General features: G+C 37.6%; 2 protein-coding genes across 2 annotated transcripts; one reads left to right on the forward strand and one right to left on the reverse strand.

Moving 5' to 3' along the window:
* The first annotated feature begins 15,969 nt into the window (after positions 1-15,969).
* Positions 15,970-17,415, forward strand: LOC144647884 (adenosine receptor A1-like). Its single transcript, XM_078507573.1, has one exon. It carries the CDS (start codon positions 15,970-15,972, stop codon positions 17,413-17,415), a length of 1,446 nt encoding a protein of 481 aa, XP_078363699.1.
* A 21,009-nt stretch (positions 17,416-38,424) lies between these two features.
* On the reverse strand, positions 38,425-40,680 carry LOC144650223 (uncharacterized). The gene is made up of 2 exons (XM_078509876.1): positions 40,374-40,680; positions 38,425-39,583 (listed from the first exon to the last, which is right to left on the reverse strand). Exons 1-2 carry the CDS (start codon positions 40,590-40,592, stop codon positions 38,480-38,482), a joined length of 1,323 nt encoding a protein of 440 aa, XP_078366002.1. The 5' UTR covers positions 40,593-40,680; the 3' UTR covers positions 38,425-38,479.
* Between the last annotated feature and the right edge of the window lie 31,409 nt (positions 40,681-72,089).

Raw genomic sequence — 72,089 nt, forward strand, 5'->3', positions numbered from 1 at the left:
AAAAAGGTGTTTTCTGTCAGCACACTTCCTTGGCGAAGTCCTGCACTGACGCAGGTTATGAACAGCCTGGACTATAAAGCCACTTGCAGGAGGAGTGCCAAAGGCACCAATATGTTAGTGCAAAGACGCCAGTCAGGCATCATCGCAAGCTGCCTTGCTCCTGATGATGCCTTTGCACTAGCATAATGATGCCTTTTGTCCTGCTTTTGACGACTCTAGCTCTTATCCATAAGTACTTTTCAGTGTTAGTGTACGTGTAAAATAAAACATTCTTAAAGGGACACTATCACATGATTTTTATTCATTTTTTGCGTTCTTTGTAAAAAGTACTAAAATGTGCAAAGCCTGTACTCCCAGATGTACACAAAATGCACCTACATTGTAGAACATCAAGGCGAAGGTATCAAATTGTATTCATGGGATAGAGACATCAAGTGCTTTTAGTTGTTTTCTTTGGGCACTAGGACAAAACTTGAAAGTAAGCCTTACCGCATACACAGATCATTGCAAACCTGCAGGACATCGGAACAAGCTTTTGGGCAGTGTTGCGCAGATAGATTTTATTAAGAGTTTTTGTGACGTCGTGCTCCAACATAGGCTAATTTTTGAAGTGAAATTTGTGGCAGTGTCCCTTTAACAAGAATGGAAGGAATTTTGGTGAAAGGGTAACGAAACAGATCATTTGACAGGGTTGGAAAAACAGCCCGGGATTGGTAATTACCGATCAAATTCACCAGCCAAAAATGAAAAGAAAGATAATAATAATAATTAAATTTTAAAAATATATATATTAAAGTGCACAAAAATCACCCGTCAATCTGTTTTTCCTTAATTCCAACCCTGTTTGACCTGGACAGACAAGACTTTAGCAATTTACCAGTTAGCAAAATACAAATAGTTGTTTTCACCTCTGCACTAAAACAGATGTACATAAACTAAGATTTAAGAATAAAAAAAAACACCCTTTCTTGTTTCATGTCTTTTGAGGACTTTAGGTATTGAAGTTTAAATTAACTTGAAGCACGGATTAGCCACTAGGGGTACTATATAAAAATCCCGTTTAAGTGTCTTAAATTTTGTGTGATTTGAGCTGAATCATGAATAGCCTAATTGCAAATCAATTAACTATACACTTGCTTTTATATTGACTGCAACTCAGGTATAGAGGCGGTCTACGATTAATTATTCTATAGCTATACATTACATGTATTTTATACAAGTTTTTCTTATTTTTTCTTAAAGAGTACTGTTTTAAAACTATCCATAGTTTATCTTTTTTGACATCGAGTCAAAAAAATGATGCATTGCTTGCGAAGCAAAAGGCGGTCCTAAAATTGCCCATCCTGCAGGGAGTGCAAAAAGAGGAAAAACCGTACAACACAATGATTGCATCCTTCAGGTACCAGTGTCACTTCTTCGTGTAACAAATGAGCATTTGGCACGGTTTATGAATATGCTTCAGCATTCTGGGGTCAAGGATGAGCTTCAATTTCAAGGCATTACACTGAGAGGCTCGCTCGATAGCAATGTTGATGCTTGGCCAATGAGCACAAAGGACCTGATCGACTTTGGCAACGAGAATATTGAACGCCTTATCAGCTAGTTTCAACCATTATTGCAGAAGGCTGGATGTGATGTTTTTCGATTGCCGAAGAGCGGTTCTCTCTTAAGGTTCTCGTCAATACTACAATGGGCGCCAAAAGTGTTGAGACAGTCCGCACTTTTTGAGTACCTTGGAAAAAATTTTACCCCTCACCCCTTCAATATTACCCCCTCCCCCCGAAACAATGTTGTATTTGCTATCTGCAAGACTTGCCTCGTTTGAGTACAACATTGAAAAGGGGGGAGGGGAGTGGTTCAGAAGGGGCAGCAGATTAAAGGTGAAAAAACGGGAATTTTAATTAGCATCAATTTCATCCAACTGTCTTAAGGACTTTTGACGCCCATTGTAGCTTAAGAGACAAGGACTATGCAAGTTTGTTGGAGACCCTCCTTATCAAGATGGCCTAAAAGAATACTTCAAATATGTTCTCCATCTTCTTGAAATCCTCCTTGTACTACCAATTTGTGCCACGCAGTGGGAAAGGGCAATTTCAGTGCAAAACCAAATCAAAAGCAGCTAACATGTCAGTCTCCCCGTCTTTGTTGGAATATTTAATTCGAATTTCAGGTGAGGAGTTTGTACAATACTGAACCTGTGTAAGACAGACTTGAAGATGGCATGCCTCATAAATCTTGTTGTTGGTGGTGTAGTTAAATGCCGTATTTTAAACAGTACAAAAAGAACAAAAGTGTTTCTATTGGCGAACAATTATCTCAATATTTTTTATTGTGGCCGCCGACTTACGTCGGGGACTGGATTGTTCAATAAAAAAGTGTGAGGGCCTCACACTAGCACATAAATTGTCATTGCATTTTTGTTCCGTTTTGGCAAAGAACAGATGCTTTAATTGCACACTTAGTTGAATCTAGATATAGAAAGAAGGCCCTCGTATGTCTTATACACAAAACTTAACAGGATACCAGCATAGTTTCAACGATAAGAGAAAGAAATCCAAAGCCTTTGCAAGAACGTTGATAAACACACTCATTGAGATGAAGGACTCTGTTACTGCTACACGGTTTTTGTGAGTCTCTCCTTTAATAGATGTATTTGTGCCTTTGGCCACCAAAACCTTTTCATCTGGGGACCAAAATTCTTAGGTTAGTCGCCAGTTGACTCCCTAAGAAAAAAGTTCATTTCAAGCCCTAAGCACAGGTTGTTTACAGTAGAAGAAATAATGGTGCATTCTGCTTGGGGAAAAGCATCCAATTTCAAAATTGTAACAAAAACCATTGTGCTACTGGTGGGGGTGACTAAATGGTGACATCCGTGATGCTGCTGGTTATGCATTATTATTTTCAATAAATATACAGCCTCATTGATGCTAGTATCTGCCAGTAGTTTCCCACTTACCCTCAGTTGGAAGATGGCTCAGTTCAAGAAATTGACTAAGCGTTGTCTACCTGGGGATGGAGTGTGGGTCTTTCTGTTAGGTATTGACCTTTTGACAAGACTTGCATCATTCGGTACCAATCTGATGGTCAATGGGGTCAATACGTTAAAAATGAAAACATTAAGACCTTTATAAAGGTATTTCCTGTGGCTTCCTGAAAGTGAATGGCCTCAGCCCCGTATGACCTGGACGATATATCAGTCAATGATCTTAACGTCAAGAAGGTCCAAGATTACAGTTATGTTTTTTATAAAATGACAGGTAAACTATTGTGGAAGAAGACTTGAAGGTTTTGGTTTGAATGATGGTGAAGTCATGGAACATTTGTGGTGTTATTTGAGACCAACTGCAAAATAACCAAGGAGAAGACACCCGCCAACAGAGTAGATGCATTAACAGACTTACTTATGCACTATGCAAAGAAATCAATTTTAGCCATTGGTATGAGATGTTAGTTAGTCTAAATTCCTCTTATATGGTTTTTATATATCCTTTTTTTATAAATATGCATTCTGCAAGCGAGTGTCTATGTGACCATTTGAGGAAAGCCATTGATTTCCAGAAGGAAACTGAAGGACAGCTGAATTTGCTCCTGAGCAAATTGAATGAGACACGTTTGGTGTAAAATATATCGCTTACTTCAAGTTATTGAATAGACCTTTCAGCTACGCAACTATGTAAATTGCCCATTGTACATGTAGATTTTTTAACAATACTGATAGGAGTTTCTAAGTAGGTAATAACCAGGCAACGTACGTTTTAGAGACACGTTATTTTGCTATTGAAATGATTACGTTACCTTCCATAAAAAAATCCCCATTTATCCACTAACTAGATACTTAGCTGTTCACTTCCTCACACGAAGTTTTGCAATTTTTTTGAAATGGTACTAATACTTATTTGCTATTGTCCATGCATGGTAAATGTTCTGACAGATGGTTTCTTCTGCAGTTGATGAAGAAGTATGCAGGTAATTTATCAAATAATTAATGGAGATTTGGCGGTAACAAAAACTCTAACATTCCAGGTGTTCTAACTAACCCTTGTTTTCTCTTTGGGGCAAAGTGAACTGTCCTTATAAAAGGTGTCCGAAAAGTTTTTATTAAAGGTGTCAGCGGTTATACCTTACTACTAATGTTTGGCTCGTTATTGTTTTTGGTAATATTGCATTGACCTACTAGCCTCATTAATGTTAATGTTGGGGATATCCAATCAATGAAAATCGATGATCGGAAAACCAATCAATATCAATCGATAAAATTAGTTAATTGGTATCGATTGGTATGGGTCAATCGATGATCAATCGATAATCACACAAAAACCGTTGACCAATTGCTATCGATTGGCACGTTAAACTCGAAAAAGACGTCATACACGCTACATGTCCGATCATCCGCCATTTTTAGGAAGCTCTGGTCAGGAAATTGGTAAAAAATTTTGGCCCAGTCTTCTCAATGCAAAGAACAAACACCGCTGCACATGTACTCGAATTACCCACTTGCCCGTCATTGCCTTTCCATTTCATTATGTCTACACAAGAAGTCCAGGAAGAGGCTCTACTGAATATATGATGCGTTGTCAAAGGCTATCATCTTTGCCGTTTTGAGGTGAATGTCGGTGAAGTGTTTACTGCTAACAAGAAGAGGGGAGAACGCGGAAACGCGTTTACGAGTACGTAGTTAACCATTGTGGACAGCTCGGCCACCTACAATCCGAGCTTGTCGATCCTCTTTGGCCACTTGTACAGCAAACACCTAAACTAAAATGACCCATCCCTTACCACTATGATGAAAAAAAGGAACGTCTTTTTTATCTTTTGCTGCATATTTTATTTCTTTTAGACGCAATAGGCGTCTTCATTCATTTTTTTTAGTTTGCATGTATGTGAACTTTGTTTTAAGCACGATTAGGTTTTGTATTATCAGGCTAGGTATTGCTGTTTTTTTAATTATTTTGCAACAACTCATGCTGCTGTTGTTGACAATTTTATTGTTTGCTAAAGTTCAACTTACATTACCAGAATTTTTCTGTGCAGGGCACAATGCAACCACTTTCCGTTTTTAGAAATCTGTAGTTTTGACCCATGTCTGCACGTATTAAATAGTTTTCCACTTTGGATAACGTTTTTAAACTTTTAAACGTTTCGGTTTCTGAGAGTATTGTTCTCCTGTTAAGGTTGAAAGCATTAAAATGAAATGTGTTTGCAATTACTGCATACAAAGATGTAATATTTATGTGTCGATTACGTCAGCTTTTAGATTTTGAAACATGACAGATTACTAATGAATGCTTGCAACTATTTAACTTTATAAATGGACACATCTTCTAGCCAATCAGAGCCTGACCTTCCCACTTTCAACATCTCTTTTGGAAAAAACCCACAGGAGACAACTAAATTTCATCTATTGCCTTTTTCATTGGTAACGGCTGCTCACCAGAATCTCAGTATGATGAGATCTTTTTTTTCCCCACATTTGCAAGCACAGTGCAAAAATCATCTCCGCAATGTCTTCATGTCCACTGCACAAGAGTGAATTTTGAGCAACACTTCTTTCAAATCAATTTGCTTATGTATGCTATATTTTAATAGCAATTCTTTACAAGATATATATTTTGTTATCCTTAAACGTTTCTTGCATTAGTATTATTTATTTACATTGTTCAATTATTTTAAATTGTGTGGCTATCAGTAATTAACCAGTATAAAAAGACCCATCTTCTACTAAATTTAGACTTTTTCACATGTCTTATCATCACAAAGTAGATAACTGGCTAAAACAGAAGCGAAGGAAAAAGTTGAAAAGAGCAACTATATCTCAGCCCAAAGTGAATTTGGAATCGTCCAAGCTCCAAGTGTCAAATGCAGAAACTCTGAATGACCATGAAGAGTTAAATGAAGGTGACGATGGAGAACATGATGAGGACGGAGCTGAAGCTACTCCAGATGAAAGCGCCCAGGAGAATGAAGCGGCTCCTGCAGAGCCTGAGCCTGATAATGGTTATGACTCAGCATTTGAAAGTGATTATGGAAGTGACGATGAGTTTTGAGACTCCTTTTTGGCAGAAAATCATACTCCTTATGTTGTTTTAATAAATTCTTTCTAGGAACATTGACATTGTTTGAAGTAATGAGTTACATTATGTTTGGTTAAAGAATATATTCATTATATGAGTAAAGTAATTGTTGTTATCTAATTTTTAAAACAGCAGGTCTGTATCCCTAAAAATGATTCCTGCTTATCTAATTTCAAATTCAATGACAGATTGTTTTGATTGTTTTGATTTGTATTTCCTTAGCAGTGGCTCAATTACTTAACGAATAACTTGAGTGTCACAGTGAGGATTGTCAGAGTGAAAATGTTTTTCACTTGGCATGACCTTGTTACAAGACAATGCCGAACAACAGCAAGACCGTTTGGAAATGCACCAACTGCAAGAGAAGCAATGCAAAGCCATTACATGACAGTTCTGCAGTTCCAGTATCAACTACCACTTGTTCTTCTCAATCTCGTGATAGTGAACCTGAGGTAATTGAACTAGACATGTACAATGCACTCGATTCCTGACAGTGAAGAAAAAAGTGCTGATGGCATTGAAGTTACTATGGTTGCAACTTGTGAATCTGAAAATGCTATAGGGAGATTTTATTTTCAATTATTAAATGTATCTATAAACCGTGTTTATAGAGACATGTTTAAGAAATTTTGCTTCAATGCAAAACCTTTCCTCAAGTAATATCATTAATGTTTTTGTTATTGATGAAGCCCACCCCATTGATTCTTAAGGCTTTTATTTCCATATTTTTAGGCTCATCACAGAGAATTGCACAAAAGATAAAAAAATTCCATTTTCCTTTTTCAAATATCTGTTTTAGAATTTGTGATATTTAAGCTTAAAACGTTTGTAAAATATGCAAATTAGACGTTGAAGAGTCAAAAGGTGACAATTATTTTACATCTGCAGTAAATTTTTGTTTTGATGTCTGCGAGATCTTTCCGTGAATGTTTTACAAACCCACTGTTTGCCTTTATGAACTTGGAACTTTTGGTTAGTAATTAATTATATTTACCACTCATTAATTATTTTGGTGTTCTTCTGATAAGCAAGACAAGTTCTTAGACTGCTTATCGAACATCGTCCAATTTAATGCTCATTAAACTGGTTCAGTAAAGCATAGATGCAAGGCATAGATGTGTCTATCGAAAGGTGTAGTAAAGCAGAGTAAGTAATTAGGCCAACCCATTGGGGCGCTTTTGCAAATTATTCCAAATTGTATAGCATGTTTCACTCAGAATTCACAACTAGCCCTTTTTGTAGGAATACCAAACTAAAAAATTGATTATTAACAAAGAGTTGCTTTAAGGTAAAGTTATAAGCTTAGTTGAACAATGTTTTAATAACAAGTCCAAGCACTTCAAATACCATGGGTAGCTATATTTTGGATACCCATTTTAAATATAAATGATTTTAATATTTTAATTAAGATCTGATGTCAATCAAACTACTGAGTGCCCCTCTACCAGAGTTTGACACTGCTGAAGCAATTCAACTGTGGAATACGTCTAGAAGTAAAGCCAGAAGGCCCTATTTCAAGGAAACTGATACGCCTGGAGGTAAGGCCACAGGTTTTCTAGTTGGCAAGTTATGTATAGATAAATGAAGACCGTTCATAAAATAACATCCAATAACAGTAGGGCAAAATTTCCTTATATTTATTCTGCAGAAACCAGGCTTTAAAAGTTGTAAGGATGCACTTTGAGTAGTGTAATTATGTTGCTCAGATACTAGAGAAACGGTGTGCAAGAAGCAGTGCCTGTTGTCACTGAACAGACAGCTGAAGAGTTGGCTGATGGGGATGTCAGTGGTGCAGAGGCTGTGGAAGTGGAGTCAGCCAGCAAAGATGATGGCATTGAAGCAGGGCCTGTAGAGCCACTTAGCCAAGGTGATAGCTGTGAGGAAGCTGAGGAGAATGTAGGAGCGTAAGAGAATGAAGACAGGGAATAGGTTGATACTGCCTCTGATTGAGATGGCTATGACAATGCAGTTGACAATGCAAGTGATTTCAACAGCGATGTTGAGGAAAGACAAGTAAAAAGTTTAATCAACAAATACTTGTGTACATTTCAATGCAGTTAGTGTAACGCCTTCTTAGTCGTGGTGTTGCGTCATGCCCGTCATCCCCTGCCGGCCTCTAATAGGGAACTTTGCAGTAAAAAGCGCCTTGTGCAATTAAGAACGTTTTCGCAACGTAAGGATATTTTGTTTAGCCTATGTTTTGTTGTTTGACGCATCTACTATCCTCCACAGTCTTTGCCAATCTTATCCGGAAAGTGTGGTAAGGAAATCCTGTCATGCCTTACTTCAACATTCAAGCTGTAAAACTGTAAACGCCGTGGAAAATTAAACCAGAGTAGAACTGTTTAGACGTCTGGATGGTACATATGTTTCTTGGCCCCATTCTACCTAGAAAGGCGGCCGCCACAGTTATGTACGCATGAAAATAAAAAAAGGTAAACTTTCCATCTACTTTTTGTACATTCGCATTTCTTCACTTCAACAGGCAAGTTGAATTTTGCCAGGGAAAGTAAGTCAATTATGTTACTTGCCCGGCAGACGACCTGGTGAAAAAAAATGGATTCCTGTAAAAAGTTGTAAACTTCATGCCAACAGCAGGATCATATTTTTGCTAAAATATTTTTTGGCAACTAGAATGTTGGCTTTTCTTTAGTTAGGCATCAACAGAGAAACAATCCATCAGCATGCATGTGTACATTCCTTCAATGGTTCGCAATGCATTATAGAACAATTTTCAAATGGGGTTATGTTTGGATGTTTTTTTAGCTAGGAAAAAACTTTGTTGCTATGTTTTGGCTTCTAATTCTCATGGTAAAAGCAAAACAGGATCAATTAAATTATTTTCTTAACATGAAGGTATTGTGTGACTGATTCCATGGCAAAGTTCTCCTGATCATCAAAAGACAGCTGGAATGCTTGGTGGTTAAAAATCGCTTGCAAAAGAAGTGGTGTGTTTTTGTTTATGTTGTTTAAGAGAAAAACAGCTTCAATATTATCAAACTCTTCAGATTTTTTGTTTGTCAGGATGTTAGGAAGCTGCTTTGTTGCTAATATTAAGCAATTATATCTTACATGTAATAATTTAGGGGACCTAAATAGGGATGACCTCATGGTCCGCCTTTTCAGATACAATTTGTGTAATACCATTTGTGTGTTTGAATAAAGTATTAGTATTATTATTAATTTTGAACAATGAGGGAGACCATTGTTCCATTCCATGTTTTTATGAACACAGTATCGACATGGTACCGGAAACAATCATTACCAGGAAATCCTAGCACTTGTCACGTTGTCACAAAGGTGAAGAGATATCCCAGTAAACATGGATTGTGAAACAATCTAAAAGGAGACGCTCAGTTAAAAGAAGGCACAAAGAAGCATCTACTCATAAAAATGGAAATACTACTAGTCGAGGGTGATCCTTTAAGATCAGATTAGAAATTAGTAATAGAGCAGAGAGTGTGTTTTAACAAATTTTACCTCTTCACAGTGTGTTATCTCTTGTCAACATTTTCAAACATGTGAACAAGTTTGATTACCTTATCTTTTTTACTCATTTCAATCGATGGAGTTTGTTTTGTTTGTTCCTCAACAGCCAATTTTGCATTTTCTTCAGAACTGTCAAGCAGTTGAATATTTATGGTACCGGTAATCTAAATTCTGCAAATGTCTGAAAGAGAGAGAAAGTATTAGGTTAACACTGTTGTATTGAATATCATAAAAAGCCATACAAAGAGTTTTTTGTAACTAACATAAGTTTCCTGACATTTTCTAGTGTCAGTATAACGAAAGAAAAAAATAGCTCAAATAAGCTTACTGTGGGTAACCCAAGTCTTTAACACCAGCTGCTGGGAGGGAATATACAACCATTGGCTTTTTGTGGTTGAATAAATGGTTGGGATTTGAATAAGCTGATAAAAACCTTCAGGATGACGGGATTTAGGCAAAAGTTGAACTAGGATGGTAGGATCTCAAAACCCCATTGGAGACCCTCAAAAAGACTAAAATAAGTACAGTGGAACCCTAATATAACAATGTGCCAAGGGAGCAGTAGACTGATATTGTTATATCAAAATTCCTGATATAACAATATGGCCATAAAATAACCGAGAATATTGTTATTTTGGGGTTAATCTAACATACACTTTTTTATTACATATGTAGCGAGAATTTTTGGTAATACCGGTAAACTTTGCAAATAGATTTCTATATTTGCTATATTTCACATGTGAGAAAAGCAATACGTCCAATCAGCTTCGCGTACAGCTTTCTTCACATGTGAAAAATATAACCAATCAGCATCTAGAGTGGAACCACCCAACTAATCAGAGCACGCGAACTCAAATGGTTTCCAACAAGGTTGAACAGCGAGCGGCAAGTTTGCTCCGACGGCAGTTTATGCTTGGAAAACATGGCTACACGATTTGTTCCTTAAAAAATTAAACCTTACTCTTTGGAGAATTTTATGGAAAGGCAAGCAAACAGGAACTCACTAAGCAAAACGGAAAGGATACAGCAATAAAATGATAAAGATAAAAATCATTCTTCAAAGGCGGAGCGAAGAAAAGCGAAGTGTCAATAAATAAAAGCGAAGCCAGCGGACAAGAATTTCTTTCAAACTTGCAATGCATCCACAGACTTTCTAAGAATATTCAAGCACTCTTGGGAACACCATGGTAAAGTAGATGGTATTTCTGAATGTGGATTTACGTCGCAATTATTGCTTAATTAACCGACTCCTTGTGTTGTCGCAATTTTGTTTAAAATTCGCCTGCGTGTTTACGCTTACTCTATGCAATACCAAAAGTTTTGCTTTCAAAAAGTAACGCCAATAAAGTTTTGTCAGGAGATTTTGTTGGCAGTAATTTTTCGAATTTGGTTAAAAATGATTTGCTTTGTTTTTCCTCCCTCTATGGTCAAACTGTAAGATGTCAAAGGTTATGAATTTACTTACGAGAAAAATCACATCAAGTTTACAATGGTTGAATTCTTGTTATATATATTAAAAACAAATTACAGCATAGAAAGTGCTTCACACTTTCTATGAAGTAATCTATATTTACTCGATAATGACTTTTACTGTAGAATGCAGTATCATTTTCGTATATCGCCTATATCATCATGGTTAACTGAAGACTTTTATGTTGCAGTTCTAAACTAACCTTTTGTAAGCTAAAAATGTATAAACAATGTGTAATTCTTTAAAATGATGCCTATACTTCCAATTGTACAATTCAACAAAAACAAAAGTGGAAATGATAATGGCCTTCAAATTTTCTGTACACCGCCATTTTGGATATTTGGAGGGTAATGGTTGCTCATGTCATAGCAACAAAAGCAAATTCTCTTCAGTTATTTTTAAAACCCTGGTTGCTGACTCGGTTAGAGCTCAAACTCTAGACCTCGCACACAACAGTCTGGCACCCAAAACGGTAGATGCAAACCAAAAAGAAGTGGTTAAAAGTGGGTGGAACTCGGACGCTGCCAACTCGATAATTTAGGTACAAAGTCTCGAGCTTACCTCGACGGTTGATAAGCAAGACAGTCGTGTAAAAATGTACAGTCTCACGCTTAACTACCTTATATGAAAAAACTATATGACAAAGAAATAAACGAGCTTACCTGAAGTCCTCTAGAAAGAATAGATGTTATATATCTGTATGGAAAACATGGCCGCCATTGCTGTCTGCAGTTGAGGTGACACTGAGTAACCAGGCATGATGGTATTTCGTGACAGTACTCGTCCCAGGCTATCTCCACGTGTGGGGCTAAAACTCGAGGGTGCACGGGTTGCCGTCGTGTAAGTCGGCGTTCCGACTGGCGTCCCAGGATTTCTGTAAAACAAGGGGTATTACGGAGACGATAAATTCAGAGAAGTATAACAAATTTCAAACTAACGCATGCAAAAATGCCCCGCGCGCAAGGCTAGCATACGAACATTCTTGGGTCGGTTATTAAAGCAGAAAAAAAACTTGACTTCAAAGTTCTCCCACGTCATTTTTCAAACCATATTCGCGCTACACCATTTAGAAATTTATAAGTGCCATTAGAACTGTTTCATTTCAACAAACGTCCTAGAGAAGCCGAACAGCTTCCTATGGAATGGGACCTCTGGGGCCGTTCGGTCGCACTAAAATTGAAAAAAGTAATTTTATGACGTGTAAAGTTACTCAGGAAAATTGAATTTAAAATTAAAATTTCTGCTTTTAACCTGCTGATATTCCATGTAAACACAATTCCCGTCTTTGAAATGAAACTTCCTTTATTTACATTGTTATTCTCATTCTAATTCAAATTTAGAGATTTCTGAAAATTTTTAGAATCCAAAATGGCGGGATCAGGGTAGTTGTAGACGATTAAAGTATCTTTCATTTTCCATGTCACGTTCTCCCGGAAAACGCGTGCTAGCGCTAGGAATTTTATAGTTTTATAGTTTGATTCTATTTGAGGATCCAGACATCTCTTTAGCATTCTTTGCGGTACAATCTGTATTTTATTTTATTTTATTTTCACATTATTTATGACCACATATCCCAGCAATAAACGGGCCACAAAAAAGTACAATTCTATATCTCTCCTAATACTTGGAGGCAGTTGCTACCCAATACTCCGCAATAGTTGTAAGTTTTAAGAGCTACCTGACACAGGTTTTTTATGAAAATCAAGGTTCGCGGCAAGCTAGAGCACAGCAGTAGCTGACAGCCACCATAATTACATCCTTGCTACAGTACATGCAAAGCTTGCACCCGACCAAGAGTGCGTTACGACAACTTGCTCACATAAATTAGAAGGTCTGTGCATGTTATACTACAGAGAGGCAGTAGTTAACTGCCACAATTTATACTACTGAATAACGTTTTTCAAGGTTTCTTCCCGTCCAAGTTGCAGTCGCTATACCTCGCTCAAAACATTATCAAGAAACGTATCGAAATTGATTTAAAATAGTCATCATTTCATCTTCATCTTCCCCGGGTATATTACGAAACAATTTAACGACCAGCTCCCAGTTGGCTTGTTAGCTCAATTTGCTGAGTGCTGCACCGGTATCACAGTGGTCAGGGCTCGAGTCTCAGCAAGCCTGTTTTTTCAGACTTTCTTTTCACTTCGAATGATGTCATGCGCTATGAACGATCCAGGATCATGCCTGAACGCGTTTTCTGCGGGGCAGATCCACCTTTCGCCTTCTTTGCTTTAGATATACCGAAAGGGAGAAATAAAAAAATGACCGTTGTGAAGTGGGTACAACTCTCTTTTGTGTTTGTATGCATGTTGAACCCAATGAGAATAATATTTGAATGGCTTTTATCTCACCGATGTTGGATTACTCATCTTGGGATTAGGAATTCTAATTTGTTTTTTCCCTAAAATAAAACGACTGATGAAACAGCAGTTGGCAGAAGAACGTTTCTGTAACGAAGACTACCAACACGAAACTGTACAAACCTGTTCACCAAGTGCTAATGGTCGCTAATAGGTGAGTCGAAAAAATAAACTTAGCAATAAGGAAATGTGTCGCTTTTTCTTTTGTAAATTGTTCGACGAAAAAGAAAGATGTTTCGTTACAACAAAATAAAACGCGTTTTATGTTCGAAAAGGCACTTTGTACAAATGGGGATATAATAGTTTTGTACAGTTACCTACTCTCATCAGCAAAAAAATACATTTTTTAAGGACAGTTCATGGATATCGCTGCACATAGGCTGGCATGTAAGTGTTTTTACATGCACGATGTACGAACATTTGCCTTTCATCAAGACGTAAAAACGTTTTTTGTGAATATGACAAATACGCGGCCGAAGTTTTATTTTGGCGTAAAAAACGATATCTGCTGAAGACAGTTTCAAGTGACACGACTTTAATTAGCCTAAAAAATAAAGCTGAAAAGCATTGTAAGAATGCCTTTTTCAGATGGAAAAAAGTTTAGGTGGAAAGGGCGTGATTTATGACAATCGAAGCGATTTTTCCAAGACGAATTTACATTCGACGAAACTGAAATTGGACTAAAATGCCAAATGAACTACGATTAGGTCTAGTTTATTCGATACATATTAATAAATATTGTTTATTTTTCAGTAACGAGTTTACGGGCTTTGTGACGGATTTAAACAGATTTTCGAGCAGCCGAAATTGATATTTAAATTTGTGTCGTGGAAAACTCAAGTAAATTATCCATTTTAATCAAAAGAGCTTCAGATCACTAGAATGGAAATGAATAACAACTTGAAAAATTGAGCCTAAACCTTTTAAACTGTTTTCGTGCGTCTTCAAAAGAAAATCGATATTTTTAGCTGCAGATGATTTCTATCTGCGATTTACTGTTATAGCTCCCTTTAGATCTTCAAATATATCGTTTTCAACAAGTTTCAAAGCAGTTAAGATAAAAAATCTGCAAATCCCCGTGACGTAGCTTTTGTAGTCACTATTTGCTAAAGGGAAGTCAATTTATAATTGACAGGTGCGATAAAATAATTTTAATGCCTGTAATGCGTAAACAAAAACGAAAATTTCTCACGAATGGCACGAACCAAAAAAAAACCTATAGATGTCCACTATAACCGTAAAGTTTGTTATTTGTAAAAAAGATTTCCAGTCAAGGAAAACCAATAACTGAAGAATAACCATTGAATACCATGGAATTACACGAGGCTATATGACGCGGCATTGAAGTGAAGAAAAAATAGCTGGACGATTTTTTCTTGTAAGTACGGTCGCAAAAACGAAAATTTCTCACGAATGGCACGAACCAAAAAAAAAACTATAGATGTCCACTATAACCGTAAAGTTTGTTATTTGTACATCCCGGAGGTCTATCAACAGTCCGAAAGTTACCATTATACGATCGACAGTGGCCCAAGATCTTTACCTATAAATAGTGTGTACTAGTGTTTGATTTTGTAAATAGTGTGAAATAATAACAATCTGAATCTTTTCCAGAAAGAAACCAACCGTTTTCCAATTTTTCGCTTAAGATCAAGGGTTTTGTCCAGAAATTTCAAAGTACAAAAAATAGAAACATGTTAGTAATAATTTACTCGAAATTTCGTTGCGGACATAGCTGAATATATTCTGCACTATTGTTCCACTTTTTTAATTTGTGATTTATATTAATACCTAATCGTACCTTTTCGACGCACTTCGGCGGCATATCTGACATAGGTAAGTCGACCGAGCCATGGTTTCCATTTTCTTAAGAGCGAACCAAGAAGGTAAGATTAGGATGTGCTTGCCATTCAGCCAAAAATTCCTCAATTAGACTGTGATTTTCCGTAAAATCCAATCACAAATTGTGGACTACGTTTCGAGCTAGTCCTTACATTCCGGTTAGCGCAAACTGTCATTTTCACAAAGATTTCCAGTCAAGGAAAACCAATAACTGAAGAATAACCATTGAATACCATGGAACTACACGAGGCTATATGACGCGGCATAGAAGTGGAGAAAAAATAGCTGGACGATTTTTTCTTGTAAGCACGGTCGCTAGCTGGTTGCTGTATTTTATTTTTTTAAATATCAAGCGAGAGTCATGTTAGTATGTATAGTCTTTTATTTGCAGTCGTTAATTTTGTTCCTGGCTACTTGCATGCTGTCCTCGAGTATACCTGTTTACATGTTCTACTCATTCGTTTTTTCTTGAATCGTACTCTTGACATTCCAATTGCCTTGTTATTGTTTGAGTTTATTTTCAAGTTGAGAAAACTGCTCGGAATTCAGCAAAAGGAATCTGAAAAAATACTTTAGATAAAGGTTATTATGCATCTTTTTTACCGATAGGATTAGAGGAACAGGACAGCCTCCTTAGCAACATTGGAACCCAGTGACAAGCAGGTGACAATTTGACAGCCACCACAGACCACTTCTGTTTCCTGCGAAACATTTTCGTCCTTTATGCTATTCTAGAATGGATTTAAACAACACAGAATCAACCAGCAATTCTTCCAATTCGACGTTTCACTGCCCACACTCACCAATGTCATGGGACTTAAATGTCTCTACTTTTCACTGGCTTTTAATCGCCATGGCACTCGTTGCTTCACCCCTTACTATTCTTTTAAATGCAATAGTAATCCTTGTTATGAAGCAACGTAAAGAGCTGCAGAAAACCTCAAACATTCTGTTGTCTAGCATGGCCGTTACAGATCTTCTGGTCGGCGTTATAGTTATGCCGCTATCTGCCATTGTCGATTTATTAATATTATCTCGAGCTTCGTTTGCGCATAAATGTATGTTAGACTTGGTGACAACTTTCGTCGCGTTTTTCCTTTTCTTTGCAACACTTTATCACTTGACTATCATCGCTTGGGAGAGGTACGTGGCAATACAAAAATGGATGGACTATAAGATTATTGTCACAAACGGCCGTGCCAAAAAACTCGCGATAGCTGCTTGGCTCTGCGCGCTTTTCGCAGCAATTCCAGTCCTTATTTTTAAATTGGTCGGTGTGGATCATAGGATCGTGGAAAGCTGGTTTACTATGTGTGCTTTAACTGGGGAAGCTTGTTTAATATTTATTCTGTTCTTTTATCGAAAAGTGTACCTTGGAATACGTCAGCGAAAACTAAACGAAATCAGCCAAGTCACCGTTATCGTGGAAGCAAAACTCCAATCTAAAGTCGCCAAGACGACAGGTCTGCTAACCGCTGCGCTGATGTTCTCCTTTATTCCATCATTTGGATTACAAATCTTAGGTAGCTTTTTTCCAGTCTTTCACACGTGGACCGCTATCCGGTTTACAACTACGGTGACGCAATTAAACTCTCTGTTTAATCCTCTGCTTTACTGGTATAGAGACCGCCGTTTTAGGAATGGTCTTCTAGAGCTGCTAGGAAAACAGAGAAAACCACAGGTACATCAGCCAGCGGTTGATGCCGCTCGATTTGTCAGACGACAGGATCCGCCTACCACGACACAGAAGCAAAACACCGACAAACATACTCGACGATTAGCAAGATCGGCATCCTGCAATGCACCCGAAGGTTTAGATTCTATGTCCAGAAGGCCACGTGAAAAGGGGTTGAAAAGGTCCTTTTCTGCCCGCACAGTCAATACATGCAGTAGCTCCTCTGATGGCTTAGAGAGTCAGCAACCCTCGTCCATTATGACAGTAAGTGCAACAATCCATGTCAAAAGCAGCATGCAGCGTAAAGCGCGAAAAAACAATTGTGAAAGTACAAAAGATTTGAACAGGCCTCGTGTAATCAGGAAGATACCAAGGTCGGAATCTCATTCTATTCCCTCTGTAAAATTTAGCAGTCGTAGGCAAGGAACAGTCGGACACCAAGCCACCCAAAACCCAAATGAAAGACCCAAAACGGCACCGGCAACCTTCATTTTCGCAGACGAATAATAATAATAATTTAATTTAATATTTATAGCGTGCAAACTATACATGTAAAAATGATCAAATGAAGCATCATTAGCTACTGGATTTACGCCAAGTTTTGAGTGTAAATAGTTCACAGAAATAGATTCGTCGAGTTGTTTTCAATTGTTCACGTTTCGTTTTTGTCTGTGAGGCAAGCGAAACTTCTTTGGAACGGCGACAGCATGTGCCCACTAACGAGAGGCTTAGGCTATCTCCATGTAAATGTACCGAGTATATGTGCCTCATATTCTTGTTGAAAATATTCACAAATGAAACACATGCATTACTGTTTATAAAGGACACAATTAACCCACTTTCGCAATGAACAAAGAACAAAAGTTTGCATAGTTTATTGTTAGTTTTTGCCATGGATGTAAGTATCGGTCAAGTATATTGCGTCTATCAGATGATACAAAGAGTTAAAAACTGTAGGTCTTGTACACGCTGCCTGGCGACATAAGATAATTATATATAAAAAAGAGCTGTTTTCAATATATTTATAGGTATAACAATTTGCAAACAGAAGGGTAGATTTCTTTTAATGTCCAAAGAAAGTTAGCCGGTTCTGGGTATTCGGGAAGACGGAATAGCGAGTAGCAATAGGAAAATGGTCGCCTTTCTCCCAACTTCGCTATCAGGGCACTTTATGTTTTGCTCGCTGGTCAGTGCCGTAAGTTGCCGTGGTGCTCTCAAATTAACCGAGCGCCTGGAACAAGCCCAAAAAGACGAAATCACCAGCTCGTAATTATTATTTTTTTTCTCGTAAAAAGCCAATACAAAGGAATCTCCTGTAACCGGACTCCAGAAAAAAACGTCCACTTAAAAGAGGCACTAGCTTGTGTAAGGGAAGCGCGGTGGCCTAATGGTTAGTGCGCTGTACTCTGGGTCGAACGGTCCGGGTTCAAACCCTAGCTGGGACACTGCGTTGTGTTCTTAAGGACGATAATTTTCTCTTATATTGACTCTCTTCACCTGTATAAACGAGTATTGGCGAATTTTTTTATTTATTTATTTATTTATTTTGCCACACAAACAAAAAATATAATTATGAAAAAATAGATAATACAAAATCAATATACAAGATAATAATTAACTTACAAGACTACAATATAATATAAGATTAGAAACAAAATGGCGAGGGAACCTTATAAAAATAAAAAACCACGGGGCTTGTAAGCTTAGGTTCCCTCACAAGAAAAACAGATGACTGGTTCAGGTACTGAAGTAATGACAAGACTTAATAGAAGACGGAGTTAATAGTTATCAATAATATATGCTTTAAGTTTTCTTTTAAAAGATGTCAGTGATGAAGAGCCCGAAATTTCAGGTGGAAGCGAATTAAAAAATTTAGGACCTTGAAAGAATACGGAGAATTGTCGGATATTTGTTCTACATAATGGTATAGACGAAAGGAGTTTGCATGCCTTGTGTTATAACAATGGATTTGATTGTTGATTGTGAATATATTCTCAAATTTTTGAGGGAGAATAGCGTTTTTAAACGAGAACATAAGCTGACCCAAGAGCATTAAATGAATATCTTGAAATTTAAGCAAGTTAAGCTTCTTGAAAATAGGTTCGGTATGGGCTTTATAGTAGGACTTGTTCACCATCCTAATCACACGTTTTTGCAAAATTACAATTCTTTGAAGTTTAGTTTTATAAGTTGAACCCCAGACTAAATTACAGTAATTAAGGTATGGAAGTATCATTGCGTTATATAACACGCGGAGAGAAGGAGTTGAGAGATAAAAACTAGATCTAAAAATTATACCGATAGATGTAGAGATTTTAATCGCTAAGCTAGATATATGAGACTTCCAAGTTAAGTTGGAATTCAACGAATTTAAGAATTAAATGCCGGTGGGTAACCCTGCGATAAACTAGTGTCCCATCCGGGGGGGACTTTAGTCAAGTTTAAGTAACTGTTATTGTCGACCTGTTGAAAGGACCTCATTCCTCATATCTTCAAACTCATATCTCACAAAACATATACTGATGTCTACAGATTTGATAAACTCTCTTGCACTTTCAAAAATTTGGTCTAGAATAGCACTTGACTCGATAAAAATGGAGATAAGATGTCTTTTTAAGATGAAATTTGGATTTAAAATCTGCAAAAGATACAACATTTTCCTCACTGTCTAAAACATCCATGTCCGTCTTAATTCTTTTATTTAGCCATTCATGAAACAAAAAGGGTTTCCCTCCTATTTGTGTTTCCTTATTGTTAAACAGCATCGTGTCATGAATGTTTAAACAATTGTAAAGCGATTTTGAGTTATTTAAAACTTTTTTTATTGTACTGAAACTGGACTGTGACTGTTTCAAATGATATTGCTGTAGAAATCAGCATTAATAGCTGTAGATCCTGGCTGTAGATGAAATCAAAATAAACTAAGAGACTAAAAGAATTGTGTAGAGTATAGTGATCACCCACCTCAACCATGTGATAATTCATGGATTTTCGAGGGCCGAGTGTTACACCGTTAAGGTTGTTTACGACCGCAACAAAAAGTTATAACAGCGTATCCAATCCACCCATGACAGTATAATCGTGATAGGTTTTAGAAAGTTTTTTATTATTATTAAAAGCTTTACAAGCTGAAGTCAGTTTTGCCAATAATACTTTAGTGTATTTTAATTTTAAGTCCTACCTTTAATACATGAGCCTCTGGCTCGGACATTGAGGGAGACCTCGTCCCACGTATGGACAATAAAATTGTATTGTATTGTAATATATTGCCAATAGGATATCGTGTAAAAACGTGGTACGTCTTAAAATTCCTCCATCCGATAGTTACATTCAACCGAAAATCCAGTCCGCCGTATTTTCTGAAATATAGTAATTAGGTAGAGATTTCCAATTTGGGTCGCCATTTTTGAGCAGTCTGGAAATCCATACGAGTCTTTATCATTGTCTCTATGTCAACCATTCGCAATCCTCCATTTTCGTAGTCCTGGTAGTGGTACTAGTTCCTTTTGCCTTGTCTCTTTTATTTTTCCATAAAAATTTAAAGAGACGGCCCTGCACTTTTCCTATAATTTCATTTGGTACGTCGACATTCCAAGCAGAGTAAATAAGGGACGATACACCCATTGCCCTAATAAAAAGTACTCTTCTAAATAAGGTCAAATCTCGCGATCATCAAATTTCATTGTTTGCCTGAAGCTTTTGAATTTTTAGATTATTACATTTGGATAAAGAGGGTTTGTGGAATTCAATATACCATTTGAATGCAAACACTGAACGTCTAGATTTTTCAACTTAATTCTTTTTAGAGGGGGGTGAAACTCCCATTCGAGTTAAATATTGTTTCCAGGTAGGTGTAATCCGAGCTAGCTTTTGAAAAATAATACTTTTGTTTTTCGAAGATTTATTTTCAACAATCATCTTTGTACGTAGTTTTGGAGTGTGTCGATTTCCTTATGAAGACTGCAGTGTTGCCGTAGTGTTGCGTGGCATGGGATAACGCGAACGCGATTCACATCTCTCTGTAGGGGAAGAGCGACTATAACCGCGTTTTACCAGGTGCCTGACGAGTTCTTCACTTCGTTTGTCAAAGAAAAGGCTCAATAGAATAGCTTCTTTCGTGTGGTTTGGGTGGCATGAGGTTTTGAAAGGTATTGATTTTTGTCGGTGGGCTTTGTATGTAGATCGGTTTGGATGTGGTTGTTGCTGTGGTGGACTTGACTTGAACATCTACATGTACATTTTGTTTCTAATCGAATAAAAAAGTATCAGTATTTTTCAGAAGTGAATTATCGTCGTTTTCTCGCGAAACACTTTCCCATGTACTTATACCGAGGTTAAGAAGTTATTTGCAAATAAAGCGTGGATCTGGTTTTGATTATCAAAAGAAAGTTGTTCTTTTAAGCAACCAATGGGAAAATAAAACCAATATTGCCATGTGAAACAAGACAAATTCGTCAGCTGTTCCTTTCTTTATAACTTTGTTATGATCGATTTCGCAAAATCACGACCGTCTCTCTACCTTCATTCAACCCGTCCTCTGATTGAGAAAACGAAGAATGTCCTTATCTCAATGCTACCACTAGGCGAAAGGCCCACCTGACAAAGTCCTCAAATTTAGTCGATCAATGTCGCCAGACGTCCCCACTATTCTGTTTAATAAGGGGCCGGCCGCAAACCGTCACGAAAATACTAATTCAAGCGTCCTAGCTTGTTTGAAAGCCAATCCTGCAATTGAAGCCGAAGCAATATTTATTCAATGAAAATAGAACGCAAGTCATTTCGTGGATGTTTTTCTTTGACAATTTAACGTCGGTCAATTCCAAGAAATAAAAAGCAATACTTAATGTAAGGGTATAAACCAAACCCTAGCTGGTTAATGAAATTCACAATAAAACACAATATTAAATTTCTAATGCCTGTTTTGAAACATTGGGGATAATTTATTGGATCCCATGTTAGTAAATGTGCACGCCAAAGTCATAATCATACTTGAAATTATCGGGTCATCTTCATTACACTGAACTTTAGTCATGGGAATTGTCCGCTAGACATGAAGAGAAAACTACTTCTACTATAAACAGGGAGGTATTTTTTCGTGCTATGTTTTGAAAAAAGTAATTATACAAAATAAATTCGTGACTGACTTTTCTTAGCGGTCCGTTTTGCAGACAACTAAGTAACCAATGAGAATGTTCTTTCTCGTTGTGGGTGGCTTTACTATATAATTATGCAAAGCTATAGAAGACAGCACTGAAAAACGCGTGTTAATCAAAAAGAAAGTCTTCATTAAAGCAGCCAATAGGAAACTACGATTAAAATACCCTGTTTTCAATTTCTTGGCTCGTCGAGAACACAAAAAAGCCGTCCGTGTATTTACCAGCTGCTCATATCTCTCTTTATCGCATAATAATTTGTCAATTTTTCATTGCAAAATGACAACCGTCTCTCCACCTTCATTCAACGCGTCTTCTGTTCCACAAGAAGAGGACTGCCCTTATTTTTACTCTACCGTTTGGGTTTGGCGAAAGAGCTATCTGACAGAATACACCTACAGAAACCTAGTCGCTGTAACATGCATCAATATCCTGTCAGTCGTCCCCACCATCCTGTTTAATGCACTGGTCATTTTTGCCGTAGCAACAAGGCGCCGGCTGCAAACAAGCTCCAACATACTTCTGGCTTGTTTGGCGGTGACAGATTTGTTGACTGGGCTGGTTGCTTATCCACTAGCCATTGCTTTAGAAGTGAAGCGAATCAGTGGTGTTGGGCCATTTTGTACTTTGGAAAAACTAAACGACGTAGCACTATTCGTGCTCAGTATCGCCTCATTAACTCACCTGGTGTTAATCAGCATAGACCGCTATATCGCAATCAAATATTCTCTGAGATACATTGATATTATGACAAAACGGCGTATTATGACTGGCGTTTTGTTGGCCTGGGCAATGACAATACTTCTATCAATTATCCGTGAAATTACTCTTCCTACGAGTAAATCAGTCTTCAAGAGAGTAGTGATCGTCCTCTTCTTCCTTTTCTGCATTGCTGTTATTATTTATGCTAACTGTCACAATTTTTCTGAAACACGACGTCACAAAAGGCGAATACGAACAGAGCAAGTAACTCGCGAAGAAGCTAAAAGAATGGAGAAGGATAGAAAGGCAGCCAACACTCTAGCAATCATTCTGGCCACGTTAGCAATGACGTATGTGCCAATCATCGTTACAGCTGTTCTTACGACAGCTGTACCTAACAAGATACCACCACGTGTTCTGTCAGGCCTTATTTGGAACTGGGTACAAACATTTAATATGTTCAGTTCTCTTCTGAACCCCGCTATTTATTGTTGGCGCGTGAAGAAATTTCGCCGTGCTTTTCTCGAGATTTTGCATTTAAGTCAGCAAGAAAACAGTCAACAAGATATAGAGATAATAGAAATACGACGCCATCGACCTGAGATTCAGATTTCTACTCGCTGAGGATGTTTCACCGATGTCAGTATATTAAGAAAAGACCCATGATTTTTTTCAGTCAACTAAATACATAATCCGAAATTATCAATATTGATTGATGAAAACGTTTAGTGTGACGTGTCCAGACTGAAAAAGTAGTGTTATCCACCAAGTTGTATGAAATAAATAAAAGATGATTATTTGATTACTCTGTCGATCATCCATGTCCAATATACACGACATGATACGAGTCGTAAATGTCACCAGTCGAGTGGAGAAATGCATCTCATTAAGGACACTTAGAAAATGTCCATCATATTGTCGAGCAAGGGCCCTGCGATGGGTTGTCGACTCGTACGAGTCGTACGAGTGGACAACGTAATTGTCGACTGGAAAAACGTAGTTGTCGAGTGGAGAAATGCATTTCATTAAGGACATTTAGAAATTATCCATCATATTGTGGAGCAAGGACCAAGCGATGGGTTGTCGACTCGTACGAGTCGTACGAGTGGACAACGTAATTGTCGACTGAAAAAACGTAGTTGTCGAGTGGAGAAATGCATTTCATTAAGGACACTTAGAAATTATCCATCGTGTTGTTAAGCAAGGGCCCTGCGATGTGTATATTCGACTCGTACGAGTGGACAACATAATTGCCGACTGGAGAAACACGCTAAACGCAACGTCAACGAAACACGCTAAACACAATGTATATTCCTCGTTCTAAAAGCGTGACGGCCCAAACACGCTAAACGCAATGTGTATATTATTCGTTCTTAAAGTCGTACGACTAAAAGCGTGATGGCCGAAACACGCTAAACACAATGTATATTCCTCGTCCTAAAAGCGTGATGACCCAAACACGCTAAACACAGTGTGTATATTCTTCGTTCTAAAAGTGTGCCAACAAAACACGCTAAACACAAAGTATATACCTGATTGAAGAAACGTTGACCTGTGAAAAGCATAAACCATGAACGATGCGACCCAAATGTTTACTGGGAAATCTGAAAAAATCATCCCCATCTGTGACGGAATAAACATTTTGATATGACAGGTTGCATTAATCACGCTCTAAAGGCTCAAAAAGAAGAAAATATCTTGATTACCAATAAATGGAATATTTCTCAGCGCACCAATGCTGCCTTCCCAGAATGCCATTCGGTCTTATCGTTCATGGTTTAAGCTTTTCACAGGGTCAATCTTTTTTCAATTAGGTGTATTCCTCGTTCTAAAAGCGTAATGGCCAAAACACGCTAAACGCATTGTACCAAAAAAAATCAAACTTTTAATCAATAGATTTTTTCTTTTTCTTGCAAAGCGTGTATCTGTCTGGATTTGACAAAACGTGGACTCCGGGGAGCCCTGGGTCAGCTGTTTAATTGCAATCCGGCTGGAGGGGTGGCTAAAGTCAGGTTTTTGGCTTGTTTTCTGCAAAGACTTTGCTTTGAAATGTGGTCAGGACTGCTCCTGGCTTTTGGTTTTTGGGTGGCTGGCTCAGAAGCCTTGAGACCTCTGAGAGCTCAGCTGTGACCGGGCATGGGAAGGCTTCCTAGCAGTGCCCCTGGGCTCTCTGAAATCCACAGGGGGAAGGGAGGGGAGGGCTAAGAGAGTTGCTGGCCCCAGGCAGTTCCTGGGGCCTCGTTTTCTTAAATCAGGACAGATATAATCGTTAACAAAAATCGTTCATTTAAAAAGGTAACCGCAACGGCTACCCACCCTTTATGTGTTTTATAGAAACTTTCCACAGCGCGCGCGCTCGATGCATGACGTGGATTGACGTTGCGACATGACTTGCGTGCGCAGTACGGATGCGCATAAGCAATTGGCGCAAACGTCCTTAAAAAATCTCGAAAAAAGCGCAGCGAAGTTTCTTCGCACGCCTACGATAAATTATCACCAGTGTTTCAAAACAGGAATTAGAAGAATATTATTGTGTTTAACTATGAACTTCATTAACCAACTAGGGTTTGGTTTATACCCTTACATTAATTTTGCTTCTGAATAAAGGCAATCGCGAAATAACGTGTCCTCATTTTAATGGATAATTATAGTTTTGCGTTCAATTGCTAGATTGCCCTTCAATTCCTCCATCTTTAGTTTGATTGGCCCGTCAAGAACACAAAAAGCCATTCTGTACATACCAGCTGATCGTATCTCTGCAAAGTCGGTAGGTCTGAGTACGCGAAAAATTCGATCTACAAATGCCCTCAAACCAGTCTTGTTAAGACCTATCTACACAGTATTTACAAAAAATGATTTATTTATTTATTCATTTTATATGACTTGGTTGATGACATTACATTTTCAGTCCTAGGACATGTCGCACTAAACATAGCATTCTGCACTTAGTTCATAGGAAAGGAGAATTATAGTTCTTGTCTTAATACTGACGTCGGGAAAACGTCCTCAGCGAGTAGAAATCTACATTTCTGGTCGACGGGGTTGCATTTCTATTATATCTCTATGTCTTGCTGACTGTTTTCTTGCTTATGTAAAATCTTGAGAAAAACGTGACGAAGTTTCTTCACACGCCAAAAATAAATAGCGGGGTTAAGAAGAGAACTGAACATATTAAATGTTATAACCCAGTTCCAAATAAGGCCTGACACAACACCTGGTGGTATCTTGTCGGGTAAAGCTGTCTTTAGAATAGCCGTAACTATGATCGGCGCATACGCCATTGCTAATGTGGCCAGAATGATTGCTAGGGTGTTTGCCGCCTTTCTATCCTTCTTCATTCTCTTACTTTCTTCGTGAGTTACTTGCTCTGTTCGTATTCGTCTTTTGTGGCGTCGTGATTCAGAAAAAATGTGAACGTTAGTGAAAATAATATCACCAATGCAGACCAGGAGAAGGAGGACGACCGGGATAGGTCGGCGAACTGATTTACTTGCAGTAGCAGAAGCAATACTTGCAGTAGCAGAAGCAATTTCACGGTAACTTGATATAAGCATTGTCATTGCCAGGCCAATAAAACACCAGTCATAACACGGCGTTTTGTCATAATTTCCATGAATCTTAGAGAATATTTGATCGCAATATAGCGGTCTATGCTGATTAACACCAGATGGGTTAACGAGGCGACGCTTCTCACGAATATTGCTACACTGTTTAGTTTTTCCAAGGTACAAAATGGTCCAACACCTCTGACTCGCTTCACTCCTAAAGCGATGGCCAGTGGATAGATAACCAGCCCAGCCAACACATCGGTCACCGCCAAACACGCCAGAAGTATGTTCGTGTTGGTTTGCAGTCGGGGCCTTGTTGCTACGACAAAGATGACCAGTGCATTTAACAGGATGGTGGGAACGACTGACAGGATATTAATGCATATCATTGCGACTAGATTTCTGTAGTTTTTTTCTGTCAGGTAGCTCTTTTGCCAAACCCAAACGACCGGGTAAGAATAAGGACAGTCTTCTTCTTCTTGGTCCGAAGACATGTTGAACGAAGGTGGATAGATAGTTGTCATTTTGCAATGAAAAATTGACAAATGTAGTAATTACCAAGTGATAATGAGAGATACAAGCAGCTGTCTAACATACAGAACGGCCTTTTGTGTCCTTGACGAGCCAATTAAATTAAAAACGGAGGGTTTTAATTTTATTTTCCTATTGGCTGCTTTAAAAAAGACGTTTGTGTTGATCAAACGCGTTTTGCACTGCAGTCTTCTATAGCTCCTCGTGCATAATCATACGGTAAAGCCAACCGCGATGAGAAAGAACATTTTTATTGATTACAGAGTTGTCTGTAAAACGGACCGCAAAGACTTCAGTGTCTTTAGAAGAAATGTTTTTATCTTCATGGCTGGCTGACAATTCTTATGAATTTCATTAACCAACTAAGGTTTGGTTTATACCATTACATTAATATATTGCTTTTTATTGTTTGGAATTGACCGACGAAAAATTGTTCAATAAAAGTAATCACGAAATGACTCGTGTCATCGTTTTAATGGATAATTATAGTTTCGGCTTCAATTGCTGGTTTGGCTGTTACAGATAGGTATATCTTGTTAAACAGGATTGCGGGGACAACTGATACGAGATTGATGTATGTTAAAGCGACTAGATCTGTGATGGACATTCTTCGTTTTCTAAATCAGAGGACAAGTTGAATGAAGGTAGAGAGATGAACGTGTGATTTTGCGAGGTAAAACCGATCATAACAAAGTCTGAAAGAAAAAATGAACAGCTGACAGATTAGTGTTGTTTCCCATGAAAATATTGGTTTTATATTCCCATTCGAAAAGGTACGTCACTGGGATTTCGCAGATTTTTGGTCTTCACTGATCAGAAATTAGTGGTAGGCAACTTTATTGACGAAAAGCATCTAAAGGAAGATATAGCCTTAATATTTGGATAGAAATTACCCTACGGCTATAAACATCGACTTTTTGAAGACGCGCGGAACCACTTGAAAAGTTTAGCCTTAATTGTTATTTATTTTTAAATGTAATGCATTTCCATCTGAGCAACCCGCAGCTAACGATGCCCGTGAACAGTTTCAGTTCTTCAATATAGCAAGTTGTAAAAAAATGGACAATTATTTTTGGGTTTCCTGCGACAGAAATGTAAATTTTGGCTGTTCAAAAGTCTAGTAAAATCGATGACAAACCCCCTCTAAAAAAAACAATTTTCCCCACGCTTTATTAGCTAACACCTTCGTATCCTTGGTATATGTACGTGGGAAAAGTAAAAACTACGATAAGAAAAATTCGTATTGTTAACTGAGTAATCCAACTTTGCAAAAAGGAACACTTTCATTCGCATATGCCTAAAGCGATAAAGCCAAAATCTTCTATCTTTATTTTTATTCGCCCGTAAAAGAACACAAAAAGCCGTTCTGTCCATGCCAGCTGCATGCATGTCTACAAAGTCGGCATGTTTGAGTACGCGGACAATTCAATGTTCAAATTACCCCAAACCGATCTTGTTTAGAGCCAACGATATAGATATTAAAAATAAAAACTTTATTCGTTTTATACAACCCGGTGGACAGCATTACACTCTCTGTCGTAACATTCCACACTAAACGTTTTTCTCAGTCAAAAGTTTAAAATTAATTACGAAGTTTAGTATTTAAAAAATCAGTGAAATCCAGTAAACTTTATGCATTTTGTTTTATCATGAATTTAATTAACCGACTTGGGTTGGTTTATCCTCTTACACAATATACCTGGTATATATTGCTTTTTAATTATTGGAATTGCCCGATGTAAAATTGTCGAATAAAAACATTCACGAAATGACTTGTGTTCTCCTCATTCAATGGATAATTTAAGTTTCAGCTTCAATCGCTGGATTGGCTTTCAAACCAGGGTGCTTTAATTAGCATGTTCATAAACAGGGTGGTGGGGAGATCTGGCGAGATTGAACGACTTAATTTATGTACTTTGTCAGGTAGACATTCTTCGTTTTCTCCATCGGAGGACAAGTTGAATGCAGATAGAGGCGATAGTGGTCCTGCGACGAAAAAACCGATCATAACAAAGTTAGAAAGAAAGAAACGAACAGCTGACAGATTTGTGTTGTTTTCAATGACGAAATTGGTTTTATTTTCCCATTGGTTGCTTAAAAGAATAATTATCTTTTGCGAATCAAAACCAGATCCACGCTTTATTAGCTTATAATTTACCATAATTGGTGTACTTGGGAAAGTAAAAAAAAGTACGAAAAGTACAATTCTCATTGTTAACTGAGTGGTCCAAATTCAACTTTCACACCCATATACCTAAAAATAATACGGTGGCCCTTCAAGGTCTTCATTAATTGTGGGATGCAAGTTCTTTATATAAAAAGCTTCTAGAGAACAAAGCTGTGACCGGCTGTCATTACGATCTGTTATTTCACAACAACTTTCAAATAATTGTTTGATTATGGGCTGTTCACAATGCGGAAAGGCCATGGAACGGTTTGTTTTGCCAAAGTAGTGTTGCGAACACCCTGGACATGTTAAACTGTAAATAGCATTAGCTTTCTGTAAAAAGGAACAGGATCCTCGTTGAAACAATGATGTGATAGCTTAGAGGTCGAAAAATATGTTACAAATTTAACATCATCACTAAAGAACCTATTTAATATTTTTTGACAGGTTTGTTGCTAAAAGCTTCGCCTTTGCGACCGACGGATGGTAATTTCAGCTAGTTTTGGTTTGATTGTTCGATTGAAGTTGATTTTCACGGTTCGTGTCAAGGCGGCTGAGAATGGAAGGGTGAATTATCTTGGGAATCCATTCGAAGATAAAAATGTTTGTTGATCCTCTTTACTTGGTTCTGAAACAACTTAAAGGGCTTAAAATTACTGCGATTTTTCGAGGCTCTTAGTCTGTAAAACAAATCTTTTTTTCCAAGTGGTCTTTAAACACCATGGTGTGGAAGTTGAAAACGATGTGTACTTAATCAGGATCGGTCGAAGTTTTGTTGGTTAAGTTATCCAAACGATGGACGTTATGATCAAGAAAGGTGTTATCTACAACTACAACAACAACAACAACAACCATTTTATTTTGCCAAAATAAATAGAAATAATTACAGCATAAAATAAATTAACTAAAATAGGCAAAAAACTATCCAGAATCAAATTTCCTCTCCTTACAGTAAACCGTTAATTCTTGATTAACATCAGAGCGCGTATAAAACAAATGCATCGTCTACTGTACATAGCGTGTAAAGTCCGCCTCCCGGGGGTTACTCCCTTAAAATGCCTATACGGGTATGTGCCGCCCGAAGGAGTCGTGATTTTGGGCTTTCAATCCAGGACGTGGTATCCATTAAAGAGACGTTTTCACACACGCACGAAAACTTCAAATGATCAGCAGCCAAAACGGGGTGCTAAAAATATGACCTATTTGTAGAACGGGATATCGTCTTGCCTCTTGCTAGGTACGGCCCTGTAACGGTGTGCTGCTTTGGAGACCCGGGCGGCCCATACCCACCTAAAACAAACCTGAGTACCCCCCGCTTATAGTCGTGAGCCCGTTACACGGGTTTACGTTATGAAATGGTTTGGGGATTTTTCGGTCATTCCGGTTTGAACTGAAAATAAAATACCTTCTTTGCAAAGTTTTATTTTTTTTTTTATTTTTTTTTTTTTGAGAGAGCTACTCTGTAGAAATGTTACCAATAAACCGTTATTATTATTATTATTATTATTATTATTATAACGCTCTAGGATTTCGGCTTTTCAGAATTAAGTCATATGCTAGCCTTGCGCGCGTAGCTTTTTAGCTTGAATGGCTTCTAATGCTCCTTCGAAATGAATTTCTATCTTTTTCGGAGAACTCCATTACATTACATGTCTACGCTCCCCCAATCCCTGGGCACGGGACCATGGGGACGAGTTCTCCCGGGCACTCATCCGGGTAAGTGGAGGGGCGGTTACAGCCACTAACATGCCTGGTTACTCAGCATCACATGAGTTGCACAGCGAGTCGAGCAAGATGAACTGCAGCAAGCAAAGGCGCCCATGTTTCTCCATTTAGTAGCACTTGTTCACCCAAGAGAGAGCTCCAGGTAAGGAAATTAATATCTTTGTGACATAGATCTCTTCATATTAGGCAGCTATGGACGAAATTATGCGTTTTGACGCTATTGTTTTGCTTACAAACCGTCGAGCTTACATCGCGCACTCGATATTCGAATCGCACCCACTCAAGTTGATAAGTTCTTATGTTTTCGCTTCGTGCCCACGGTTTTCAAGTTCGAAATCATGACTTCGAACCAACCTATTTTTTGTTCTAATTCACATTTTCGTGTTCTCTGTCATTTTTTAATAAGCCTATATAAAAAGTTCAACTCGGTTTCATTTTAAACGCATCGGTTCATTGGTTCCACAGTTGTGAGCAAGAAATAGTTTATATCCTGGAGTATAGCTGAACATAATTAAGTAAATTTTAAGATCTCAGTTGCTTTCGAATAACTTGAATTGAAAAAATTGTGTTGTACATTGTGATGGAATTGACTAAGCTGTGTTCACAATCTGGTGCTTTGTTAGCTTAGTTGGTCAGGTGGCAGACTTCTGTGCGATCCAACAGCCAGGGTCTTGAAATAACTGAGGATAAAGTGCTTTTATTGCTATAATATCTTCAAAAGGACAAACTTTCTGCCAGGTTAACACACTAAAAAATAAAGCAAAAAGAATTGTTAAATAGTGGATATAATTTTTACATGGCAGCGCAGGGATGCAAATTTTATCTTTGAGTGATGATAGCCAGACCTCAACAAGTCTTCCAGGATGTTCTTCCCTTTCAAACTCTGAAAAGAAACCAATTTAAGTTTTTGATAGTTCATCAAAAAAGTTGCAGGTAGCTGCACTATCTCCGCACTTCAAAGCCATCTTTCGAATGAAATTTTCAAATTCACCGATCACAAACCTGAACTGGAAGCTTTTCTTGTTAAGGTGGTAGACTGGAGTTTAACAGGTCCATTTTGGATGGATATTTCTTAAAATTAAGAGACGTGGCTGAAATAAAAACATAACAGGCCAAGACAACTTAAGTTAAGCTTCAGAAAAATTGATGTTCGAGGTGTCAATTTTCACACCTCAGGTGACAAACCCCATTTGAATTGCGGGCTCAAAATTAAGAAATTTTCGTTTTGCCGCTTTATTTTTAAAAGCTGGTCAAAATAAAATGTAGGAATCTATTCCCATATAGAAAAGGAAAAATCCTGCGGGAGCCCGGAGTGCAAAGCCGCTTCTTTCCTCAGAAATCGAGTTTTAAAGTCAAAAACACCTGCTGATTATTTACGCGGCACTCACATCTCGAAGAAAACTTCTTTCGCTCCGGGCTCCCGTGAAAAGTTTCTTTTACACCAAAATAACAAACCACGCGAATTTCATCCAGATACGATAAATCTACAACTTTATTCTTAAAATACCTTTCAGTGCTGTCTGTGTAGGTCCTTAAATTGTGGTAGTTTCTCGCCGATATCTCATCACAAGATCGTGTTTATCGGGCACCATTTTGAAATCTTCTTAGAAAACCGCTGTTCGAAGTGTTTGTGGCAACACATGACCGATTATAGCGCGAAGAATGCCGAAAATCTACGATCTTGTCCGTCCTTTGACGAAGTTCAAGATGGCGGCGTAAACAACTATGTAATGCATAGCAACGATGTGAACTTGAGACCTCGGTTGATGGGCACAGCGGATAATAGGCGTACTGAGTTACTGCGCACGTATCAACAACAACAACAACAACAACACACTTTATTTGCATTCCCAATTACAAATGGTATTGCAAAAGTATAGGAAAATAATGATAATAATAATAATACGAATAACATCTAAAGATATGTAAGGGCAAGTAATAGGATCAACTAATTGACAATTGTTGCGATTGTCGATTCATTTCTTAGTGCAAAAGCTTCATGAATGAAGTAACCTAATTTTTTACAGAGAAAGGCATCTATATTATTAAAGAGAAATATAATTTTTTGATTGGCATCTAAAGAACTAAAATAAGAATAATTACTAACAATGTAGTCTATTAGAGATTTTCTAATTGTATCATATCTACTACAATTAAGTACAAAATGTTCTTCGTTTTCAATTTCATTTGAGCTGCAGTTTTGACAGATTCTCAGATGCTCAGGAAGTTTAGGATCAGAATGTCTACCAGTTTCAATTCGTAGGTTATGGTTGCCTACTCTAAGTTTTGCTACTGCCCGTCGATGTTTAAGATTTGTAATTAGTTCTAGTGAGTTAGAGGGAGTAACATCTGTTTTGAAAGTAGAGTAGAATTTCAGTTTTTTGTTACATCTAATCAATTCATGTTGATGCATTTCTAAACCAGTTTTAAAGTTTTCGATTATTTTGGATTGACACTGTTTAGTTTTTAATCTATCTCCTTTTGTATCAATCATAGTTTGTAGATCAGTAGAGAAATCGGTACCATATTGTTTAAGTATATTATAGATGGAGAGCATAAAGCATTTTTTTCCAGAGTCTGCCAGTTTAGTTGAAATTTGAAGGCATTGTCTGGCAACGCTTGAAGTCGGAAGGTTTAGTAAGTGAAGCCAAAACTTGAGTATATTAGAGAAAATAGTTAGTTTGAGAGGGAGTCTTCCGGTTTCATTTCTTGCTGTGACATTCGATGCTCTTCTATTAAGGCAAAGATAAGATTTGTAAAATTGCGAGTGAAAGCGTTCGATAGGATCTTTCTCCCATTTGTTACACCGCTTCTTATAAAACCGTGAACACTTAAAATATGTCTGGAATGTTCTTTGTCTTTTAACCAATCACATGCGAGAACTTCAGACCGCAGAAACCACATGGGTTTCCATCGGTCACGGAACAATATTTGGTTCTCGTTTCGCTCCAATTTACAAGTAAACACACTAATTGTAATTCCTTCCTTTTTGAGAACATTCACTGCTCCACTGAAGAATAGGTTTGAGTGATTTTTTTTATAGAAAAAATTGAAAAAACCGATGCGCCCGACGCTACGATTTGCCCCAGTTGCCGCCAATTTTAAAAAATTGTAACGAATTCGTATCTGCAGTTACCGTTCGCCTGATGGCATGTTACAATTTGTACTGAGATAAGTTTGCATTTTCCGGTTTTTATCTCACCCCAACTTTGTAGCAGACCTAAACACTGATAGAAGGAAGGTTTGTTTCTTCGATAACAGCGAAACGATAGCGGGAAGGAAAAGCGAAAATCAAACGATTGAGCGATTGAGGTGTTTACTTTGCACCAATCACGCCAACATTTTGAATAATTTTCGTCTGGAGCCTTTGCAGTTTGCAGTCTTACGATCACGGAACCTCTAATTGCCTAAGGGTTGAAATCGTTTGCCGAAATAAATCGAATCCCTTGTTCTACCGAAAAGATTTACAATCAGTAACGAAAACTCCACAATTTTGTATTTTATATTCGGTTTATCGTTTTTACATCTTATGTCTAGACATGTCTACAACATACTGCATGCACTGAACCATGTCGTATATCGTCGCTAGAGAAACCGTCCTTTTTTTCTTTCAAAAATCCCTGAAACCATGTTCTGGATGTGGCCCTCGATACGAAAGAATAGCAGTTCTTTAAATTCTTAACAAAGACAGAGCGTGTATCCTGAAACAAAATAAGAACTAAAGTTGCTCCGTGACCGATGGAAACCCATTTACTATTTGTGGTTTCTGCGGTCTGAAGTTCTCGCATGTGATTGGCTAAACACAAACATTCCAGACATATTTTTTAGTGTTCACGCTTTTATAAGAAGGAGTGTAAGATTGAGGCTATCATTTGCTCCCCATATTTCTGAACCATATAAAAGAACGGGTAGAAAGACAGCATTAAATAAGAAATTACATTTGGATATAGAGAGTTTGTTGAATTCAATATACCTTTTAAATACAAATACTGAACGTCTAGATTTTTCGACTAAACTCTTTTTTGAGGAGGTGAAACTCCCATTCGAGCTAAATATTGTTCCCAGGTAGGTGTAATCTGGGGTATTAATAATTTGGTTTCCATTTAAAAAGAAAGAATATATTTCCCGGGTGCTTTTACGGTTCTGCTTTTGAAAAATTAAAACTTTTGTTTTCCGAAGATTTATTTTCAACAGCCATTTTTGTACGTAATTTTGGAGTGTGTCGATTTGCTTTTGAAGACCTGAAGCACTTTGAGATATAAGGACTAGATCATCTGCATAAAATAGACAATTAAGTGGATCTCCATTTGGTAGGGTAATTGCGTCTGTATCACGAGAGTTATCTAGAGTAAAAGGAAAGTCGTTTAAATATAGATTGAATAGTAGAGGAGACAGAATACATTCTTGTCTTACACCCCTGTTGTAATTAAAGAATTGGGTCCTACAATTTCCGCACTTTATGGCGCATTTGGATCTAGAGTACATATCTGAAATCAGTTGATAAAAGTGTCCACCTAGTTTATAGGTAAACAGCTCTGAAAGTAAACCATCATGCCATATAAAGTCAATAGCTTTTTGAAAATCAACAAAACAGCAAAATAATTTTCCCTTATTTGCATTAGTTACATATTTGTCAATAAGAGTTCGTAAAGAGAAAATATGATCCGATGTCCGAAATCCCTCTATGAAACCAATTTGTGAGGGATGTAATAGATTTTTATTTTTGGTGAGATTTTGTAGTCTATCATTTAAAAGGGCTGTAAATAGTTTTCCAAGGCAACTAGTCACGCAGATGCCCCTGTAATTAGTTGGATTTGACTTTTCCCTTGATTTAAAGATAGGTGTAATCAGTCCCATGGACCAACAATCAGGAAACATTCCTGCATCAAGAATAAGATTAAAGAGTCTTTTCAGTGAGGTCATCAATAGGTGACCGCCACTTTTTAACATTTCATTTCGTATTCGGTCTGTACCAGCCGCCTTCTTGTTCTTTAGTTTTTTAATGCCGTTTCTTATTTCACTCTCCGTAAAAGGATTGTCAAGTTCATTATAATGCAATAGAGACTGTTGATTACGTTTTAGTTCTTCTATAACAGTCTCCTGTGTTTTGGAAAAGGTTTCTTCACTTGGAGCAGAGTGTAGTTGTTGGAAGTGTGTTAACAGTTCGTCTACAGGGACATTTGAATCAGCTGTATTGGAAGCCGATTTTGACATGGTTTTCAGGGCTCAAAATAACGGCCGGTCAACGGACAATGTCCGGCCAAAATGACGATTTGTCCGGACAAAGTTTTGGTTCGGCGGTCGTTTTGACCGGTCACGTACACGGCTTTCAAATAAATAACACACACACACACAAATTTATTTGCAGTATTTCTTGAAATTTAACAGTAAAATCATAAAATATCATAGCAGCTTGCAGTCACAAATTTGTAGAATACAAATGAGACGGTAAATGCTCACTATTTTGACCGGTCAAAAACGAGACATGACCGAGCAAAAATTGATTTGGCCGGTCAACATGACCGGCCAGTATCCAAAAATTATTTTGAGCCCTGGTTTTTAAAGTGGACCAAAATTGTGTGGGGTCATTTGTTTTGACGAGTTCTTGTATTTGAGTATCTTGGTATCTTTGCCTTTTATGTTGTAACATGGATTTATATTGTCGTTTTACTGTTAAGTATTCTTGTCTCGTCTCTTCATCATGAGGATACGTCTGCTTTTTGTTCGAAATACGTCTCAAACGTTTTCGTAAATTTTTGCAATCTTTATCAAACCAGACTTGTGAATGTCGATGTCCAACGAACTTCTTTTTGTCCAGAACAGGTTGTAATGATTTCTTTGCAGCAGCATCTATTATCCTTGTAAATTTATCTACAGCCTTGTTAATGTCACCTATTTGAGTTAAATTTTCTTTTTCAAAAACAGAGATCATGTTTTGCACTTCAGTAGACTGTAGAGCTGAAATAAATTTTTCTTTAGAATCTGGATTCCATTTATATTGTCTCGGTAGGTTGAAGAGAGTTTCCGTTGGTTTTGTGTTCTCCTTAAGCGTGAGGGAGTCCTTAACTTTTATCCAGGAAACTAACTGGCAATGGTCCAAAACGGGGAGGGGTGACGGACCACAAAATTCTGAAAGATGTTCATTGTCTCATGATCTGTTATGATGTAGTCAACTGTGGTTATTCCTTGGCTTCCGTGAAATGTTATTTTCCCAAGAGAGTCGCCCTTGCAACGGCCGTTTAGTATTCTTAAGTCTAATGATTTGCATATTTCGATTAGGGTTTTACCATGTTCATTTGTGTGGCCATCAAAACTATTCCTGTTTGGTACTTGTCTTGGTAAGGGAAAATTGTCGTGTGGTATAAAATCATTAAGTCCTTCGACTATAAAATCATTTTCTGTTCCAGTACGGGCATTAAAATCACCCATTAGTACAATCGAATAATCGTTCTTTAGGTTATTAATATCATTTTCGAGATTGGTGAAGATGTCTGGGTCGAAATAAGGTGAGTCTCTTGGTGGAATGTAGACCGAACATAATAGTATGTCTTTGTCTGTTTGAAATAGGTTAAAAGCTATTCGACACCAAATGTAATTAGGGGTTTGTTTCACAAGTTCGACATATGGTGTTAAAAAGTTTTTACTGCAACTAAGATCCCCCCTGAGCATCTTCCAGGTCTTTTTGTGTTTCTTTTCATTGGAGGACTCATTGCTACAATTTTGAAATCAGGTACATCTATGTCGTCACATCCCCATATTTCAGATAAGCTGATAATGTGACACTCATTGATTTGGTTTAAGAAATCAGGATCATTCAATTTATATCCGAAAGCCGAGTTTTTTAAGCTACTGACGTTCCAGCAACTTAGCTTGCACAGATTTTTCACAGGGGCGGGACCCTGCGAAAAACACATTATAGAGAATCTAACTAGCAATAAATGGCAAGAACTATAGTGTAAAAATGGACAAAGTGCAAGAATAATCAAGGAAAGAAAACAAAAACGAGATTAATTAATAAATTAAATAAATTATAAATTATAGTTAAACGTTTTGTGTATCAAGCTTACTTAGGATTGACGAATCATCTCATAGAGTTTTATTAGCTGTGCTAGAGTGTCACTGTCCATATTTCCAGTTGGTGGCTTGACTACCTCCGCGTATGTTTTTGTGACTCTGGGTGGTAGGTGATTGAATGATGGACCATTTGATTCAGGAGTGAAAGGCTTGACATTTGGGGCCATCAGTAGCGGTGGAGGGTGACTGATTGGCGGCATCCGTGGTTTTGTGTTCAATTGGGGATTGGTACGCCTTGAGATCCGGTTGAAGACACAGTCCTTGAGGTTCGAGACCAGTAGTCCTATTTTGTGCTTTTTTAAGTGTTTTCTGTCGTGTAGCATTGTACTCGTAATGTTTTCGTTGTTAACAAAGTGGACATTTGGGTAGGATCGTAGGCGACTTAATTGGCTGTTAAGTTGAGAACGAGTAGCGTCGAACTGGTCGTTGCGTACCAGAAGCGAAGAAATGATGATCTTGGTATGTGGGAATTTCTGTGCGGTCAGGTCGATCAAGGCCTGAAAGTTATCAAAACAGGCCTCCGGGGGGGATTTCTCAAGGTCATTAGTTCCAGTGTGAATTGTAAGCCATGAAGGACTTCCAAGGTTTTGGTTAGTAACAGATTCGATCGCTGAAGAAATCGTCGGTGTAAAGATTTTTTTCATGTTTTTTCCCCGCGAGAATTTATCTTGTTAAATGAATTTTCCATTGGAGTCGATAAGAAGGACTATGTCATCGTTTTGAGAAGATTCGGTGTGTTCTGGAGGATGGTTATTGTTGAGTTGCGGGTTGAGTTTGGGGGCAGAATCTTCATGATCTAACAGATGGGATTCTTGAATAGGATTGTGAACAGAATTTTCGGCATCCACAGGATGGTTTTCTTGATCAATTGTTAGTAGCACATTGAAGGGATTATTAGGTAATGAATTCTTTTCTGATGTTTCCGGTTGCTCAGCGGGTGTAGCGTCCCGTGTAGCGTTTACAAAAGTGGTGTAATTGGTTACAGCCTCTAAATTGTCCACTCGTTTGATAGTTCCTTTATTAAACTGTTTGATGTTTTGGATCTCGTTCTTGAGCTTGACGTTCTCAGCTAAAAGAGAGTCGTAGTTTGTTTCTAAATCTATAACACGTGCTGAGAGAAAGTCGATCTTCACTTTGAACGTGTTTTCGAGTTGTGCGATTTTATCCGCCAAGACATCCATTTTGCCATTATACAAATCGTTTGTCGTAGAAACAGTGTTTTTTACTTCCGTAAAGTCTGTTTCAAGATCTGCAACAACAGATTTTAATGCTGTCAAGGAGGCTTTACTTCTGGTTGAAAGACCTCTAACAGAGTCAACCGAATTCCTTCTCTTCCGGAGAAAACATGGCGTTGAAGGTGGAGTGTTACGCAATGATTTTGTTTTCAAGGTTTCATCGGCCTCATCTTCGGAGAGATTCTCTTCAAGACTAGGTTTTGTTCTCTGGTTGAATTTTGACAATTCGAAAGCTTCCTTTAAGTGCCGTAATGTGAGTTCATTTTCTGCAACGCGCTCGTGAAAATCTTCTTCTCCGTTTGTTGCTGCTTTGCCATGGTAAATGTCGAAGATTTGATCCATTCTTTCCTTTAGATGTGGAAACTCTTTTTTGTACCACAGCTCATAAGAGGATCCTTGGCACATTATGACGCCAGTTGTTAAATAAACAGTAATTGTGAAGAGTAGGGTGCGATGTTCGCCCGACTGTCCTGACTGATGGCTTACTTTCAGCTCGATATGTTCGAACGCTGTATCATCTTTGTTAACGTGATCGATCCACTTAAAGTGTATATGACATGAAAAATATTTTCTGCTAATTTGAAAGGCCTTTCGAAATACGGAAGAATGGCATTTTTCTTTTCGAAATATCTTTTTTCGTTTCAGAGATATTGACGTTTTTGTATTATGCAAATTAGATCAGTGATGACGTCACAAGATTTGACTCTAAAAATGGTAAAATACTGAATAAACAATATCTCTAAAACTATTAAAGCAGTGTTCTTGGAACTTGGCACCACAAATGTGCATCACAAAAGAAACAAAATGTTACTCTTAGGGCTGTTGCCATGACAACAGTTTTGCCGATGGTGCTGTCTCAATAAAAACTGAAATTCCCAGTTTTTGTCTTAAACCAAGAACCATCTAGCGCAGCCAAACCAATGGTGGGAATTAAGGGAATATGGGAACTATGTCTGTTCTAAGCAGGACCCTTTGTCTCACTTTAGAGGTCAGATATGGGGATATTTGTCTTTTTGACAGAGAGAGACTGGAGCTGAAAGAGTTACTATGGCAACAATACTAAGGGTGTCATTTTGTTCCTTTTGTGATGCACATTTGTGGTGCCAAGTTTCAAGAACACTGCTTCAATAGATTTAGAGATATTGTTTATTCAGTATTTTACCCTTTTTAGAGTCAAATCTTGTGACGTCATCACTGATCTAATTTGCATAATACAAAAACGTCAATATCTCTGAAACGAAAAAAGATATTTCGAAAAGAAAAACGCCATTCTTCTGTATTTTGAAAGGCCTTTCAAATAAGCAGAAAACATTTTTCATGTCATATACACTTTAATGTGAAAACTTTGGTTGCTGCTGGGTAGCTCATAGTAGTGGTCTTGAAGGGCTTTGACCCAGAACAGAATTCTATCTTCCGAGGTCGTAAATGCAACACACCGTGCCGACGGCCTGTAATGACCTGGATCTATTTCTTCATGCTTGAGCTTTCTTTGTTTGCCACTTTTTGAACCAAACGGTTTGATTTTGTATTTACCTTGCACTTCGTCCATTTTTTGATAGTTCAACGCCTATGAAGAAGCACGCAGAACCTCAAAAATGAACGAACGTTGACGGAGCCATGCGGTCATGTCCGCACGACGCCATAAGAAGTACAATTGCATTAGTGAATTGCATCCCGTGAAGAATCTCATGCTGGGCTGTAAATTCTTGCAGTGATGTGTAAATGTTATGTCACGAGTCCCAGAAACGAAAAAAACCCACGATATAGCCATTAAATGGAGCCAAAATACCAAGAAACCACACAAAGGACATAAGTTAAGTTTATTTCTACCATGAACGTTTAATTCAAGACGAGTAAATTGCTCTGAACGACTGATTTTGATATTTCACAAGGATCGATAGTGTAACACAATGCCGCTTTTTAAATCACGTTCGTCCGATATAATGATCGTCATTTAGCTTCTTTTGTAGAATATATTGCAGACTCTTTCACAGGAAAGGTACAGCGGACCTGAACTTGCGTCTTCCAAAACGTAGCAAAGCTTTTCAACGGCATAAGAAGACTCAAATCAACATTTGGTGCCTGTCACTCGCGTGTCACACAATAAATTCAATATGATGGCGCATAGTGCTGGCCTAGCGACCGACTTTAGGCTTTAATTATTCCGCACATAGCCAGAATGGAGCGCTTATCTCTTGGGATTGTGAATAAACCTATGTTATCTTTAAAATCCTTGAATGTTTTGATATGTTTCATTTTTGAGCTAAACTCCAGTCTACCACCTTAAAAGCTTATCATGTAATTTATAAAGACAAGACCAATATCTTCACATGTGAATGATAAAAAAGTATCTCCACTGCCCAATGAAGATATGACTTTTAGTAACAGGAAAAATCCTGATATTTGATTGTATCTATTTAAAAAGATGGAAAAAGAAATAAAAGAAAAAGTTTAAAAGAATCACAAATTTATAAGTTTTGTGCACTGCTTTTCTTTGGCAGGTTCATGGCTTGATTTCAGTGAAACAATGCTTTTAAGGATGTAAAAAGACAACGGTTGTGCTGTGGGAATGATGAAACAAGGCCTGTTTCAGGTATGTTGCTAATGCAGTCCTGAATCATGTTCATTGGCAGAAAGTAAAATTTTTGGGGCACCGATTTAGGCTCATTCTAATGTTCAGAAGCTAAGTCTGTGTCACTGACATTTACAGATTCACCATCTTTTTTTTTGTAAGGGCCTGTCTTGAGCGTGTTGGCCTTGACAACAAATCATACAATCTTCACACAAAAAAATCAATTCTTAATTTTCTTTTTACCAATTCTTAAGGAATTTTACAAGATTGTACTAACATGAAGGAATACAAAAAAGCTACTGATAACAGAAAATGTTGAAATTAAACTAAGGAATTTTAAAATATTTTAGGACATACCAAAAGGATAAATAAAAAAAATCAAAATTCCTTCTGTTAAACCTTATATAAGAGAATTTTTAAGGATTTGTTGTACACAAATGATGAGAAAGCATCTTACGACCTATTTTTTTGAAATCAAGCAGAATTTAATTTTGTTTGCTTGACATGTAATTAGCTGGTTGGGATGTTTACACAATATGGTCTATTAAGGTAGCTTTTCTTGCAACCTGCCAAAGGATCCCCAGACATTGGAAAACCATGTTAATCCCTCTTGATTTATTTGTCTTATCAAACATTAGAGTTGATAACTTTATGTTTTCAGCTGGCATTGATACAAGTATAACAATAACACAACAACAATAACAACGACACAAGCTTTATTGCCAAAAGAATAAATAAGATTTACAATTCAAACATGTTAAAACTAAAACAAATAAATTTACTCAGAATAACTTAAATGCTTATTGAATAAGTTTAAATGAGGCATGAATCGCACATTGATGTTGAAAACATAGAATAAATTTAACAAATATATTTCCAACCATAATGTGTGGGTGTAGTAAAATCTTCTCCTTTGGGCCTTTGGATTCTTGTGAAGATGTAAAACATTGGTATTTTTGGTGGATTGTGAGTTGTAAAAGTAACTCATCATCTTGAGCGATTTCTCTGATTTCATTATACACATCCGTAAATTCATTCCACAGAACTTGAGCCTTACTAAATTCTTGCTTCCAAATCGGTAATTCATTGCAGTGTCCACGAAGCAACAATGTTTTTCTTAGTGTTCCTGTAAATGTAGACCTTTTAGACTTGAACGATTTAACTTTGACTTTTTTTATGTCATCATTGTGTTTACCTTGGTGAAGTTGAGTGATAATCTCATCCCCATGTTGTTTTGTTTATTTTTCATGGGATCTTTTAGAGGCCTTTTGTTAAGTTGCATTGAGCCTCTTTTATTTTGTCTGGTTGGTTCATGATGACTGTTGTTGTTCCCCAATCTGCTTTTTAAGGTTAACCAGAGTGTTGGTTTTGAGAGTAAATTATTGCACAAAATAATCTTCTCAGCACCTTAGATGTTGGACCATTGATTGGTCCTTGTCTGCAAAGCAAACCATTAATTTCTGGAATGTTTTCTCTGTTGCAAAGAAAACAAAAATGTAAAAAAATTGTTAGTGCCACACATTGTCAGTCCCTCTGTAATTAAGGTGGCCCGCGGCTAATTCCGGGAGCGAAGGTGCTATTTTTTAAATCGAATTTTGGGAATGGAAACCTTAACCGATTTCTCTGATTTTTGGTAGTCGAAAAAACAAATGTTTAAATTTAATAAAGCTTTTAAATTTGGAACAAACAAAAACAGTGAACACGAAATATAAGCACTTTTAAATTAACCTATTTTTTAATAAAACGCGAATATTTTCTAAACGCGAAGATAGATTTTTTTCTTATTGCCGTCAATACATTCAAATTATCCAAGAATTCATGTGGGCAAGTTTCAACGAAATCGGCTGGGTAGAAATTGCTGCACAGTTGACTGTTAGATTTTAGCTTAAAAATATTATGCTTGTGTATTTTTGCCAGTTGTTACAACAACGCTTGTGTAGTGTTTTGATTGCATTGATTATTTGAAAGCTTAATACCAGCTAAAACAATGCTGAAAATTCTGAAAAGATCGGAAACTCCTAGCAAAAGTTATAAGCAAATAAAACTGAAGATGTTTACGGTGCGTAAAGTGTATTTTTTAAAATATTCATTGTTTTTCGAACTACAAAAAAACTACCGATTTTTTTTCTTTTATTTTTAAGTATGAGAAAATCCAGCATGTACACAAACGGCCTTATCTAGTTTCGTGTGTGTAGACTGGATTCAACTCGCCGAATTTAGTACGTGAAGATGGCTACCTCTCGTCTTCCATTTTAAAGCGCTTTGGAAACCCTTGTGTTCCAGTAAATTATTCAAACTTGCCGCATTCCCAAGATTTTTTAGCACCTTGAAATAAACGGGCGTTCATTTCCAGGTGCTAAATAATCTTGAGAATGCGGCAAGTTTGAATAATTTACTGTTAGTTGAAGGGTTTCCAAAGCGCTTTAAACTGAAGGACGCGAGGTAACTATCTTGAAGAGCCAAATTTGACGAGTTTCATCGAGACTTCACGCTCGAAACTAGATGAGGGCGTTTGCTTATATGTTGGATTTTTGCATACTAAAAATTAAAAAAAAAAAAAAATCGGTCGATTTTTTTTAATTCGAAAAAGATTGAATTTTTCTAATTTGCAATTTTCGCACCGTAAACCACTTATGCTTCATTTGATTATAACTTTTGCGGAGAATATCCGATCGTTTCAGATTTTTCAGCAACTTTTTAGGAGGTATTGAGCTTTCAAATGACAGAAGTGATCTTAGCATTTATTAAGCATTGTTGCAATAGCTGGCGAAAATATCCAATTACAATATTTTTATGCGAAAAATAAACAGTCAACTGTGCAGCAATTTCTACCCAGCCGATTTAGTTGAAACTTGCTCACATGAAACCTAGGCTTACTTGAAGTAATTGACCTTAATTAGAAAAAAATCGATCTTCGCGTTTTGAAAATATTCGCATATTTTCGAAAAAAAGGTTTTTCATAAAGTGCTAATTTCTCGCGATTGTTTATATTTTGGGCTTTAAAAGGTAAAGATTTATAAAATTTAAACATTTGTTATTACGACTACCAAAAATCAAAGAAATCGGTTACGGTTTTCATCCCCAAAATTCGATTTAAAAAATAGCACCTTCGCTCCCGGAATTAGCCGCGGGCCACCTTAAATTTTAACCCTCTGAACAGTACCAGACAGAAATTTTTCAAACAACAAGCACAGAAACTTAACTATGATTGCAACAGCGAGGTAGACAACCATCCTGCTTCGTACACATTTAATCTCATCTACTTGTTGTTTTGCATCTTTTTCGTGGGTTATTTTAGAGACTTTGTTCTCTTGGTTGAGTTGCACTTGGGCCTTTTTAATTTTATCTGGTTAGTTCATGATGACTGTTTGTTGCCCCCCTATCTGTCTTTTAAAGATTAACCAGCGTGTTGGTTTTCCATTCTGCAATTGCTATAATTTCATTAGGTACACTGGTTACCGGTATTTGTTTTGCTCTAATTGTTTCAACCCTGGCAAGTTGTAGTCTGACGTCTTCCAAGAAGCTTTCAAGGGCAACTGGTTGTTAAATGTAATTTAGGAAATTTTTCATCTCTCTCTTTCTTTGGCTGCATGTCCGCAAGAAAGAAACCTTGAATATGCTTTCAGTTTTGTTGCTTTTAATATTGATGCATAAAAAACTTGAAGTTAATGAATAAATATTGTAAAAAATATTGGCATTTATTTCATTGAATCATTCATAAAGCAATTTTGCATGTACAACAGTCTTTTAGATTCCATGATTACTGTTTATATAGTTAACAACACAGCTGCATACAAAATTGTAAAAGAAAATTTAAACATACAAAGCTGTGAGCTTATGAAGGATATTGTCTTCGTTCATGTAGCACCTTTCAATTATTGTGACACCTGGGGCATCAACCTTAGTTTGCTGAGTCTGAATTAAAATTATTTGTTGGAACATTAATTTGTTCCTCTCATTAGCGTACTGATCACCTACCGGCCAAAATAACAGCACTGCAGTCAAGGCAAAGTAACTTTGGTCAAAGAAGAAGCACAAACAGTGATTTCCGTACTCACTCATTCTGTGTTTGTCCAGCTGGGTGACGAAAGCTTTTCCCTTTCTTGTCATGTAAAAGAGGGCTCACTTGTGTAAGAACAGTTGTATTTGTCATGGCCAAATAATCGTCCTGCTGTGTTAAACAGCTGATTGTTTCTGTGTTGCCATCAAAGGTCAACTTGTGGCAGGCTTGAAGAACTTCAAAACGACATCTGCGTTCTAGGGCATTTGCTAGATGTTCAGTGCTGCACTGACCACACTTACACCTACAATAAAGAAGACGAAGGTTTTAAACTGACAAGACCGAGCAGTTTGCTACAGAAATATGTGTATGCTTATTATGAAATAAGTTCCCACATTCTTCCAGCAGGCAGTCTCTTTTGAATATTGCCCCTAAATTGCAGGTGAAAGACCATCTTTGTCGACTGCGTTCCCTTTTTTGTCGCTCGAGTGTGCAAGTGGTTCACCTTGGTAAGGCTCAACAAAACCTGAGACAACCAATTTATCAGAATCATAGTCTTCCAAAAACCTCGGCTACCTTCAACTTCAGAGAAGGAAACAAATTCCTCACCTATTGAATGCCTTCATTAAGTTAAGGCATTGACCATTATTGGGGTTCTGTATCTATCAACAAAAGTGGTTGCAGCTTGCAATTCTGTTAAAAGCAAATCATCAGTAAAAGAAAAACATAGCTACAATATTATTATTGTACCTTTCAAGTTCCCTCTTGTCTGACAAGAGTTCTTGGTTTTCTTTTCTGGTAATCTGTTGAATAAGACGTTATAAAAAAATATAACCTTCAACCTTTGTGTTTGGTAATAATAATTTCTGTTTAAGGTCATTGCCCTGAAATAGAACTGAACACAATTTTTTTTACCAAACTTCGCCTACTGGTTTATTACTTAAAAGGAACTTAAATTTTGAAATAAAAAAGGGGGGTCACCAGATTCGTTTAGGAGCAGGAAGACCTTGTATATTCCATATAATTCCTTTAAAATTCCTCTGTGAGTACCAGCAAAGTACATGTTTTAAGCGATAATTTATTTTTCAAACACAAGAATTGATCTGTTTTCATTTTACAGAAAGAATTTGATCGCTACACCCAAAATATGAGAAAAAATTGATAGGTCACCAGACTCGTTTACGAGAAAGCGACAATTTACTTCTCTCGCGGACTAAGCCACCATTTTGTTTATGTGCGCGCGCTTATTACGCATAAAATTCTGCGCAGTAAGGATGCGCAATGCAATACAGGGCAATGACCTTAATACTTTCATTTGTTTCCAAGTCTGGCATTCTGCTGCAGTACCTTCTTTTGGGTATCCAGGCATTTTTGACTACATGTTTGTATGATCTGGAACAAGACAATTCCTTTTCATATTACATTTTTCTTATCTGGTTTTGTGGGTATCCGCGTTTGATGTCTACATCAAAAGTCATTCTTTTGTCATCGAAACTTTTGTTGAATGTAAAATCAACGGTTATGGTGAAACTTTGCACCTTATGAGCAACCTGTATGCAACTGCTCTGAGGAAACTATAGAATATAAAGAAAACCAGAGTATGTCTCTATAGATGTTGTGAAAAATATTAGCATTAATTTTTTATTCAATTTAATAATTCATGAAGCTGTTTTGCATGTAGTCTTTTAGATTCCATAATTATTGTTTATATAGTTAACAACAAAGCTGAATACAGAATTGTTAAAAAACAATTTTTAAACATACAAAGCCATGAGATTATGAAGGATATTGTCTTCGTTCATGTAGCACCTTTCAATTATTTGGACACCTGGGGCATCAACCGAAGTTTGCTGAGTCTGAATTTAAAATTGTTTGTTGAAACATGTTTTTTTTTTCTCATTAGCATACTGATCACCTATTGGTGAAAATAACAGCACTGCAGTCAAAGCAAAATAACTTTGTTCAAACAAGAAGAACAAACAGTGATTTCCAAACGCACTCATTCTGTGTTTGTCCAGCTCTGTGGCAATAGCTTTTCGCTCTTTTGTCATGTAAAAGAGGGCTCACTTGTGTAAGAACAGTTGTATTTGTCATGGCCAAATAATTGTCGTGCTGTGTTATACAGCTGATTGTTTCTATGCTGCCATAAAAAGGTCAACTTGTGGTGTGGTTGAAGAACTTCAAAACAACACTTGTGTTTCAGGGCATTCGCTAGATGTTCAGTGCTGCACCGACTACCACTGCAACTACAAATTAAAACATATCAAATATGAAAATTTTGAAATACAAGACCCAACAGTTTGCTACAAAGATATATGTGTACGCTTATTATCAAATAGCTTCCTACTTCCTGTTCTTTCAGCAGGCCATCTCCTTAGAATATTGCTCGTAAAAAATGCATGCAAAAAAGTTTGTTGATTACGCAGCCCATTGTTTTCCTCTCTGACTCAAGATGCGTGTTCAATCCCGTATTCTAGCTGCATTGGCATCGGGTCATCCTTCCTCATAAGGGAAAAGAAGTTTTCCACCATCAGCATGACCATGGCTTTCAGATGGATCTGTGGAAGAAGACCGGTAGCACCTAACTCTGTCAGTATGTTTTCCAGGCGAACCAGGCTCTCATGCATCAACATAAATAACCTTCGAGTACAGTATGGAATAATTTGGTCGGGCCCTTGCGTAGAAACACGGCCAGTCCTTTGTCTAGTTTGCTCTCCCCAGGTCATGAAAAACTCAACGAGCTTCACTAATTGAAGGCATTCAACCATTAACCATTATTGGGGTATCTATCAACAAAAGTGGTTGCACAACCCTCCAAGTTGCGACCATTTTAGTCGCCATGGCGACTAAAATTTTGGCGCTGGCGACTAAATTGGAATGAAAGTCGCCAGCTCGGCGACTAAATTTTACGTGACCTATGCGTCAGGAGCTTGAGCGAACTGTCTTCTGGAGCGGAAAAAAACGCGCTGAGCGTTAAGAATTCATTTTGTAAAGCTAATTGTAATGGGATTTTTACCTATAGAAATGGAGACTGAATAAAATGAAATGTTTCACGAAAAATAAAGGAATTGCATTCACTTGAGTTTGGGATGCGACGCGACGAAGTTCGTTCCACTCGACTGAACTTTGGCACGTGAAAATCTTACCTTGAGGCGCGAGACAACGCACGCAATCTGAACATTTGCCTTCGGAAAGAAGAGGAAAAGCTAAAGCTTGGAATGCTCGACCACAATATATTTAAGAAACATCCAGATGTATTGGAGAAACGTATTTTGTTAAAGCAAATGTAAGACAAGCACTAGAAATCTAATCAAAACATGCGCGGTAATATTTATTCTTTAAATTAAAAAACCGCGATGAAAAGCGGCTCGTAGTTCAAGTAAATAAATTTGACTTGTGTGAACGAACCTGGGTTAATTGTAGGATATTTCATCGATAAAAACTATAGTGATTGCCTTCAAACTTGTGAATTTTTTTTTTTCGCATTCTGTTTTTGCATTCCGTTCGCAAATTAAATTTACAACGACAAACAAATTAAGCGTTAACTTTTCTGTCCATTTCAATACGCAGTCTTTTTAATTTCCAGATGAAGTTTTATGTTGTTTGCTGACTTTGCTTATTCAAGCAGAAAACTTGGTTGAACATTTAAAATGATCATAAGCGATGTGATAAAAATAGTTTTCACTTCACGGGCTTAAGAAAAATTTGATACCGCCAAGATAAACAATAGAAAACTTTCCGCCATTCAGCTGCAACTGAGGATATCTTTTATTTTAACTTGATATAATCTGGGTCGTTTGATATGTATTTATTTTGTGTGAATTACAAATTATATATAAAATATTTCTGTGCTTTGTGAAGTGACTTTTTTAATCTTAATTTTCATCAAATATTTTCGCGGGGAAAATGGCGGTAAAATACACGTTTCATTCATACATGCTCACGCTTTTTGATGGGTTGATTTCAGAACCAGCTTTGTGCGTCAGTGTTGAAGAGTCGGTCGACTAACAGGAGAGCTTGAGTTTTATACTCTTAGCAGTTGCTATGTCTACATTGAGCCACGGAATTAAGGAAGACCTAATTAATCTCCACAAAGAAATAACTTGAATCTTGTAAATCAATGGAACTATTTGAAGGCATGTACATTTACATTGTTTAATTGTAAAAATTTATCGAAAGCAAAAGCCAATCAATTTAAAATGACTGAATGAGAACTGTGATCACCTCACAACACTGAGGCTAATATGTACTTTTTCATTATGATCAGAAGCTATTCTCATATGATGATCAACTGTTGCAATAAAAGCATGTACTTGAACCAACATTAGGTACTTCTTTCACCTTACTCCTTCAATTTTTTAGATAATAATAAGATTATTATTAATTATTAATTAATTAATAATTAATTAATCTGTTTATTAATTAATTAATTAATTATTAATTAATGCATATATTTTGGCGACTAAATTTTTTTACTGGCGACCAAACCTGAACAGTCAGTGGCCAAATGGCCACTAAGGAAAAAAGTTAACTTGGAGGGTTGTTGCAGCTTGTAATCATCAGTAAAACAAAAACGTAATAATAATCTTGTCTGTTCAAAGATCTTGGTTTTCTTTTCCAGTTATCTGTTGAATAAGATGTTATAAAAATATAACCTTCAACCTTTGTGTTTGGTAATTATAAGTCTTTAATAAGTGCTAGTTTATTTGAGATCAAAAGATACCTATAACAGTAACTAACCGTTAACAAATTTCTACAGCTAACATGCAATTAAACAAAAATTATTATGATGTTGTTCTGTGATTTTAGTTGCTTTTTGCTTTCACATTCTATTTAACAGTGTACCGTAAATGATAAGTGTGGAATTACCGTCATCTTCTTTTTCAACACACCAGTTTCATCAGATTTCTTCCAAATTTTCTCTCAGATCCTAAACAATTAGCAAAAGATTTGAAAGAAAAATATTGTTATTTGTAGTTGCATGGACATATGCAATAGTTAAAAAGTAAATACATGTGTTCTGCCTGATAAAACTGTCAACAAAGTCAATGTCCTGCAATAGTTAAATATATATATATTTATTTAATATATTTTTATGAAAGCACTTAATTACATTGTAGTTGCGATCCCTAGCTGTTATCTGTGTAAAATAAATTATTGTTGTTATGTAACCTTAAATTTATTTATGTTATACTTTTAAACAGTTTAAACTAATTACTATTATTATAATAAGGATCCTGATTTGGGGGGTTAATACTTGTGAAGGTAAGGTTTTTCCAACTTGAAATGCCACAGCTGCTTATATACAGTACAACTGTAAACTTTATAACCTGTTAATATTGCAATTCACTTTTTGAGTGAGTAACCAAGCTTCAGTTCAAAGGAACAACACCGACAGATCTTGTTTTGCCAAATTCATCAGAGCTACATAAACTTTTCGCTGAGGAGATGATCTCGTCAAAATAGCCTTTTGTCATCAAATCCTCCCCTCTTGGAAGAAAACGCGATTAGCTTAATAAGTTTGAAAATGTATTTTACTTTTACCGATGTTTAAATAATTTGGCCACCAGGTAGAATAGATGATGACATGATAGGAAACATAGCCCACAATAGACCTGAAATATTAAGCAGCTTTCCAAATGATAAATTTTGTAAAATGGCCCTAATTCATGTTAATTCTAAATTTAGTTTTAAAACTGTGTAAACAGTCTTGTACAGTTAAATAAATGGGTACTAATTTATTTTATTTAACCTTCTGGGTCACAAAATGTGACACCTTAGGCTTAACAGGGGACATGGTCAATTCAAAGGACAGCTATTAAACCATACTCCCCAAGTTCTTTCCACACCCATTCCAAGAGCATTTGTTGAATTACAATTTTTTAATTTTTTATCAGGATCCTTAAGTGATTGAAATAGAGAGTTAGGTGCTCCTGTAGTACATTGAAGGATGTGGTTCCTTGTCATTCCCGTGGAATATATATCTTAGTCCCATTCGTCAACAATTGTTGCCTGATTTTATTTTCATTTGTCACGGGTGTTTGGATAAATTAAGGCCCTAACACGCTGACTTGGTGGTCAGTTAATGTATTGTCTGAAAAGTTTTTAGGGTATTTTATATTTTTCTCCCTTTCTGTGGTAATTCGTTTCTGTATTTTATTTTTTCTACGTTTTTTTGTGTTTGTTATTCTTGGATAGCCTCTCTGCTTCAGTGTGTTCAGCACCTGATTGTTCAGAGATGACACTGTTGTACTTTTCAACATGTTTATAATCACTCTGAAATCATGTACAAATGAGTTCTGTCAATTTTAAAAGTTGATGTTCTAGTTTATCAAGCCCAATGGCATCAGGGGTGAACGTGATCTCTCACATACATGATATTGTGATAGAGCCTTGGCAAAATTAGCCTTTTCAAGCCTTTTAGTGTGACTAATAAAAGTATGGAGTTTTCTGTCTTTTGCTTTTTGAATTGTATAGCACTGGTGGCGTTGTGTTTCCTTTTCCTTGGCTGCCGTGTAGACTGGCTATTCCTCAGAGGGTTTTCTTGTGGAAGGTGTTTGCCTTCGTTGTTGGACTGTTTGGCTAGTTTGGCTCAAGTTGTGATGGTGGAGGGCTCTCCCCTAGCTCTGGCTCCGAGTCTAGGTTCAGATCAGGGAACAAGTTCATGTCCTCATCCAGATTTGGACGATATTCTGGTGTTTTTGGTGCCTGCAATGGTGTCATAAGGTGACAACTTTCCAGATGAGACTGAAAGTGAGATATATTGTCTAGCAGGACCGGCAGTTTTGATTCTTGAACGAGTCTCTTCAGCTGCTTTTTTGAGATAAGTCAGGCTCTGTTAATCAGGGACAGGTAGAAAAATTCTTAATTCTGATCCTGCAGAAATGGTGTATCCATCCTTTTCTACTTGGATAACCTGAAGAAAGGATCAATGGTGATCCGTTCTCATTGGTTCTCTCTCTCAAAAAGAGTAGCCAATCATGTGTTGGTATTTTCGTTCCGCACTTTTTCAAAGCTCAGAGGTGTGTTTCTTTGTGAGGCTCTTTTTTGCATTATATGCTGTTTTTGGAACTGTTGTGGACGCCTTTACAGAAGAGTGAAAGAGAAGTTAAAGTTCTTAATTTTTTAGAGATGTTGTTCCATGTGACGGCTGCTGAATAGTAATTGATTTTAAGCCGAATCAAGTTGTATTAAGTTCAGGCACATACAATTTGTTCTCTTAAAAAAGTTGATTTGTGCCGCAAATGATGCGGTTTTGTACTTAGAATATTGTACAATTGTACAACGTGTGATGTCACTGCACAGTAGTCAAAGACAAGCCAAACTCTATCGTCCAATACTTCGAGTGTAATGGTGTTGTTGTCTTTCAAGTTAGTGGGTTCTGAGAGGCTCTCACTCTGACATCTGCTACATTAGCTTTCATGGCTTTTTTTAGGGCAACCTGATATTTGGTTGCCCAGAATGACCCTTTAACTATGAACGACTTAATGAAGTACTAAACATCCTCAGGATCAGAGTCTGTCTTTTTATCGATGTTGTCCTAGTCAGCTACAGGCTCAGAGCACTCATCTTTGCTCAAGTCAGGGCTTTCTTCTTCACTTTGATTGAGAAGATTACCTGTAGAGGCCTTGGGAATCAAAGATATGAGACAATAATTTGTCACACTGGAGCAGTTGTACAGATCATCAAGTTCCACTCAAGGAAAATGATCTTAGAGCGGAGAGCTTTTGACAGCGCTTGTTCTTACTGACTGTGTGGCTGTTGCAGGTATAAGTTCGAAAGACCAAATCAATGTCCTGGCCAAACCGTCTCCAGAAAGATTGCTTGGGTCAGGTCACTGTTTAAAACGAAAGGAAGAAGGATCATTGAGAATTCTGTTCCTTTTGAATAGCAAATGTATAGTGTGCAGTGCTGCATACACTGATGTTAATGTGTTATTACATTTCTACTTAACAAAGCCGAAGGATTAGATAGTTTGTTCAAAAAGAGAACACTTGAAACTTTTCGTGATGTCACGAGAAGAACTAATTCTGATGAATGTTTATTACCATGAACTTGTTATGTTATCTTGTGAAACAGTTCCAAGAGCCTTTTTGCTTTTTGTTGTGAGCAACATATATTTTCAATGTACTTGCACCATAGTATTGTGCTGCTCCCATTATTAGGTGTAGAGCCAGGAGTTCCTTCTATGCTAGTAAGCTGCTCTCCTGTTGAAGAGCCAGGGGTGGGAGTTGTCACTGCTGTTCGATGGCTCATCCTCAAGGTCATCTTTTATAATTAGGAGACGACGTAAGTAGTCCATACTACCAATTTCCCTCCAAAGGCTTCTGATGCATAACTTACGGACCATTGATTCATCAAGTGTATGAATAAATTCCTAAAAGAACATTCAAAAGTAACACCATTAAAATATAGTAGTGTATGGAGGTTATATACAGTGTGATTGGTGCACATGAAATAAGCACTGAAAATAATTGAATGTATAAACATGGCCAAAATGATTCTAGTTCCATTCGCATTCAGCTTCAACAATGTACATACAAAAAATACAAACCAACTTGAAATAAAGTTTATAATTCAATGCAATCTCACTTTGTTTCGACACTGCTTTGCTGTCGATCCACATCTGCAGTTGTTGCCAGGTGTCCTTGCGGTCTTGCAAGGGCAGCTGCCTGTTGTCTTGCTGTTTAGTTTGTGAGGTCACGCTTCAACAAATCTTTCTGTACTTTTCTTCTCCAGGTCTCCATAGGCCTACATCTGCTACACTTTCTTTGGAATGTTCATCTCAATGCTACCCTTTGCACCGAGTCTGCTTTCATCCATAAGACATGCCTCAGCCATCTACACCTTATCAATACAAAAGTATTTTGAATGACACAGTTCTCAACAGTTTTAAAACATTTCTCACACACTTGAATACCAGTTTCACATTCATCTGAACTCGCATCATCCTCTGGCAATACACATTTGTATTTTATCATTTCTTCTATTTTCTTCATAAGCATGAAACCATCACCGTTTGGTGCTCAAAAATGTAAAGTTTAGGGTCGTTGCAGCTGTTTCACTTCTTTGAACATTTATGATATCTTTCAAGTAAATATTTTCTGTCTTAACAAAAAGATGTGCCATTGGCGTGATGGTGTTGCACGTTAAATGCTGCCAGTCATGATCTGGAAGTTCCATTTTTTCCCAGGATTTCCCAGGTCTCTGGACAGGAGAAAGTTTTTCAAGGTCTTCAGTCAATGGCAGAAGGTCAACTTGGTTGAATTTTCTTCCATGAAAAGTAGCCAGTGAGTGATGTGATATGCGATCATTCCATTCTGAGTCCATTAACTTTTCAAGGTGTTGTTGGTCAGAAAGAAGATCATCATCCTTCTCTCTCAGTGCTTTACCTGTTAATATTGCAATATTTTGAGTGAGTAGCCAAGCTTCAGTTTGAAGGAACGAACACCAACAGATCTAATAATAATAATAATAATAATTATAATAATAATAATAATTATTATTATTTTTTTTATATTATAATAATAATAATAATAATAATAATAATAATAATAATAATAAAGGGCATGGGGTAGGACAAGCATACGCTTTAGCCTACTTCGGGAAACTGGACGCTCCCGCCCAATAATAATAATAATGACTTTATTGTAGCATATCCACAGTCAAGTGGCTCTTCATCTACAATACATTAGGAAAATTGAAAAATTCAATATATACATTATACAAAAAAATTGAAAAATACAATATATACATTATACAATAATATTTAAAAATACATTATGCAATAAAATTAAAAAAAAACAATACATACACTTAAATTATAGCTATTTACACATATTTACAATTAATTACAAGTTTACCTTATTTTTAAAAAAATTGTTTAAGCTGTTTCTTGAAATCGTTAAAATTTACAGAGTTACGTAAGGAATGAGGTAAAAAATTAAAAGCTCCTCTAATTCTTTTGCCTAATTCATCAAAGCTACATAGGCTTTTCACTGAGGAGATGAGCTCGTCAAAGTAGCCTTTTGTCATCAAATCCTCCTTCTTGGAAGAAAACACAATTAGCTTAATAATTTTGAAAATGTATTTTGCAAATACCAATGTTAAAATAATTTGACAGCCAAGTGAAATAGATGATGCCGTGATAGAAATCATAGCCTGCAACAGATCTGAAATATTAAGCAGCTTTCAACATGATGAATGCAGTAAAATGGCCCAATTTCATTTTTATTTCCAAATTTAGTTTCTTGGTCTTCAGAAAAAAGGTCTTCAGTTAATGGCACAAGGTCAACTTGGTTAAATTTTCTTCCATGAAAAGTAGCCAGTGAGTGATGTGATATGCGATCATTCCATTCTGAGTCCATTAACTTTTCAAGGTGTTTTTGGTCAGAAAGAAGATCATCATCCTTCTCTCTCAGTGCTTTACTTGTTAATATTGCAATGCACTTTTTGAGTGAGTAGCCAAGCTTCAGTTTGAAGGAATGAACACCAACAGATCTTGTTTTGCCTAATTCATCGAAGCTACATAGGCTTTTCACTGAGGAGATGATCTCGTCAAAGTAGCCTTTTGCCATCAAATCCGTCTTCTTGGAAGAAAACACAATTAGCTTCATAAGTTTGAAAAATGTATTTTAAATGTACCAATGCTTAACATAAACATAACGATAAGGACACATGGTTTTAAAACTGTATTAAAAAATTTAGTTATAGCTAATTTCAACATGGTTACCCTCATATTTGATGTTAAAAACAGAATTTTGAACATTATACAGCTTTGGAAAGCCTTCCACAATTATTCGGTCTTCTGCATATATTTCTCCATAACGCTTTCACCAGTGGATTATTTTTCTGCTTCCCAAGTTCTCCACTTAGCATCTTTTTCACATTCGACATTTAAACATCTCATCTTTGCGCTGATATTACAAGTCTAACAAAAAATGTCTTTGGCCATTGAGACGAAAAACAAGATGGCGGACATATTACAGTCAAAATTTTCAAATAAAACCGAGAGGCAGGGTTTGGAGACTGATGACGAGTAGTTACCAGGCTACCAAAAGTCTTTCTGGGTCACATCTGCCTACAGCTTTTGAGTTCAGTCTGCCAGGGTTTCAACTGTGTTCTTTATTTTCTTGACATACTCAGTACGTCATGTAGGCACATGAAGTACAGAAATTATGATGTACTACAGTATGTCATAGAGGGAGTGAAGGGGTTAAATCATTTGACAGCCAAGTGGAATAGATGATGACATGATAGGAAACATAGCCTGCAATAAACCTGCAATATTAAGCAGCTTTCAACATGATGAATGCAGTAAAATGGCCCAAATTCACGTTGAATCTTAATTAAGTTTTGAAATTGTATAAATAACAGTACAGATAAGTAAGTAAGTGGGTACTAATTTCTTTTATTCAACTTTCTGGGTCACAAAAAGTTAAACTTTAGTCTTAACAGGGGAGGTGATAATTTCAAGGAACGGCTTTCAAACTATACTCCCCAAGTACTGTACACACCTAATCCTAAAGCATTTGTTGCAATTACAATTCTGACTTTATCATCAGGATCCTAAAGTGGTTGTTATAGAGGATTTTTGCGCTTGCATTGGCCACAGAAGGCCATAGCCATTCAGGAAAACTGTAAGAAATTTTAAACACCAACCGACAGCGCGTCTTGCACGAACATGCAGTGTCGTCGTTTTGTCTTTATCCTTGGAAAATGCTGGAAGAAGTAGGCAACTGGTGCAAATATTTTTTTTAATTACTTCTGTGGAACATTGACACCATTTGGATGACAGACTTCTTCTTAACAGCACCATGTTGCAACTGTTCGGCTCCTGTTGAACCATTGCTTGAGTCAATTGGAACATGAGGCGGGCAAGTTTGGATAGCCGTCGAAGGAGGCTGTCATTGCAGAGATGCAGGAGAAAGCAATGAACTTGCAGCCGGAATTTGAGGCTGTTGCGAGCCAACACGCTCGCTACGAACGGCTGTCGAGATAAGCGATCGCAGCTGGATGATCTGTGTCAGAAGAGGCAGCTGCTATTGCAGGACTTGCACCAACGTTAACCATCAAGGACTGCGGAGCAACGTTGTTTGAACCAACGGCGTCGTTGGGGCCAGCGGGTGGTGGGTTAGCGTGTTCGAATGCGTAGATCCGTTCGGCAAGGCGTGTCTGAGCCAGTTGTCACGAGATGTCGAGCCGAAGCTAACAACACCAAACTTTGGCGCGGTAAAGCCAAAAGTACACCCAGCTCCAACAAAGCCCAATTGACTGCAGGATTGGAAGCACGGCGACGATTTCTTGTAGCACAAGGCATACTAAAAAACAAACTTACAAGTGACAGTAGATAGCATGCCTTGCGTGCTAGTAGAACAAAGACTGGTATATAAAAGCACATGCATGTACGTATTGTTCGCTTGAGACCTGATATGCCACGGATGACCAAACTGATAATGGAAAAAACGATTGACATAAGCACTAAGTGCTGATAGTGATGCCCAGTAAATATAGCTGATAGCATCCACTGTTTATATAACAAGTTCGCTGGAATGTTTGTAAGGCAATACAATAATTAAAATAACTCTGTAGGTAAGGCATATTGACAAAATAATGCTATGCTCTTGTAGTTAACTGTACTTTACGAGTTAAGTGTACATTTATAAAGTCTGTTGTATCCTTAAGATACGAAGGTTGTATTTGTGCTATTGGCTAAAGAAGGTGATCTAAAAAGGCTGAGATACGTTCTGTGGGGCTCTCGCACCCTGATATAATAGGTCTACCGACTGGGACATTTGTGAATCTTAGTTAGTGTGTAAAATACTGGTATTCTCGGAGGATTTGGTGTAAGAGTGAGCCATTTCGCCGTCATGTCATCAATGTGGTTTTCTTGAAGCAGTGTTTTAATCACTTCTGCTTTTTGGCTGTGGTGCCAACCATACATTCATCTAGGGGTCGATAGTTGTTAATGTCATTCAGTAGGACTTGACCCTTGTGTATTTTATGTTCTCTATTCATTATGACAGTTGTGGATCCCTTAACAGCTTTCCTGAGCATAATGTTTTTGTTACGCGAGAGTTCTTTGAGCACACATCGCTCCGCTTGTGATAGATTGTCCTTAGGCTTATCAATATTGATAGTAACAAGCTCAAATCTAACTTCTTCTAAGAAGGTTTCTATGCTACAGAACGTTGAACTGGTGGATTCCAGTCTGACTTAACATGGAAAGGGTGAGGTTCTTTCTCCTCTCCGTAGAAGATATATTGGAAGCACATCCGTCTAGCAAATTGATCAAAATCTGTTAGTAATAGGCGCCTGACATGGCTTTGTCTCGTTATGGGCACTGGAATGAATTTTAAACCACATGATAGTAAAGTGATTTGTTCACCTGCCAAGTGTGTGTTTGACAGGTCTTTGATATGTTCTTTGCGTGACTCAATGGTGTTATGGAAACGTTTTTTGTTCTGGTCTCTTCTATGTTTTCTTTTGCGGTTTTTCGCCGCTTTGCTGTTGTGCTTACTTTCTATCCCCTCTTTCTCTTATTACTAAAGGGTCAGATAAGACAACAGGATAAGCTTCACTCTTTTTATTATTTACTTCTGACCTGATTTTTTCCAGCAATTTGTCACTGCTCTTGGCTAGAATTACTGAGGCTAGTTCGTCTACGTTCTCGTTTTGTACATTTTTCTCACTAGCCACCGGCGGTTGTTCTCTCTTCGAAGACTGCTTAGTTACAAATTTGTTCTTTCGAGACTTGGCTTGCTCAAGCTTCCTAAGCTTAACAGTGAGACGTTTAAGAGTGACTTTTACGAAGGGCGGAGCAGGAATTTGATTTCCTGGCAGAAATTGGAAAATCGATTTTTATTCGTTTTTTGCTCATTATTAGCTGTAAGGTAGATAAGAAACCTGATGTAGTTTGTTTCCCCTAGAGGTCTTCTAATTTAAAAAAAAACAAAGAAAATCGATTTCGGTGGTCGAAGGCACAAATTTCCTAACTTTTAAACCCGAAATTAGCTATTATTAACACTACTCGCGTTCGCTTACAAAAACGGGCAGAGAAATTTGGTCAATTCCTATCAACAAAAAAACTCTTTTTCTTTCGCTAGAATATAATTTCAGTGCTTTAGCGCAACTCTTCCAACTGAAAAAATGAACTGACGAGGAATGCTTTTTACGATAACAAAAATTTGAATGAAATAGTAATTTTCAATGGCAGTATTTAGCATGTGGTATAACATTAATTTTTTTCAATTCTTGCTCAAACGTGCATACAGATATTCTTATTAAACATACCTGAGAATTGGCTCGGGTTATTGGAAAGATTCTCACTTGGAGGGCATCAAACTTCGGCAAATTTTCACAGCATGACCATAAACTGTGTAAATACTTCTAATTGCCAAACGCCACGATAATGATTGTTTTAACCCCAAATGCTCGTCTTTCCTTCTTCTTGCCGAATGTGCCATTGCAAAATTCCCTTTTCAACGAAAGAGTGAGATAAAAAAGCCAACCTGGGTCAATTAAGGTCCATTTTGATCGCAAAACCTCTTCGCCATTTTGCCACAAGACTCACAAGATTACCGTAAAAACTCGTGTATAAGCCGCACTCGTAGATAAGCCGCACCCCCAAATTTAAAGCATGATTTTGAGAAAAAAAATAAAACGGCTGAAAAATGCTCAGTTGATTGTTAAAAAATGCTGGATTATGAGGAAATTTCAACAATCAATAAAGCTAAAGTTGATTCCTTGAGCCTTTCCGATCGAAGTGCAGGATGTACTATAAACACATAAATGGAAAACACTTCAGTCTTACCCAGAATTTTAGAACTTTATAGAATAATCATCATTTCTGCCAACTTTAACATTTTTGATCTTTTTCTGCCATTCGTTGACAGGTATTTCTTCATTCATCGCAGTTTTTACATCAAATTTTGCACCTAATTTTGCGCTGTGTTCATGAAAGAGTTCGTAGCTTAGTAACCAGGCACTAGTATCCAGACCCATCGCCAAGAGACACGTGGAACGCCTGGGGGTTTAAAATTATTCATGGACGAAAAGCGTGGTTTTCGTCGCTGTTTTGAGAGGAAAAACTTTTTCAAAATGATCAGTCTCCTTGTTATTTTTGTTTGTGAGGATAGTAAAGAGCTGCTTTGTCGCTTATATGGAGCAATTTTTCAGTTTTATGCGCAAAAATGCGCAGAAGATGCGGAGGATGCAGTGTGAGCGATTTATGCAGATTTATGTGGACCCGCACGGCCGCACCACCGCATCCTGTCAGATGCCCTGTAAAATTGCATGCAATGGTCTCGTAGATAAGCCACACCCACGATTTTGAGCCCAAAATTTCGGCAAAAAAGTGCGGCTTATACACGAGTTTTTACGGTAGATTTGTGACTTACGTGACATAATACACGTGACACGAACGAGATATTGTGACGTAAGTGAGTCTGCGCAGTAAGAGCTCTGGGGTCGAGAATGTCACGGAGTTAAAATAACGCAAAACAATTCTCCAGCACCGCCAATGCAGTTTGAGGAAGCAAATTGATCGTTCTGGAGTTCTGTACACACTTTCGTCAAGAGACAAGAACCACGATAAAGGAAAATTGCTAAGGATGAAGATGCAAAAGGAATTTCGCGCTTAACAGTTGCTTTGTTGTATTTTGGAGCCAAGAAATGTTTAGCTGTCAGTTAGGCTATTTTGATCGATATCACAACATTTTGTGGGACTACGATGCATTGGTAAATATGCTGCCTTCAACAACCCGGGCCAATTCTCAGGTATGTCTTAGATAAACATTTACATGTGTGTTTAAACGACAATTGAGAAAATTTGGAGTTATACCACATATTAAATAATTCCGTTGAAAACTACCGTTTAATTCGACTTTCTAGTATCGTGAAAAGTATTCCCCACCTTTTTAATTATTTCAGTTCGAAGAGTTTTGCTTAAGCCCTGAAATTATATTTTAGCGAATGGAAAAGAGTGTCTCTGTTGATAGAAAGCATCCAAAGTTCTCAATGTGGCTTTGTTTGTGAACGCGACGACAGTTAAAGATAGTGAATTTCGGGTTGAAAATTGTGTCACTTTGAGGCTCCGATCACGAAAACTGACTTGTTTTTTTTTCGAAATTAGAAGACTTCTGGGGGGAACAAAATACATCAGGTTTCTTATCTACCCAAAAGCTATTAATGAGCAAAAAATGAAGGAATTTGATTTTTCAATTTTCTGCCAGTGCAAGCGCGATTTTTATTTAAAGTCCTTCTTAATGCGTCTATGGTGAAATTTCAGCAGCGATCCTACAAGAGCCTGTTCTGCCTTTTTTTGGATTGTGCCTATTTCTTGTTTGAAATCATCATTGGGCATGATGTTTGCCCACGCTTTGTACCTTAAAGTGTTTGGACAAGTCCCTTTGTCTAGGTGGTTTTTAAGAAAACCGATTTAATTACTGGAGCTATCAATCTTCTCTTGAAACTCATCCGCATGTTTGTACATGTCACTTGTAAAGAAGTGAAATACAAGTTTTACTGTGAAAAGATTTGCGTGGAAGGAGGCATTTTTGTACCCATTTCTGTACCATAAATGTGTCTGTGGTGTTGTCCATTGAAAGTGAAAGTGTTAGAAGTAAGAATCATGTAAATGAGATCAGAGTCTGTTCGTTCTGATAGTTGGTTTGACTTGACTGTCTAGAATGTTATAAAAGGCAAATTCAGATTATTCACCACATTAACCATATGTCCAACAAAAGTCAGTACCAACAAAAGTCAGCTCAAACGTCTTTCCAAGTGAACCTAAAGCTTTGTCAACAATGTCATATCCCTTGAGAACCATATTGTTCCCGACAAAGTTCACAGAAAGCTTGGCTATTTTTATACCCAGTATGAGCAAGCCTGTAGTGCACAATTCATGTCCTAGCTCATGTTTAACACTAATTTCATAATATGGAGTCCATGTTTTATACTACATGTACCGTTTCACATAAAAAAAAAACAATGTACCTTTATGAAGTATATCAAGAACTTCCTGGCCAATAAATGCACTGCTTATGTAGGGTGAGTAGATGCTGTTGTCCTGTTTTTGTGAATTTTGTGGCCTTTCCCACACAACCAATCCTTTGTTTGATAATAAATGTATGCCCTAGCAGCACTATTGGTTTATGTGTTTGCTTGCAACGTCTTGTCTTAAAAGCATGCTTTACAAATTTCATCAATTACCGCATATTATTATAGTGATATCATAAGATTGGAGAAATGCCGAATTTTTAAATTTCATTTAATGTTCTTGTGGTGGCCTATATTAATTTTTCTTGTGGCATTAAAAAGCCTCACATAAATAAGACATAGTCCATGATCATTTGTATACAAAATTTATTTCAGTACTCACTTATTGTCATTTCAGTGTGCTTCATCAACAACACAGGCATTGAGGTGGGAGGTTTCCCTAAATTGACATCAGATATCTGGACATTAAAACAAAATATCAGGCAAGTTTTGTTGAGACTTTCAAAAAACAAACAAACTATATGTAATACAGCAACACAAATCATACTTCTGGTCTAAGTTTATTTAATCGTTCTGACAAATGCAGTAAGCAATTGAATGATCATTTTGCTACCCGACGTTGGAAAACCAAACTATGGCAAAACCTTTATCGTATTCACAAAAACGTTTCTGGATTTCACTCTTGTTTGGAACCTTTCCAATGCAAATTCTCTCCAGTTTCCTTATGTCCGTGTTCACAATGTGGAATCTTTTCTCCGGTAGTAGTTGTCCCTGGTATTTTCAGGATCACAGTTTATTAGGTCTCCCTGCACTTTTACAGCAAAGGTATTAAAGCTAGCGGAATAACTCTCTTTCTTTGACAAAATCTTATCCGTCCAAGAAATAGCCTTCCTGGCAGTCCACTGTTCGTAGAGATTTTCACTATAGCCCTTCTTCCCGAAGCAGTTATATCCCATGGAGGGGGGAAAAATCTTTGAGTTTCTTAAGTTCGACAATTTTGGGCTAACATTTGCACAAGGATATGCAGGTTCCCACCAGATTTATCTTGTTCAGCTTATCCTTGTAGAGTGAAGAATTCTTAATAGTATACCATTGTCGATAGCAGTGCTTGTTAATGTAAGATTCTGCAATCTGATAAGTTCCGTACTCAACAAACACAAGCTTGTTAAGTTATAGCAGTTGAAAAAGCCCTTTTCGACTACTTCCTTGGCAGCGGACATCAAGGGTTCCAGCTGGTGATCTTCGCAGCTTGTGTTGTTGATGATTACTTGCCGAAGAAGAGAATGATCAAATAGTAATTTTCTCCATCTCCAAGACACGAGATGCAAAGTGATTCGCTTTACAAAAGGAAGAAAGGCAAAGGTTCTTAGAAGGATTTTGTCCGGGAAATATTCATATTTCTAAGATCAGGACTACGTGGATAACATTGCTTAATGAGTCTTATTACAAAATGTGCAAAAGTCCTGTTGTTGTCCCAAAGGACAACAAGTACTTGCCAAAACTGTTCACTAGCCAGAACGTTCAAGATAGTTTTGCATTTTCTTTCTTTTACCAGGGGGAGGAATGAAAGGAAACACTTTTTAACTTTTAAATTAGACAAAAAACTCAAACCCTTTGGTTATGTGGACACGACTTCATCAAGTATTTTATTGCCATGCTGTTAGCAGCAAATGATGTGTGATGAAGTTAAAATGTTTAACCTTAAAACTTTCAATCTCATGTTGTTTTCATTATGAAATTGTGCATTTTTGTCAACTGAAATTTTGTTAAAAGCTCTTTTGAACCTTATTTTACTTTTAAGTTGTTCCTCATTCAAGGTGTTGTAAACACCACAGTTTTTCAATGCATAAAAACTTAAGAATGCCGGTCTCTAAGAATCAGACAACTTCTCGATTTCTCGGCAAGAGGATGGAACTTCGATTTCTTTCATACTTTTATGTTAGATAGGCTAGGGTATAACTTAAATCACTGTATAGTTCTTTCGTTGGAATATCCTTTTATTTTAAAGAAAAATGCAGATAACGAAAATCCGTTAAAATCGTCATTTGAGGCGCTAAATTATTCATGATTTTTGCACGAGTTTGAGAGCCTCGCGTGCAAAAACAAATCACTCTACCGTCTTTTAAACACTCAAACCATAGTTAGCAATCTCTAAACATCTACTGAAATGATTTTGGGAAATATTGCGTTGTTCTTTGTAGACAAAATAATTTAATTTTGAAGGCATACAATTCACTGCCGTAAAAGTACTTGGTAAATAAAATTAATTTTCACCATGTGCGAAACCTTCAAATCGTTTAAGCTTCTGGTGGTTGAATGTTAGAAGAATGGTGTATAAATCCCTGTAAAAATTTCTCCGGGCAAATGATTAAAAGCGACGTGAGAGCTTTTCGAATTCGGTTAAATATGCAAATATTTGACCTTCGGCGGTCAACTTTGAAGTTACGGGTCAGAAATAATTTTTGTTCCGTGCACAAGTCTTAACCCATTTAAGACCAAATTAAGCATATAAAAAAAAATACATTCAATTTTCTAACCTTTATCTGCTGTAAAAAGTAGGTCCGAAGGCCATTTTAGCATGATTATGGCTCTTATCATTCGTCGCATCTGAGCTTCGTTTCAAGTCTGCACCACGCCAACTGTCAACGTGCAACATACTCAGCGGTCTAAAACAAACGAATCTTTCATAAACTTTCGGCGCATATCGTCACCAATGCATCTTCATGGACGGCTTTGTCATTTGTTAAGTATTGCTTGGTTTATAGTCCACAAATAAAATACATCTGATCGCTGCTAAAATGGCACAATAATGTCGACGCTTATCTTTGCAGTGAAGTCACGTATCCGTTTGTTCGTCACGCAAGTCACGGGGATTTAGCAGGTTCTGGGGGGGGGGGGGTAGGGCTAAATTTGTCGTGAAAAGCTCGACTGAACGATCCTTTCTGGTAAACTCGACTTAACGAATTCCTAGGTAAAATAAACGATACTCTTTGCTACAGTTATAATAAAATACGTAAAAAAGAACTTCGGTATAACTAAACTTCGATTCCTAACAGTGATCCCATTTTTGTGTGTCTCTTAATTTACATTCGATATACAACCTTATCCTTATATCAAGGTTCAACTGTACATAATCTAGCCTTGGAACACAGGACTGATTTAAGAAAAAGAAAACGTGTATTAGAAGAGTTTCGACTTGCGTTATCTATTCTTTACTCTGAACCGAATTTATCACTGGTTACATGCTAACGCTTTTAATATTCTTAGTTACAAGAGCTTTTCGGGGCCTTATCAAAATTGTAGAACAAATACCACAGTTGAATAGCTTGTCCAAGGTTACAACAGCATGCCAATAATTGGTTAATCCACTAGGCATGGCTAGCTGACCATGGCTTATGTGCTAATTGCTGCTGGTAGAAGTTCAGTTCTCTACGGGTAGGTGGTGCGCCCAACAGAATACGGTGCTCTCTGTGACTAAAGGGATGAGCAAAATCAGCTCACCTTAAATAATAAATACAGTCGGAAATGTTAAAAAATGCGCTGTATAAAAAATGATGGGCAACACTTAAGGACTGGTATTTTTTACCTTTTTGGGGTGGGGGAAGCGCGTCAGAGGAGATTAATTAGTATAAAAGGAGCCCGTATTCTGCTATCCCTTTGAATAACAGTTATACCTTTAAACATATATAATAAATTAACTACTCATTATGGTGCAAACTGGAAACAGTGGTCTTGGCTCAAATTTTATACGCACTTCTATCCTCCACTTATTTTATTTTGAAAACAAATAAGTAGCGCACCCACCCAACAACCCCTCACGAAACATTTTCTGATCTTTTTCGTTGCTAAATAATCGCTGTTCGTGTTTAAAATCTGTCGACAGTTGCTATGCAAGGAGCTTCTTTTAAATATGCTGGAAAGTTCTATGTTTTCAATAGGGCCTTTATGCTTGCAGAGTATAAAGACTGTAAGTCGTCAATTGTGATCGTCCGGGTGAGAGTAGTGCTGAGAAAAACTATTGTTAGTGACTGACGTTTTGACAACCTGAGCAGGAGCCATCTGAGAGTCAAGTGCGTGAAAGTGCACTTGACTTTGAAGATGACTGCTGCGTCAGTGACCAAAACAGTTCTTTTCAGACACGGGGGAGGGGGGGGGGGGCGGTGGGGGGCACTCCCATAAATTTCGAATAGGGTGTAAGGGTAAAGAAAGCGAACATTGATACCCCTTTTAAGGCCCAAACCCGAAAAATAACAATCTATTCAAGGGGAGGAACAGCGTTCCGTGCCGACACAAAAAACGGCGAAACGCACACGGCAAAACACAAATCTTTATAAAATCGCTTTATACTAATACTTGAACAATAAGTTCAGTTTAAAGATACCTTTTTTTCGTTTAGCTGGGCGTTTATTTTAGCTGATATATTTAGGTACCCTATCTAAGGATCACACCCAGAACACATTGCCAAAGGGAGTAAAAATGATACCCTACTTATGGACCAAAAACTTCAAAAAATATACCCTATCCCGGAGTTTTCGGCCCAACTCTCACCCGATCGATCACACTTTACGACCTGATACTGGGTTCAAACCATTTACTTCTTTCCTATATTAAGACTGTATAACGAAGTTTTCAAGAGCTGCCTTATAACACCAAATAGCTAGCTTCTGAAGTCATGTTAGAGTTAACTACTCAGATTTGCAGCTGCAGCTTTCTACTAAACTCGTCAAAAGTTCAATGTAGGGCTTCTTTCGTTTGACGCTAATTGATGATATGTCAAGTTGATAAAAATTACACATGTCCTGAAGCATCTGAACAGAAAACTTTGAAAGTTTAGAGTAAGCAACTATTTCGCAAATGTTATGCGTGTTGTAAATGATGGGATGTTGAATTGAAATTTCTGCCATGACTTCGCTACTCAAATCTTGTATTGTCTGTTCCTGGATTCTATCCATTTCCTCCTGGTATTCCTCCTCTTCGTCCTGACATTCAACAGCAGCAGCAACCGGTCTTTTTGCAGCAAGGCGTGAAAAGAAACTTGCAACTTGCTGTGATGTTAGAAAGCTTGAAGCTTCAAATTTACTGGAGCCGTCTGGGTTTCTGGCCTTTCTCATTGACTTCGATACATTAGAAGGATCAGCTTTTTGTCCAGTCCGTTCGCCGATTTGAAATATCTCTGTGAGGTATTGTTTCTGGCTTTCGGTCAGTCGGGTTCTTTTAGCACTGGCGGACAACGCCCAGCCCATTGGTAACGATGGACAGGAATCCAGCTGCAGAGGCTGTAGTGTTTCAGTATCTTCTACAGGATTTTCAGTAGTGGCAATGCCCTGTTCTAGCTTTGTTGCATAAGACAACATTGCCTTGTCAAAAAGCGTTTCATTCTCTAGTGCATAGCTGTGCTTTCCGACCTCAAGATGATGCTGAAGGGAAGAAAATCTCTGATAGGATTTTATGCATCCCTCTTCAGGACATGAAAATAGTTTATTGTGACACTCGCTGTCCTCGTCACTCTGTTCATCTGAGGCTTCAGCCACATCCAATGCCAACTGAACATCTTCCTGCTGTCTTTGGGATGGTTTTCTCCTAGACGTGATTGCGGTAAATTGAGCCTTTGGCATACTGGCCTCCTTTAATGTTTTTAGTACAGGTGTGGTATGGCTTTCCGGTAAATTCAACTGATTCCAAGGCAGGAATTTACCAGGGCCAACTCCATATGATCTCCAAACTCTCAGTCCATCTTTTTCGTATTCGATATTATTAATGAAGCTGACACCTTCCCATTTTACAGACACGGGCTTGGGAATATCTGGTGTATCACATACTGTAGCCCTCACGCCAGCAACACCACCAGAGGACTCAATGGCATCCTGCATTTGTTCCGCCGTCTCAACATCATGACCTGAGTTTAGATACATTCTCATATGACTTTTAATTGACGCTGCTTTGCGGTCACACGACCCTTTGCCCCCTTGTGGGTCTGAAAAATCCAATCTGACGCTAATGTCGTACTTGGAAGCTACCTGCTGAATTGCCAGTAATGTGGATGCACAGTGGTAGCACCCAGCGTTATCCTGCCTGAAGTGCACACGATTTACGTCAGGCATTGTTGCCTTCAGTTGCTTAATGACGTCATCAATGATACTCAAAACTGTAATGCTGTCTTGGTTACAGCTTTGAAGAATGTGTACAAATGTTAGCATTTGGGGTTGACCTTCAAACTTTCTCATGGCAGTGGTGATGTGCCATGAAATACCTCGTTTTCCAAACCAATCGGATTGGCTCTCGCGATATTTTCTTGGGAGGAATTTCATGGCCCAATCAAAGGTTAAAAGAACAGAGTGAGCATCTAAGTTCTTTAAGACATCCAGCCGCGCTTCATCTTGGTTGATTGAACGGAGCAAATGAGCTTTCCACGCTTCGATTCTCTTCTTAGCTAAAGAAACGACGTATTTCATCTCTTCTTTCTCATCACATGAGATATCAACATTTTCTAGGCAAGACTCAATTTCAGTGACAACATTCGAGAACAATTCGCACCGATCACATCTGAGATCGTGCTCGTGATCACAGGGGCTGACATAATCGGGATCACCCCGATAACTGAGGGCGTATGCCCTGCAATGATCTGGAACTCTAGAACTTGGTGATACATGTACCTGAAATCGAATTGTAACGGGCGGAAAATTTTCAGTTACATTTTTCTACAGCTAATCAAATCTGAATATGAAATCACAGGATAATATGAGTCATTTACAGCAGGAACTAACCCTAAAACGTAAAGTTCATGCATAAAAAGGTATTCCTCCATTGGTTTTTCGTTGTTACTACACCTTGAATGCATAATTTTTTAGCTGAGTGTAATTTTCTTTACAAGAAGCAGTTCTTATCTGTTGACTATGACGTAATATGACGTAAAGTAGCGTCATAAAATCAATCTCTCACATTTTCTTAAGATGTGTTATTTAGATGAAAATTATCTTTTAAAAAGCCGGTATGCTAAACCAAAACATCTTTTAGGAGCTACGTAAAATAAATCAGCGAAACACATTAGTACAAGGAAGACTATCTAAAAAATCTTAATTTGTTGTATTGAACTTGTTGGCCTACCTTAAAGTCACCTTTGAGATACCGTTTTGACAGCTTTAGTTTCTCGCTTTGGTCTTTAGCCCATGAGAGCCCTTTACCATGGTTGTCACCTAGCTTGTCAACTACGGCTGCCAATTCGTCAAATGCCTTTGCACCCTCTGCTGAGACATAGTCAAGTCCTTGCAAAGACTTGCGCACCGACGCAGAGCAAACTTTAAGTACCCTACAGAGAGTAGAGCGGCTCAAGGGATCGAAGCCGGTTTCATGGCAATAGTACTGATACTGTTGGACAATCTGCTCGGGAATCATGGTCCTCACGACATTTGGGATTTTAATCTCAATGTTCGAGGACAATTTCAAGGTTTTCTCCCCGAATGGCAAATCCTGCATTACGTACGGACTGGTTATGAATGTCAAGAAGTGGTCAAGTTTTACTGGTGATACTCTCATCCTTGTGTTTTCAGCTGTAGGAACAGCGGAGCCTCTACCATGGAGTAAGATGTGGTGTCGTGCGATGTTGTATCTGTAACGGGTAAGATTAGGGATCCACGTTTTGATTAATTTAAAGCTGACCTTATCAGCCATGATCGACAGTATCTGTCTACGCGTGCTCCAATGACTCGCGTTTTGATAACACTCGACAAGAACTCCCATCAACGTAGAATCGATGTCGCGTTCATCTTCTTTGGATGACTGCAAGGAGTTGAGCAAAATTTCTGCGCTTTGAGGTGCTATTTCCTCCAAAGCTGAAATGACAACCTGTCTCGCTTTGCGCTTGTGAAATCGTTTCGTTCGTTCTGCAGCTTCGTCCCAAGGCGTAATCATTGAATATCGGATTGGACTTATGTCTCTAGAAGCCAAAAATGAATTAAGTTTGTCTCTTGAAGTGCTGCGTGCTTCAAAGTCATCTCCAGATGGAGTTGCAAAACCTTCAGACGGTTGATAGATACTTGATGGTGTTTCGACATTCGAACTCACACTTTGTGGTGTCTGAGATACTGGACTTACAACAGCGGGGTTAAAGGTTACCTCGTCATCATCATCCTATGGACAGAAAAAAAAGTCCAAACATTATTGTCTTCTGAATTAGGATCAAAACTCAGTATCTGATGACATATTCAGGACATAGAGAATAAAGAATCTTCCGAATAGATTCATTATATTCGAGAATATCCAGCCAATGATTGCCGAAACTTGGTTGGTAAACAGTTATATTTGCTATAAGCTATACCTTCGTCAGACCTTAGCACGACCAACTGCAAACTGCCACAAGTTTGAAGGACATTATAACTTAAGTGAAAAATCGCAAACATAGCAAAGCATGCCGGTGATGTAGTATAGACTGTTTGTATCTGGGGTGTTGCTTTCGAAAAAATTTTCTCGGCCCTTTGTTGCTATAAGAATAAGGGAGGGGGAGAGGCGGGTCCCCAGGGCCCCTTCCCTAGATCCACCACGGTTGATATACTGGCTTTTGATGTTATCATATTCACACTCTAAACCGCCATGAGACTGGTAAAGCCAAGGTAATGCGATAGGATTTCGCCTCACCGTACAATTTTCATAGGTTTCGATTGCATCAAAATAGTGGATTTCATGCATTTCAAGGCGTGTCTGACTGTCATTTGTGGCGTTTTATTGACCGGGCGGGGCCTGGGTCCAGTAAATAATCTGCGTAACAGGTCAAAGCTCGAACTTGAGTCGTCGGCGCTAAACGGAGAAATACAACGGGATGGCTTTAGTTTACTGTTTATTTTATCGTGAATGGACTTCTTTTTAATGTAATTCAACTGGTTTGGTTTATGTCATTCAACATTCAGTACAAAATAAATATTTGAATGCGTAAGTAGGAATTCATCCTGCCAGGCATGTGGTTTTTAAAAAAAGCAAGAGATGACGCGGTGAAGAAAATTCATGTCACGCACACTCCGTGACTCACGCAAACACGACCTGTGTGTTTCCCAAGTGAGTGCTTTTTCCGGGGGGGGACTCCTATATGAAACGGATGGGGATGCTCGTCGGAAAATTTGAAAAGAACCCCTAAAAGAGACCAATCTGGGTGTGGCTCAAGCTTTTCGTGACCCCTAAAAGATACCAAAAAACTAAGAATAGAATTTATATTTGTATATTTCTTCGTGTAAAACCCTAAACGAGACCATAATGGCTTAAAATATTGGCATATATTGGCGTTTTGCCCAGAACACCCTAAGCGAGACCAAAAATCCGAAATTTACACCCGTAAGCGAGGCGACGAGCATCCGCGTCACTTTCATATTCGAGTCCCCCCCCCCCCCCCCCGGGGTGCTTTTCTAAAGATTTTTTACTGTGTGGTGCCGTGTCTAGCCAAAGAATTGATAGAAGTGGTCAAATAAACGTTAAACGCCCGCTTATAATTT

The sequence above is a fragment of the Oculina patagonica genome, chromosome 4 (assembly GCF_052425735.1).
Source record: "Oculina patagonica isolate OP01 chromosome 4, crgOcupat, whole genome shotgun sequence".
Taxonomy (NCBI): domain Eukaryota; kingdom Metazoa; phylum Cnidaria; class Anthozoa; order Scleractinia; family Oculinidae; genus Oculina; species Oculina patagonica.

Bases quoted from the DNA above. Each gene is read 5' to 3' on its own strand.
- LOC144647884 (XM_078507573.1), top strand. From the start codon at position 15,970: ATGGATTTAAACAACACAGAATCAACCAGCAATTCTTCCAATTCGACG.
- LOC144650223 (XM_078509876.1), bottom strand. From the start codon at position 40,592: ATGGACGAAGTGCAAGGTAAATACAAAATCAAACCGTTTGGTTCAAAA. The intron at 39,584-40,373 runs GTGTATATGACA...ATACACTTTAAG, and splicing joins ACCAAAGTTTTCACATTAAA to TGGATCGATCACGTTAACAA.